General features: G+C 41.6%; 4 protein-coding genes across 8 annotated transcripts in view; 2 read left to right on the plus strand and 2 right to left on the minus strand.

Annotated features, from left to right (window-relative positions):
• Positions 1-396, minus strand: part of TIMM10 (translocase of inner mitochondrial membrane 10) — a 6248-nt gene extending 5852 nt beyond the window's left edge. Inside the window, 1 exon segment of the mRNA XM_060771811.2 lies at positions 307-396. Within this exon segment, the coding sequence (XP_060627794.1) occupies positions 307-381 (75 nt within the window). The 5' untranslated portion in view covers positions 382-396.
• Positions 397-8998: 8602 nt separating this feature from the next.
• SMTNL1 (smoothelin like 1) lies at positions 8999-27797 on the plus strand. 2 transcript variants are annotated; one of them, XM_060771799.2, is made up of 9 exons: positions 8999-9234; positions 14993-15613; positions 17088-17226; positions 18134-18188; positions 19006-19179; positions 21005-21107; positions 23758-23909; positions 25723-25928; positions 27533-27797. In XM_060771799.2, exons 2-8 carry the CDS (start codon positions 15056-15058, stop codon positions 25865-25867), a joined length of 1326 nt encoding a protein of 441 aa, XP_060627782.2. In that variant the 5' UTR covers positions 8999-9234; positions 14993-15055; the 3' UTR covers positions 25868-25928; positions 27533-27797. The 2 variants fall into 2 exon arrangements, with proteins under 2 accessions (XP_060627782.2, XP_067317766.1); XM_067461665.1 differs by lacking the exon at positions 27533-27797 and having other exon boundaries at positions 23758-23951; positions 25723-25809.
• Positions 25925-33666, minus strand: LOC132772934 (ubiquitin-conjugating enzyme E2 L3). Of its 3 annotated transcripts, none has more exons than XR_009631296.2 (5): positions 33600-33666; positions 31679-31774; positions 30674-30860; positions 30285-30529; positions 25925-26291 (listed from the first exon to the last, which is right to left on the minus strand). XR_009631296.2 is itself a non-coding variant. In XM_060771783.2 (4 exons), the coding sequence occupies exons 1-4, from the start codon at positions 33624-33626 to the stop codon at positions 30375-30377; spliced, it is 465 nt and encodes a 154-aa protein (XP_060627766.1). In that variant the 5' UTR covers positions 33627-33666; the 3' UTR covers positions 28984-30374. The 3 variants fall into 3 exon arrangements, 1 of the variants encoding a protein (XP_060627766.1); XR_009631295.2 differs by lacking the exon at positions 25925-26291 and adding an exon at positions 26988-28963; XM_060771783.2 differs by lacking the exon at positions 25925-26291 and having other exon boundaries at positions 28984-30529.
• Positions 33667-51865: 18199 nt separating this feature from the next.
• Positions 51866-70241, plus strand: SERPING1 (serpin family G member 1). Of its 2 annotated transcripts, none has more exons than XM_060771764.2 (9): positions 51866-51963; positions 52075-52414; positions 57155-57338; positions 57419-57676; positions 59210-59347; positions 62200-62403; positions 63687-63829; positions 66722-66941; positions 69080-70241. In XM_060771764.2, the coding sequence occupies exons 2-9, from the start codon at positions 52355-52357 to the stop codon at positions 69322-69324; spliced, it is 1452 nt and encodes a 483-aa protein (XP_060627747.2). In that variant the 5' UTR covers positions 51866-51963; positions 52075-52354; the 3' UTR covers positions 69325-70241. The 2 variants fall into 2 exon arrangements, with proteins under 2 accessions (XP_060627747.2, XP_060627755.2); XM_060771772.2 differs by having other exon boundaries at positions 51874-51963; positions 52342-52414.
• Positions 70242-71476: the final 1235 nt, after the last annotated feature.

Here is a 71476-nt window from a genome sequence, read left to right on the forward strand (position 1 = left end):
GCAGAGAGTGCTATAACCAGGACTCCCATGATCCCATAGCAGTTAAAGCGGTGTCAAGGTGCGTTAATCCCTCCCCCCGGACAGATGCTCCCGAAGGCCTCAACCCTGGAGTAGCACTATGGTATCCACGCGTGGGCTCGATGGGCCTCCTCTAGCTGGGACCAGGCCTCAAAGCGGGACCCCACAGGCCCAGCCCCCTCCGTGGCTTCCTCATTCCCTTGCGGGGCTCAGTTCCCCCAAGCAGAGCCTGCCTATTCCTCCTCTGCTCCTTCGAAGCCTTTTCCCACCCGCTCACCTTCAGCCCACCGCCAAACCGGAAGCACGAGGAACGAACACTTCCGCCATTGCCCTCTTTGGCTTCGTGCCCTTCCTCTGCGCCATAGAGTCGCACCGGAAAAAGCTATACTGCTTCCTAGAGCTTCGGAGGATTTCGCGGCGTTGGAAGCCCTGGCTTTTATTGGCCTGGGAGGACTTCTCCCATAGAGAGGAGAAAAGCAGGCCATTTGTTGACTTCCGCTTTCAAAGGAGGATGAAAAGGACAAAGCGGACCCTTAGCTGAGGAGAGGGCAGCGTCGTAACTGTTTACCCCGGATGTATCGTCGAGCAAATGAAAGCCTTCAGCATTTCCTCACGAAACAGAAGTCATAGAATCATAGAGTTGGAAGAGACCTCATGGGCCCAATCCGCCAAGGGTCCAATCCGCCAACCCCAATCCGCCAAGAAGCAGGAAAACTGCATTCAAAGCACCCCCGACAGATGGCCATCCAGCCTCTGCTTAAAAGCTTCCAAAGAAGGAGCCTTCACCACACACCGGGACAGAGAGTTCCACTGTTGAACGGCGCTCAGTCAGGAAGTTCTTCCTAATGTTCAACCAAAGACAGGGAGCTGTTTGTTTATGAATTGCTGCCCTGTCTAGCTTCTCTGCTATTAGAGCAGGGATTTCTAAACCAGAGGGGCATCTATACTGTAGAGCAGGCATGGGCAAACATAGGCCCTCCCTCCAGGTGTTTTGGACTTCAACTCCCACAATTCCTAATAACCTCAAACCCTTTCCTTTCCCCCCTCAACTGCTTAAGCTGAGGAAGAAAGGGGCCTGAGGCTCTTAGGAATTGTGGGAGTTGAAGTCCAAAACACCTGGAGGGAGGGCCCAAGTTTGACACCCCTTTTAACTGCCTATGGGATTCTGGCATGTGTGGATTTGCAAGGCCTTCAGCTTTCCATGCCAAATAGCGCCTCAGCAAACCACAAACTCCCAACATTCTGTAGCATTGAGCTTTGGCACTTAAACTGGTGTCAAACTGCATTAATTCTACAGTGCAGGTGTAACCAAGGTCTTGTAGACATCAACTTCCAGAAGCTTGGGCCGCTTTGGTCGATGATAAGGCATTCTGGGAGGGAAGTGTAAAATATATTTATTTATTTACTCCATTTATATACCTCTTTTCTCAGCCCCCAGAAGAAACACTGGCTTAAAGCCAGTTGGGAAACACTGGCTTAAAGTATTCCACCTACCTACACCATGGAGGTGGGCCACAGGCCTCCATACACTCCTGTCACTAGTCGACAGGAAAGAACAACTTCCCACTGAAGTTCTTATCTGCCTCAAGCCCCTTATTTGAGCAAGGTGTAAAGCAGTCCTATGCATGGATGTTGAAGTGCACTATATTTGAAGAACTTACTTCCAAGTGAACATCCCCAGCTTTTGCACTGGCAGGATGGTTGTGTTTAAGGTCTGGATTATTTGTAGGGTTTGAATCTTAGGCCCCATCTATAAAGAAGTGAAGTATATGGCTGTGTAATCCAGTTTAAAGCGGTAAATCTGCTTTCTGAAACTACATTATATGGCAGCATAGATCCAGTCTTAGAAAAAAGCTATCAAAGCTATCAAAGGCCAGCACAAAGAAAGACATGGCTGTTGGAGAGAAGCATAGCAGTTGAAGCTGGATATTTTAGTTTTCTGAGACCTGTGGATACCGAGGGCCACCATAAAACAAATACAATAAAATGCGTACATGTATATATACACACACACAAATACACATACATATAAATTCAAAATATGCAAATGCTATGCCCTACTGTTTAACTGAGGGCCCTTCCACACAGCCTATATCCCAGAATATCAAGGCAGAAAATCCCACATTTTCCAAGTGTGGACTCAGATAACCCAACTCAAAGCAGATATTGTGGGATTGTCTGCTTTGATATTCTGGGATATAAGGCTGTGTGGAAGGGACTTGAGTTGTGAAGGAAATCTGTGTTTTTTTCTGAATCTACAAGAGGGCAGACTAGAGAGTACAGATTGTCTCCATGATACCTTTCTGAGACAAGTTGTTTTGCTGCATTCTGAATTAATTGTCAAATACAATGTGATCTGGCTCCATGTGGCTAATTAGCTCGAAAGAAGTTCTATGCCTCACCCTGAAAAGAGCTAAGAAAAGTTACTCTTTGGGGCAACAGCTTCCAGAACTTGCTAGAGTTCATGGTGGATTATGGGAGTCTTTGAGCCAATTTGGCCACCAGGTGGTGGATTCTGACAATCCAAAAACACATTTCCAAGCTCTGGGAAAGAGGCAACCCATGCTTTTTTAATACATCACATAATATATGAATCTTGAGGATGGAATTTGTGGATTGCTGACATATTAGGCTTTATGTGGAAATGAGTTTCCCTGTTCTTGGGTTTGGCTTTTTTATACATTCTGGCTAGCTGGCTGGCACAAAAATGATGCTATATTAGGCAAAGCACTTTGAGATGGAGCTGTTGCAAAACACACACATATTTCATATGCAGAAAGATTTCCAGTTCAGTCCTTAGCATGTCTTGGTTGAAAAGATCTCTATTAGCAGGAAAGGGGGGGGGGGGAAATAACTCTTTGGGAGAAATGCTTCTAAAGGGCTGGATGCATAAACAGCTTGACTAGAGAGATACTTCCAGTTCTTCATGATCCGTTTAACTAGATCCTAGATTGGGTGTTTCAGGCATAATTGAATAAATCCATGAAGAAATTTGTGCTACATGAGTATTTTGGGAAAGTACCATCGAGGATAATGGTTTTCCAGCCCACAATACATGCTAATTGACTCTACATTGTACTGTAAAAATACTGTTGTGGCCACCATGTCCATTTGTTGTGCTTTCAGTAACAGATACGCCACTGTATAGTTAGTATAATTTATTTTACTGAACTTTATTAGAGTTTACAGCATGTCTAATATGTACAGTTTCAAGTTGGTTTTAACTTGAATATTGTATGTTTTATTGGCTGTAAGCCACCTTGGGCCCTTGAGTGGGGAAAGGCAGGATATAAATTTCTTAAATAAATAATATAAGATTGCATGAAATCATATGAAGTCATATAAACTGACAATCCTGGGTGGGCTGTGCCCTTTGCATCACCTTTACCTTGAATTCATTAAACTCATTCTGGCATGTGGACCGGCTGCACCCAAAAACCCTTTGCATAATCCCTTTGTAATGAAATATACTGCCCCAGGAAACAGCACTAAAGGAAATGGCAGAACACTTCCTGACTTTCTATTGATGCAACGTTTCCGTATCTCTGTGTAAGCCTTAAGCCAGGGGCCTCAAAATTTTGAATCAGAGGGCCAGTTCACAATCGCTCAGACTGTTGTGGTAGGGGGTTGTTGTTGTATGCCTGCAAGTAGTTTCAAACTTAGGGTGATTCCCAAGGCAACCCTACCACAGAGTTCTTGGCGGAATTTATCCAAAGGGAAATTGCTTTTGTCTTCCTCTGAGGCTGAGAGACTATGACTTGCCAAAAGTCACCCAGCAACTTCATACCCAGAACCCAAGGTTCAAACCACTACATGGCACTACTGGTGATTAGGAATTGTGGGAGATGAAGTCCAAAATACCTAGAGAATTAAAGTTTGCGCATGCCTGCTCTAGCCAATGGGAGCCCAAATCCTAGCCGGGCTGCTTCTCAACCTGTCCATACCATGTCATTGGAGCTATTTTCATAGTGTACATTAATCTCCCAGTGACATATTGGCCCAGTTTTCTTTTCAGCCTCAGAATCTGCCTTTTTATACAGATCAGTCAGAGAACTGAAGTTGAGCGGAGCTGGCTCTTTACCGCAAGTTTATATTTAGAAGCTGAGAAAATGTTATTGTGATAGCATGGCTTTTAGTGGCCTTCTGTGCTTTTCTGTTTGGTAATTTGAGCCCAGCCTTGTGTATTTTTGTTACGTAAAGCACAAATAAAGCGACATCTGATATTTTTCTCTGCTTCTTATGAGCCAATAAATGTCAACTGATCTGTAGAAGGCTTACCCTGAATTACCCAGTTACGTCTCCATTTTCTTGGGGACAACATGAGACATCATGGAAAAATGACAGTGCCTTTCCCCAACCATGCAACAAGCCAGGTGGATTGCATTCTTTATTTTCTGCATTATTTAACAAGTGGGGTAAATGTTTAACTTAACTGGATGTGGAATACCTTGGTTGCCCTGTACATCAGGAGTGTCAACCTTATTTTCATTGAGGGCCACACCAGCCTTATGGTCCTTCAAAGGGCCGTTGAATCCATGAGTGGAGAATCCATGATTACAGAGGGCCATTTTTTACATAGTGGTCGGCGCTCTTTAGTTTTTACCCAGTTCAGATAACCCACTGGGGATAATGGAAATTGAAGCTCTGTGGCTGGGGAAAGACCATTAGAAAAGCAGGCCCATAGCCAGGATTTTTATTGGGGGGGGGGGGGGCTGAGTCTGATTCAGGGGAGGGGGGGAGGGCTCAGGATCTACCCTAGCAAACTTTTTGTATCATTATCCCAATACCCCCATGCAAATGGATATATTGAGCATGGTGATCAGATCATGATATGAATAATCATAAAAGTTTAAATAATGTACCAGTAAAGCCTTCTCGCGGAACACCCTGAGATTTTCGGGGAGGGGGGGCTGAAGCCCCTCAACCCCCCCCCCCCCCGGCCTAGGGGCTTGTCCACGAGCCTTTTATCTAAATCCAAACCCCAGTATCCTGGCTGAACAGATGAAACTGTAGTCTTCTAGATGTTATTGTATCACATTTCCCACCAGATCTAGTCAGGATGTCTAATCATGAGGAATACAGGAGTTGTAGTCCAGCATCTGGGAGGGCACATAAAATGATATGGTGGGCCACATTTTACACATTGTCCTTGGGTTTGACACATGTTGTCTACATCATTACAAGGACTATTCACACTGACACCACAGGTCTCTGAGTATGCCTACTGATGTACTCCAGACTAATATATTAATAGTTGTAGTGGCCAATTCTGCACTAGTGGATGACTTCCACTTTCTGTGCGTGGCCCTAGTTTGCCACCAGAGTTTTCACTGACTCTGCACCAGCTTGGAAGAATCTACCAGGTGTGTGCTCTGCAAGCATAGCCTATGAGAGCCCAGAATTAGTTTAACGTCACATTGATGTAACAGAGTAAGACTTCGGGAAAGAGAATAGTAATAATTCAAATAAATGAGGCATGGATGAGATATCAGTAGAGGAGAGCTAGAAGGTATTTTTTAAAAGCCAGGAAAGAAGACATAAACAATGAGAAATATGGTTTGGGAGAAGACAGTCAAGACCACCTAGGTTTTCATTTGCAGTCACACATTATTTTCCAGCTGGATTTACACTGCCCTATATCCCAGGATCTGATCCCAGAACCTGTTTACCCCAGATTTCTGGCAGTGTAGACTCATATAATTCAGTTCAAAGCAGATAATCTGGGATCAGATCCAGGGATATAGGGCAGTGTAGATCCAGCATCCTCTTGCTGTAGCAGCCCTTGGAGACAGAACATCAGCTACCTCTGTTTTCTTAACTTGAGAAATTACCATATAGACATCTCAAATGGTTTCCACAAATGGAAGAAAATTCAAAGCTGAATCCTGGTTATCAGTTTCAACAGGAGTAAACTACTGAATCAGTCCCTGAAATGTGAGTCAATGCACAGGTAAATCCCACTGATTGGAATCTGATATAATTGGGACTGAGAGCCAGATATACCAGTCCCACAACAAGTCGGGATAGATACTTTGGCCTTCTGGCTAAAATCAAGCGACACAGAGATATAAAGAGTGGTCTGTCCTCTATTTGAGTCACAATGCGTTTCCTCCTGTTGTCTACTTCCCCATCGTTTTAACAAAGCCTCAGTTTAGAGAAGCAAGCAATTCGCAGTTTGACCACAGGAGGCCAGACCTGTTTCAGGAATGAAAAACAGGCATGCCTGCTCCTAGGAATTGAGTGGGTGTCATCCTGAAGAGATTAATCCCATTGTTTTCACCAGGTTTTCACTCTCACTCCAGGAAGACATTTTAAAATAGGCTTGCAAGGGGCAGAGCCCTTGGCAAACAATCTAATCATGGCATGGCATTCTTCCAACAGAGATCTATCTCAGTTTAGTTCCCATAGCAATGTTTACAGGCAACATATTCAGCCAGGAGAGGCAAGATGTAAAAAAAAAGTGGAAGGTGAACAATATTTGTGTTGTCAACTTGTGTTGCTAATTAACTTGATGGGATCTCTGTGATGGAGGTGAAGACCTTTCCCCAAAGAATCTTGGTGGATAGAGCAATGCTAGGATGACCAGGTTCTGTTCTTGCATCAGGATACTTTTTTAAACAATATACTTGCCTGTGATTTTTTGTTTGGATGTATATCCATGAAAATATGTTCCTGGACTTTGCATGGATGTGAAACCATGGATAATAGTATACCCTACCTATTGAAATGATGGGCATCTGCCTCAAAAATACCATAGAGTTGCACCAGAGGACCTAGAAAATGTCTAGGGAGGATGTACTTTGTGGAATGTGGAAAAGTTGGATACCGGTCCTGTAGACACAGGTGTACCACATTTTATTTACATTCTTAGTTTATAGAAAGGTTGTAAAATTACTTGGTTGACATGAAAGCCCACCAAATTCAGCAGGACATTGAACCAATGTGGGGAATTTTATAAGCTGAGGTCTTTAAGTTTTCACTACTGGTTATCCTTTCTTCCAGTAGTTGCTCCTGGCACCCCATGTTTCCCAGCCACTCAAATGGAAGGCTCTTTTATTCTTGAGACATATTTAACTCCTACTGAGCTCAGCATTTATATAAGTTGTATTCCAAAAATGAATGAAATATCACCACCAACTCCCAATAACTTGAACATATTGTCTAGATCCCAATGGGGCAATAATACAAACATGGCTTGATGAAGTTGCTGTTCTTTCAAGCTCATTAATCTACTTCGGGGTTGGCTTGACACGCCTTCTTCTTGGCACGTTTCTCTCTTTCACCCTCCATTCGTGCCTCTTCAAATTCTACAGCACTGCTGGTCACAGCTGACCTCCAGCTAGAGTGCTCAAGGGCCAGGGCTTCCCAGTTCTCACTGTCTATGCCACAGTCTTTAAGGTTGGCTTTGAGCCCATCTTTAAATCTCTTTTCCTGTCCTCCAACATTCCGTTTTCCGTTCTTGAGTTCGGAGTAGAGCAACTGCTTTGGGAGTCGGTGATCGGGCATTCAGACAATGTGGCTGGTCCAGCCAAGTTGATGGCGGAGGACCATCACTTCAGTGCTGGTGGTCTTGGCTTCTTCCAACACACTGACATTTGTCCACCTGTCTTCCCAAGAGATTTGCAGGATTTTTTTGGAGGCAACGCTGATGGAATCATTCCAGGAGTTGCATGTGACATCTGTAGATAGTCCATGTTTCACTTTGCAGTTTAATCTTGCATTCAAGTCCACAAAGTTTATGATGAAAGAAACCCATTAGTCTTAGACATGCTACTAGAATGTAGGACTAAGAGAATGGAGAAAGATTGCATATATAATAATGTTAAATTAACAAAGCTGATTATACACTCACACACACACCCATCTTTTCCACCTTATCCTCTGTCTAGCTGGGATGTTTTAGCAACGTCTGCAGAGGGAGGTTGTTGAAGGAGGACTGAGGAAACACAGACTGTGTTGCATGGCAGCAGTGTGTTTGCAGTAAATGATGCAGTAAACCTTGAGTGGATAAAGAATGAGATTCTGCTCCAGACAATCTTATTCTAGCTGTTTGTGCCTGCCTACAACATGCCACTTCAGAGCCCTTTGCTGAACATGCATGAACAGCATACAGACAAAGACCCTTGGGCCCTTTTCACACTAGTTATCCCTCCACATTTATGGTTTTGACTTTTGCAGGACTGATTATTCAAATATTTGATTTAAAATGTTCTTTCTAGGAATCTCTAGGTCCTCCAACATGATTGTCTGGTCGACTGGAGGATATAGAGAGTCCTAGAGATGTATTCTTTCATGTAAAGACATTGCCATTTCTTTATTCGCGGTTTTTCATTTTCATGGTGGTCCTGTGACCCTAACCCCAGCAAATGTTAAGTAAATACCAGTAGTTATAGTGCTGAGACTCCTATTTAACTACCATGGCTCCATCCTGGAGTTTGTAATTTAATGAGCTCTCTGGCTGAGCATCCCACAACTGCCAATTCCAGGATTCCATAAGATGTTGCCATGACAGTTGAAGTGAAATCATAGCACCATAATTGTATGGTGTGAAAGGGTCTCAGGACATTCATAGTCTTTAGATCAGTGGTTCTCAACCTGTGGGTCTCCAGGTGTTTTGACCTACAACTCCCAGAAATCCCAGCCAGTTTACCAGCTGTTAGGATTTCTGGGAGATGAAGCCCAAAACATTTGGGGACCCACAGGTTGAGAACCACTGCTTTAGATGAATCTACTCGGTTTTCTTCCACTGACAACTGACCTAAGAAAGCAATCCATAGGACATTATGTCTGTTGTGGGCAGCTCACTAGGTATCACACTCACTATCTAGGAAATGTATAATTTCTTATTGGCAGGGCCTTCACTATAAACCAGAGCTTCTGCAACACTCTCTTTGAATGTGATCTCTCTTTCACTCTCCCCTCTCCGCTGCCTCCCCCTCTTCAGTGCCCCTCATTCTCCCTCCCCTTTGTCCTGGCTCCATCTGCTTCTTCGGAGGAGTGGGAGCTGTGATTGAAAGAGGCACCTGCTGAACTCCTGGTAAAAATAGGAGCATCTAGTTACTCCCCACAGTAGGGAGGGTGAATGTATCAACAGAGTAGTAAACAATGAAAGAAGTGCTGAAAGCACACAGAGGAAGGGGGGAAAGAGAGGCTCAGAAGAAGCCAGGAGAAGGGCGCCCAGAAAGGTGGTGGTCTCCAGGAAAGACCAGCCATTTGGTAGGTGGCTACTCATTTCCCCCTGAAGTTGGTGTGGGCAGTGGGCTTAAAAAATAAAGGTACCTATGCATGTGTCTAGAAAAGCTCTTATTTAGTTCAGATGAAGAGAAACAATCAGACAGTGACTCTGTCCAGAGCCACACTCAGATTCCAGGCAGTTCAGATCTGACACTTGGACACTGCGCAGAGAAGAAAGAAATGGGAGGGAATTTCTCAGTGTCAAATCCAGAAGAGGGAACAGAATCTCTACAATTGGGCAGTTATGAGGCTGTGTGAGCCTGCAGAGAGTTCCTTCACCTCCTGCTCTTTTCCACTAACTTCCACTATCTGAGGTGTTATATGTGGCTATCAAGGGAAGGGTCGTCTTATCAGAGGCTCCTTGATTGGCATCATCACGTGAAGAGGTTATCATTTTTCTTTAAATTTTTACAAAATCTGTTTCCTTCTACTTATCTGCTTTATATTTGTTTTATGTCTACTGATCACTCTCGTGATTTCCTTAACTACAGTATTATTGTCTTTTTGGTTGAAATTGTTTTTGTTGTTTTTGTTTTTTATTCCCTGCCCCCCAAACAATCTAGGAATTAATTAAAGGGAGGCATACATCCCTAAAATAACTGAATTAAAATATTAAACACTAATCTATTTGACAGATGGAAATTCAAAAAGTGAAATTGTTTTGGGCACAGATGTAGGAATGTGGAACATTGCATCTGCTTAAACCCCTGCCGGTTGTGCTAAAGCAGTCTTCCCAACTTGATGACCACCAGATGTTTTGGAAAGATATTTATATGTGTTAGAAAGGTGTTAGTTTTGGTTGTTGTTGTTGTTGTGGAAATAATCTGTTAATTACCCAGTTTTCCCCACCATAAATCTGAAACTATACCATTTTCTGCAATTGATAGCATTCTTAGATGCACTTTTTCCCTATATAAATATGTCTAAAAACGGGGTGCATCTTAAGCCCCTCCACACAGCTGTATAAAATTCACATTGAACTGGATTATATGACAATGTGGAATGAGATAATCCAGTTCAAAGCAGATATTTTGGATTATCTGCCTTGATATTCTGAGTTATATGGCTGTCTTGAAGGGCCCTTAGAATAACACGTGCTCTTTATATACATACATAAAGCTTTTTCTTCCTGTTTGTGAAATTGAAATTAGTGTGTATCTTGTTATCAATAGCATCCCAGAATTGAAAAAAATACAGTAATTGGTTAATGGGGATGGTATGGCTATTGCCAAATTATCCCTCCCTCAAGGATCTAAAAGGAAATCTCCGGCAGAGAAGTCCATGACTATTTGTGTTACTTTGGCTTGCATGACAGTCATTCTAGTATTAAATCTGTTTTAACCCCATCTTCTGATATCTGATTTTTTGTTTGCATGCTATTATGTTGTTATAACATTTGACATTTTCTACCATTGTATTACCATAGCACTATTGAGGCTTCTTTTTTTAAAAAAAATGAACCAATTAGGAACAGGGTACAGGAGTCACTAATGACACTAATAAAGCAGACAAAAAACTGAAATTGTGCTGTTAACGTGTAAATGCGGTATGATAGAGAGTATCACGAAACAGCTAACCTCATAAGACTGGCTGCAGTATACATTGCAAATTGAGTAGCACAGCATAAAGGAGTAGTGTAATAGGACCCTCAGAGATGGCCTGTCAGTAACCATGATTCTTCACTATTGTGTTGGCTTTCTAGTCACGCCTGATGGATATTGTAGCCAGTGAAACCTGGAGGGTCACTGACTCCTGCCCCTGCTCTAAGAGAAGCAAAGAAACTCAGTATCCTCATTCATTACCTGAATAGTAAGAACAGACCATGAAACAACAGACTGGTTCAAGATTGGGAAAGGTGTACGTCAGGGCTGTATACTCTCATCCAACCTATTCAACTCGTATGCAGAACACATCATGTAACATGGGGGGCTTGTCGAATCCAAGACTGGAGTTAAAATTGCTAGACAAAACATTAACAACCTTAGATATGTAGATGATACCACTTTGATGGCTGAAAGCAAAGACGAGCTGAGGAGCCTTTCTAACCAAGGCGAAAGAAGAAAGTGCAAAAGCTGAGTGGCAGTTGAACATAAAAAAAAAACCAAGATTATGGCAACCAGACCAATTGATAACTGGCAAATAGGGGGAGAAAACGTGGAGGCGGGGTCAGACTTTGTATTTCCACATGTGAAGATTACTGCAGATGCAGATTGCAGCCAAGAAATCAAAAGATGTTCACTTCTTGGGAGGAGAGCAATGACAATTCCCAATAAAATAATTAAGAGTAGAGACATCACACTAGCAATGAAGGTCCACGTAATTAAAGCAATGGTATTCCCCATCATAACCTATATATGTGAGAGCTGTACCATAAGGAAGGCTGAGCAAAGGAAGATAGACGCTTTTGAAATGTGGTGTTGGAGGAAAATTCTTGGACCACAAGATCAAGCCAGTCCATATTCCAGGAAATAAAGCCCAATTGCTCACTGGAGGGAAGGATATTAGAGGCAAAAATGGAGTATTTTGGCCACATAATGAGAAGAGTGGAAAGCCTGGAGAAGATAATGACACTGGGGAAAATGGAAAGAAAAAGAAAGAGGGCCCAACCAAGGGCAAGGTGGATGGATAGTATCCTTGAAGTGACTGGCTTGACCTTGAAGGAACTGGGGTGGCGATGGTTGACAGGGAGCTCTGCCGTGGACTGGTCCATGAGGTCATGAAGAGTTGGAAGTGACTGAACAAATAAATAACAAAAAAGCTGAATGAGGCCAAAACCCAATATTTTCTTTTTTCCCCAATATGACTGATGGTCAAAAGCCCATTTGCTCCACTAGTGTCTGAGCAGTGAGATTTTCACAGCAACCTACAAATTATAAGAAAGGAAATAACACTGGGCTTTAATAGAAGCTCAGTGAGAAGATTTATTGGACTACAGGTTTTATAGAATGCAAGGACAGGAGCCAGCCAAAGCAAGGGGAAAATGAATGCAGGCTTCAGCACGCAACAATGCCAGAGCTTAACATAATAGCTAGCAACTCTGTGTTTAATTTCTACAAAAACCTTCCCGTTCTTTGCGGAGGGTCTGCCATTCAGGTTTGAAATATGTTTTTCTTTCAACAAAATGGTTACAGTCAGTTCTCCATATCTGAGGACTTGACTCTTGCGGATTTCATTAAAATGCAGGCAACTAACTGCTAGAGAAAGTTGACCACAGAATAATGTTGGGAGGACCTTAAGATTCCTAGAAAGAAGTTATTTCTGCGTTTTTTAAATTCTCCATTATTCCATTTATGTGAGGGCCCTATGGCCCTAACTGCTGTGAATGTAGAGGATTGACTACATTGGTTGGTTGGTTGGTTGGTATCCCATCCACTCAAGTTGTTCCTATCCATCAGTGGATTCTGGGAATAGAGAAGAAAGCAATGTTTGTATAGTAATCACAGTAAACCTAGTCTGGTATTCACAAGGGTTAGGTAGTACCCACCTGAGTGGGTACATGTAGCTGAGGCATGATAAGCAGTTTCAGGCAGAAAGAGGATACATCTTAGCAATAACATTTAGGACACACCCAAGTGAATTTGGTGTGTGCTCATAGGGCAAAAGAAACCTTCGGGCTGAGAAAAGCGGTATATAAGTAAAGTAAAGTAAAGTAAATAAATAAATAATAAACCTGTGGGTTTCTAGATATAACTGGCCTCTTACCTCCATCATGGCCTATGGTTAAGATGACTGGATTTGTAGTTGTACAATATCTGGAGGAGGGCACAGCTTCTCTATCCTTTCTGTAAGAAACCCAAGGTAAAAGCAGCAAGCAAGTGTGAGGCTGAGGACCCTTCCACAGAGCCATATAACCCAGAATATCAAGGCAGATAATCCACAATATCTGCTTTGAACTGGTTATCTGAGTACACACTGCCATATAATCCAGATCGATGTGGATTTTATATAGCTGAGTGGAAGGGGCCTGAGACAGAAGGGAAAAGGGGGAAGGAGAAAATCACTTAATAAGGTATGATTGAGAAGGGCTGGATAAGTTTTCATAGCTGGAAGAAAGCAAAGGAGATATGTGCTTGCTCGTGAATATTCTTCATATGTGTCTGTTCTTTTAACTCAGATGGATTTCCTATGTAGGCTTATTTGACAAACTACACTCAGTCATCTCTTCTAGCTCACAACTCCAACTTCCTTTTTTCCTTCAAGCTTTTTCCCCCTACACAAGAGCTCTCTCCTGTAAAATGCTCTATCTGACCAGAGGATAGAATGACAAAGTCCTGAAAGACTGATAAGCCTGTAAAGCATTCCTCTCTGAAAGAGCAGGGTCACTAGCAGTACAATCTTATAAAGTCAACTCGAAACTCAGCTCCATTGAGCTCAATAAGACTTAATGACAAGTGAGAGGGTATAGGATTTCAGGGGAAATAGCAAGAGCCAGTGTCAATCCTAACCAATCCATGCTTTGGTCAAACATCCTAGACATTCTGAGTTCTCAAACTGTTATTTGCAAATGTCAGGGGGGTATTTTTAGCAGGTGATAGGATGTTTCACCTGCCCCTACTCCCTGAAGTTGTCTGTTGCACGTTTCATGCCCGTCACAGACTGTTCCTGGCATTTGTCTCCAGGTTTTATTTAAAGATGATTTACTAAGTGAGAAGAAAGTAGCAGGGCAATGACTTGCATTGGCACACATGCATGCTTACACACCTGTCTTGAAGGATCTCCGAGTAAGGATCTTCAAGTAAGTTGCTTCTTTAACGGGTTTTGAGACGGGGCCTGCCCTATCATCAAATAGAACAAGGCCAGCTGCCTCAATTGGTTCTCCCATCTTATGGTGATTGCATTTTCACACCATTAATGAATAGCAAACAAACCTGAAAAAGTGAAGAGAACAGCAGCAAATTATTGACTCGTTCCATTAGGTGTGATTATCTCATCAGAGAATTGTATCTGTTCCTGGTTTACCCTTTTGGTTGAGAGCTTAATATGAAGCTTAACTTTTTTATAACTTTTACAAATATTTATAACACAAAGTTGGGTTTTTGTGTGTGTCAAGAGTGACTTGGCAAACTGCAAGTCGCTTCTAGTGTGAGAGAATTGGCCATCTGCAAGGACATTGCCCAGGGGGTGCCCGGATGTTTGAGGTTTTACCATCCTTGTAGGAGGCTTCTCTCATGTCCCTGCATGGGAAGCTGAAGCTGACAGAGGGAGCTCAACCCGCTCTCCCCAGATTCAAACCACTGACCTGTCAGACAGCAGTTCTCCCAGCACAAAGGTTTAACCCATTGCACCACCAGGGACTCCTACAAAGTTAGTAGAATACATTTATGTCACCCTTCTTGCTTATGAATACAGCTATGTATCTCACATCACTCATCTTTGATTTTTTTTAACAGTCTATATAAGCTGGTTAACCCAGGATGACCATACCTTAGGCTGAGTGATGCAAATGCCTCCGATAATAGATGTTGTGGCTCAGCCATTCTGCGCTTATAATGCAGTACTGTTACCTGTTGTGCCATATGACTTCTTTATTCCTCGAACTGGCCAGCAATACTCACCTATGGTTTAGGATGCTAGTAAATTAACTGGTAGACCAACCAGCTTCTGTATGTAGAATGGGGCAGGAGTCCATTTGTCTCTCTGGCTATGAGATCACTACAATTCACCTCAATTGGTAGAAACACATGAAAGCATTTATTACTTCAAGTTTCCCCACTTTTTTCTGTACACTGTGTCTTTTTAGAGCTGGACCTATAAAAAGCCAGCTGCTTTAAAATCCACTGACTGAAGTGAGGAGCCTGGCATCATGGAAGCTGAAGATACCAAGGAGCAGCAGGAGATGCAGCAGATCAACGGGGTGGCACAGAAGGGAGAGTCAGGAGATGTTCAGATCGTATCTAAAGGAGAGAGCGAAGAAGGAAAAACAGACGATCTTGGGAATGAAGAGTCTGGCGAGAACGAGACAGGGAAAGCACAGCCAACTGGGAAAGAAGCTGCTTTGGAGAACAAAACTGGGAAAGATGATGATGCTGGGAAGAGTGAAGCAGAAAAAACAGAGGATACTGGGAATGAAGGTGCCAGTGAGAATCAAGCAGACAAAGGAGAGGATTCTGGGAAAGAGGCAAAGAAGGTCAATGAGACCACTAAAAAGTCTTTGGTCAATGAGGAGGGACAGGGATCTGAAACCATCAAAGACGTGAAGGAAAGCCATCAAGCACAGGCTGAGGCCGCAGTGGCTCCGGGTGAATCTGGGGCAGAATCCAAGGAAGAAGCTGGTGTTTCTGGCACAGAACAAGAACCCCAGGAAGGAAAAGGAGAAAAAGCTGGTGCTGTCGAGAAAAATGCCAGCAATTCCAGCAAAGAGGTAGGAACAGAGTGTTTTTCTAGTCTCCACATTCCTAATAACAACAACAACAACAAAAACAACATTATTTGTATTTCATCCCCTCTCCCAAAAAGGACTTGGGGTGACTTACAACAAAAATGCAATATATATAGTAATAATAGGAACCAAAACGACACAGATAAACAAATCATAATACAAATACAAAAACATTCCTTATCACACATACTATAGACTTCTCCGGCTTTCGGAATAGGGGAAAGCTTCCACCTATTTGTGATTGGTTAACTCTCCTCACACAATTATATAGAGCATAAGTAGCTAATATGACAGCTGCACCCCCTTAATGTGAATGTGTGGCATAGACATTCACATTAAGACTCGTAGAGTGGTTGGTGTCTTTCTGTTGCGCATAATTATCTTTAAGATGCATTTACATTAATATTTGTCTTTTAGATCATGGCTAGGATTCTGTATCAGAATGAGTATAAATGATACCTGGCCCAATCTACCACCAAATCTGATGGAAACATAATTCATCCTGCTCCAATCACCAGCAGGATGCATCTCTCATGCATCTTATGCCCAGGAAAGGAGGGTGGGGGAGTAAGACTGTGGCAATAGTTTCAAAATAATGACCAAGCAGTGATCATGAATACAAAACAGTTACACTTGAGTAAATCTAGGTTACTGTTCTTTATTCACAGTCTCTAATGGCCACAATTATAATTCGCTCCCCATCCCTAATCTATTTACTTAAGCATCAACTGTATGAGGAGGAAGAGGTTCTTCTACTGGCAATTAGACCACAAGCAAATGATGTTTCCATAAGGATTCATGCCAAAAATGTTACTTAACAAATGTCAAACATGCAAGAAACAAGCAGTACCTGCTAAAATGTTCTCTTTTGCACAATCATAAAAGGTACAAGAGCCCCTCCAGTTTTCATTCTGGTACCTTTATGGCACATTGTATATATTCTGTCATGATTAAATTTAAATGAATTCTATATCAGCTACTTAGTTATACTTATATCTTAATTATACTTCAATCTACTTATTCTGACTTCTGCAACTATAAAAGGTGCAGAAGCTATCTCCAGGTTTCAGTCTAGCAATCTAGCGAGGTATAAGGTGCTCTGACAGAACCTGGCCAAAAGTAAAACAAGCCTTATTACTTTGAAAGAATTATTTCATATACAGTTTTGCATACTATATATTTTTATCATCTTTATGTCTAAGAGATTTTCTTGTAAACAATACATGCATCTAACTGAACAGGGCTGTGAAAGGTATAGGTCACAGACAGACCTTTTTAGCTCCACAAACTTCACTGGGAACTCTAAAGTCCGTTTTTAAAAATAATGTTATTATGCAAAAATATAAGTATCAAGTTTCTAACAGTTTATTGGAAATCTTGTGAATTCAAGGCATCCAGTGAACAAAACTGGAAATGAATTGTGGTTGGTCTCCTCCCATTTCTTTTGTGCCCTCAGGGCCGAACTGGCAGTACTTCTGATGAGCCTCTCTCACCTGGACCAGAGGAAGAAGAGGAAGAATACTGGCCAGAATTCTCTCCAAGTTCTCCTGATGAGAGCCCACAAAGCCCCACAGAGCTCAAAAGCATGGAAACGGGTAAGGAAACTTCTTCAGAACATTGGGACATTGTGAAAGGAAATATTAGATTTAAAGTTTATAATTTGAATGTGAAATTCACACCTGACAGAAAATCTGAGAATCCTCAGGAAATGCACATTTCATTTCAAACACATGAGTACTTCCAAACTGTCTCTAATCCTCACAATGCTGAGAAGACAGCTGAACCCCTTCAGAAACTAGACTACTTGACCTACCTGCAAGACTGCATGGTCTGAGGACCATACTCAGTGGTGTTTGGTCCTCAGTCATTATATTGTTATCATTATTTCTCTATAGTACAACTAGCACACTGTATCTGACCATTCTGAGAAGCAAGATGGAGAAGCTTGGGAATTATTGTTCATTCAGAGTGTTTATTCATCACTTCTCTTGCCAGTAGGATGTCCAAAGCAATGTGAAAGAAAATACATTTTGCCATCATGAAATATACTGCTTTGAAATTGGGTCCAACATTTTGATACAGATTGACTTTGATTATATATTGTAATATATTATTTAAAAGTATTACAATACGACCTGCATATCCTTGGCACCAATACCTGCGATTTCACTTAGCCGCATCTGAAAAAATATGTTGTCTCTGACAATACAGTTATGCTAGAGGACCTAGAAATGCAAGAAAGGTATTGTGTCTAGGCATTTTCTAGATCCTCCAACACAATGTTATACTTCTGTCATAAGTTTGAATTATTATCTCCAGTTTCACATTTCCATGATAGGTCCAGGAACGAAATATGGGGAAGTATGAGTTAGGGTTATGAATAAATGTTTTAGTATTCAGTGTTCAGCTGGTATGTCATCAACCACAGTCTACTATATACGTATCATCAATTCCAAAGTGGGTGAGATTTTTAACAGTACCATTTTCTGTAATTTGGTCTAGGCAGCACCACCTCAGGCCCAAGCACTCCAGAGGCTGCTACCGGGGACACTACCAGGCAAGACAATCTTTTACCTAGATTATCCAGTGCCTCTCAGGGCTAGGAATATGATTTTAAAAATTCTAGTTCTCATTAGCATTCTTATCTGTACGTATAGCATGAAGGGAAGAGTACTTCACTGGTATCGTGGGGAAAAATATACCCCACCCCACCCCACCCCCCCCACCCCCCGTCTTTATCATTTTGGGGAAATAGAAAGCAAAATGTGATCATTGTCTTTATTTAATACCAGAATGGAAATGTATTAATGGTTAATACACATGGTTAGCAGTCTTCAGTTCAACTCACAAAAAACAATTAATAGAAAGCAGGCAAGTCAGTGTTAAACTGCTGGGATTTAGGGGAGCCAGGTTCAAATCCACAACACAGCATGGCCATGAGTCAGAGCCACTTCAAAATATTGCTTGGAAGACAAAGTAAGAAGGAGAACAATATTTGACTCCTGGAGCTTATTGGAGAAAACGTGGGATGTAAATGTAAGTGAAAAATAAATAGTGTTGCCTTTTTGCCGTGGGTTCATGCACTGGCCCTTTGAAGGAAACATGCCTGTAAAAAGGGCACAGGCCTGAGATCATAAGGCAGCAATAACGACATCAACAGAGAATTAACACAACGACAGCAACTCCCACCTCCTCAGAACTAGCAGCCAACAAAACTATTAAGATACTTCTCCTGAGAGCAGCCAGGTTGTTCTTCTCTTGGTCAACATCCTGGCATCTCCTGCCATTTTTAGAACGACATCATGTATTGCCATCCTTCATCTGGTATCCCTCCATCCCCCACAACTATTTCTTGGCTTGCTTTTGGTTTTTAGCATTGAAGCAGCTCCTGAAGGGACTCAAGAAAAGCAGCAGCAAACTTCACCTGAGGCAACAGCTGGCTCTAAGGAGAAAAAGAAAAGACCTGCACTGGATAGGAGGGAAATAACAAGACCTCGGATGCCTCCCAGAGCTCAGTCCCGCAAGGCCATTATGGACAAGTTTGGAGGGTAACCTTGTGCTTCTCTCTTTAAAAAAATCATTATGGATGTTTCCTTACTAAATCCAATATTTCACCCTCCTTATGAAGCATAAAAACTTCTTTTCGTTCATCATAATTACAGATGCCATTACAATAGGCATCTTGATATCAAGCTTATGGTTCAAGCTAGTTTTAGGCTTTCCTCGCAGTTCTGCACAGCCCGTTATGCCCCCTCCTGGTGTTTCTTTTGTTGCACTAAACCTGGATAAGAGTTTTCACAGAAAATTGAGAAATGGGATTGTTACATATTAATACATGTTAAAGGAAAGGTAACACTTCAAAGTGCTGCTTATGACTATGAAGTCATATATGGCTTAAGTGCAGGCAATCCAAAAGACCATATTTCCTGATTTAAGCCTGGCTAAGTTTTAAGTTATTTGGGGTTCTTCAGTGAGGTTTGACGAGGGCTTGGGAGTGGGTCTTCTCAGTAGTTGCTCTGAGGTTATGGAATTTCTTCCTTCAGGATTAAGTTGGTCTCCTCTCCGCTCTCTTCCTGCCAACTGATAAAGACCTTTTTATTTAGGCAGGTCATTGGCTGCTAACTGGAAGTTGCATAAGGGTATTTTAATGGAGGTGCTGTCCTTTTGTTTTCATTATTTTGTTTTATAAGCTTTTGAACTGTTTTTAATTTTATAATAAAATTGCTCATTTTAAAACTTAGCATAACTGGTTTTAGCTATATTTTCCTTGAATTTGCTTCAGGTTTCATGTTGGGAAAGAGCTGGGATAGAAATTAAATAAATAAGATAGCAAGCTGCGGGGATGGTGATGACACCTGGCACCCTTAGTAGTTGTTAGTGCCCAGGCAAGGCTCATGGCCAACACCTCACTTGGATCTTCCTTAGATTTCTTTTTCTGACTTGGTACTATAAACAAGGGAGCCCCCGGTGGCGCAGTGGGTTAAAGCACTGAGCTGCTAAACTTGTTGACCACAAGGTTGCAGGTTCGAATCCGGGGAGTGGTGTAAGCTTCCGCTGTCAGCCCCAGCTTCTGCCAACCTAGCAGTTCAAAAACATGCAAATGTGAGTAGATCAATAGCTACCGCTCTGGCGGGAAGGTAACGGCGCTCCATGCAGTCATGCCAGCCACATGACCTTGGAAGTGTCTACGGACAATGCTGGCTCTTCGGCTTAGAAATGGAAATGAGTGAGAACCACACCCCAGAGTCAGACACGACTGGACTTATGTCAGGGGAAAACCTTTACCTTTACCTTACTATCAACAAGATCTTAGAAAGTTTATTTCCATGGACTACATCTCTCAGAACCTCTCAGCCAATGCAGATGTTGGAGCTGTAGTCTAAAACAGTAATGTTTCTAGATTCTGTTCCAAGTGGCTGCATTTAGCCACCTTTTAATTTCCCACGGTGCCTGGATCTATCATTGCTGTTGAATATTATGGGAAATGTCAAGAGTGGCTGCCCCATCTGCTCTGTGTTGCTTAGAATGATGCCACTGAACAGGTTAGGCCATCAGAGGTCAGTGATGGGAGATGGCAACAGAAGATATTTGTCTAAGATCACCTCAAACCTTTGAATTATACTTGGTTCCTCTTGGAGAAGACTGAAGAATAAGTTAACATATGCAGAAATAACCTAGATAGTGGCCACTGACCCTAACCAAGCAGATATTTCTCCAGAATATGCATCTGTGTAATAGAAAAAGAAGAAAGGAATAGAATTATTTGAATGCTCCATGAATTGTGCATATTTATATAATATGTTTTGATTGTTCCCCTTCAACTAACACCTTATATTCTCTTTTGGTTACTTCTGCATCTTTCTCTTTCCAAAGGGCTGCAACTGGACCTGCCCCTAACATCAAAAAGACAGGAGGGGCAAACACTATAAAGACCATGTTGCTGGAATGGTGTCGGGCCAAGACTCGTGGCTATGAGGTAAGAAAAACCTGAGAAACAGAAACCCAAGAGATCTTAATATTCCTTGATTGAATTCGGCATATGTGTTTGTTATTGGTTGTAATAGGAAGGAGCAACATTGCCTGCATATCTGAACATAACCTTAAACAACTTTTATTAAATATTAGACAACATTTTCATATTTGCTTTTGTGGAAGTCAATCTAAATGAACTCGATGGAACTTACTAAGGTGCATAGGAGTGGGGTTTTAGAGGATTCAGTTAAAGAAGCTGTCTCATCCACAATGGTCATGGAGATGTGTTGTCCCTTCCTCCACCATTCACAAAAAAGCGTATTCTTTAGGTGGTGCTGCCAACCAGATTGGATTGACTTTTATCGTATTTGGCCCAACTTTATATCATTTTTTGAAAAACTGGAATCTTATGAAACCTAAACCACAATTTAACCCACTCCAGTACCAACTGAACACAAATGGTTCTTTCCTATTCCCTTGTATTTTATGCTGAAATTCATCCTAAAAGGGTAGAAAGATTTTTAAAAACCCGGACTCAAAAGTTCTCCTTATCTAGCTCCCATATGTTACCTTCAGTTTCTCCCTTTTCATTTCGTTGGTTGGAAAACATAATATTTTGTATATGTGCTTAAGAGATTTCCAAGCCACCATGCAGAACAGTTGGTGTAAAACAGAAGTGATAAAATATAGAATAAGTTAAAACAACAAAATTCAGAATCAGTCAGAACAGAGTAGGTGAAGACATCATTAAAACAAGCTCGAACTCTGTTTCAAAATGCTTCAACATTTAATACACGGAAGGTTGACTTCACATGAGATTTAATGTATCACCAGGAGCATTATGTGAGGATTTAAAAACATTTCTTAAATACAGTGAGAGATCTTTTTGAACAGCGACCCGACACATAAGGAGTTTTAATGCCTTTCCGCCCCACTTTGAACCTAACAAGAAGGTGCCTCCTTTCCGCCTCCTGTATAGTAATTAGCAGCGTTAGTGCAGTACAAGAAAGCAATCAGCAGGAGAATTAAGAGTTAACCCCTCCCCCTGCATACTATAGTTCCAATTCAAAATTGACCTTTTTGCCTCTTGCTCACTATTAATTTTTTAAACAGATCTCATACAATGTTACAGAAAATGCATTTAATGTCACGTGAAGTTAGGCTCTGGGTGCCTGTGCATGAGGCACTTTGAACATACTAAAAGCATTTCATGAATGCCAAGTGGTATAATTACTTTGCATCTACCTACACACAGGCTTTCAGTAGGATGTAAATAGGCTGCTCCCCAAGCTATGGTGACATTGGTTTTTTGTCTATCGCTCTGGAATATATTTTGCAAGTCCTCAAAATACCAGAACACATTTGAAAACAAAACATTGGTTAGGGATGATCTTCTTCACTGGGACGTGAATAATCCCAATTCATAGGATTTCCATCCACATTTATTTTTAGATGTACCTATCTTGTATCATTACAACATGTTCTCCTTGGAACTGACAAACATAAATGCTTCATGTTCTATTAGATTATGTATTACTATCCTTTTTGTTTCATAGCAATAAGTAAAAATAGTCCTACAGCTGATGAAGAAGGTAGAGAGGGAAATATGATTTGTCTTAAAATGCCATAGATACATAAATTATTATTCTTTCACAAAATGAAGTGCCTGGGTTTCACAATTTTGAGCTCCTCATAAAAACCATATTCCTAGATTTTATACATTTTGCGGGCCTAATTATTTCATATACTGCAGAGGTAGCAATTATTTAATTGGCACAAGTGAATAGCAGTCTTTTAAAAAGTGAGGAAAATCTATCTTTTCCAGGCAGTTATTTTTATGGACAGTAATGCCACATCTAAAACAATAGTCCCAAGACAGTGAAACATAAACATCTGAAACTTGGAAAGCATATTAAGGGGACCCTAGGGTATGCATCTTGGGATTTTTATGATTAATTAATTTAAATTAATGTAAATAATGTTCTAAGATGCAGTACCACCTGTAGTCACTAGATTTCATCACTTACTACTAGGACACTGATGTAGGTCATTTTTCTAGAGATGGCAGTCCATCACACTCAAGAATGAATCCACTTTAAATCTGATTTTTGCCTCCTGCAGAATTCTAGGGTTTGTAGTTTAGGGAGGAGCCTTTAACAGTCTCCCTAAGCTACAAACTCCATAATTCTGCAGGAGGCAGAAACCAGATTTTAAAGTGGATTCATTCTCTAGTGTGACGAAGTAGATCGTCTAGACCAGTTTCTTAAAATGTCCTCCTTCAGATGTTTTGGATTTTAGCTCCCACAATCCCTGAAAGCTAGTGAGCAGGCTATGATTTCTGGGAGCTGAAGTCCAAAACACCTGGAGGAGCCGAGTCTGAACAACACTGCTGTAGGCAGCTCCAAACTGGGCCAGCGACATAGCAGGGAAAACAGCATGACAGGCATGATTTTTGCTCCCCTCAGTAGGACACCAAAAAATCTAACCAGTATAAAACACAGTTCTTTTGCTATTTATTAATGCAGGCATGTTCATAAAAATATGTATTTGTAACAGCTACTCTGTGTTCATGTGTGTCTTTATATGTAAAAGAAAGTACAAGGAGCGGAGATGGGTGAACCTGCCACAATTAATGTTTCTCTTTCTCATCCTAGCATGTGGACATCCAGAACTTCTCTTCCAGTTGGAGTAGTGCCATGGGCTTTTGTGCCCTCATCCACAGTTACTTCCCAGATGCCTTTGACTATGCTACTCTTGACCCAGCAAACCGTAGAGAGAATTTTACCTTGGCATTTTCCACTGCTGAGTGAGCATCCCCTAATTTCAAGAGGCCACTAATGTCAGACAGGTTGGAATAGTATGTAGGGCTTAAAAACCATCTAGGCTCTGAAAGGGGGAAACCTGGAAGTGTGATCACAGCACACAAGCAAGTAGAAATAGGTAGGCCTCATACAGCTGGGCCCACAAGCCATGAAGAGTTTTGAAAGCAAGTAGCAGAATTCATGGTTTGTTTTGAAACTGAATTTTTAAAATAAAGTAGCAAGGAATGTTCTACAAAGTCAGACCCAGTCAGCAATCTAGCTTAATATTCTAGATCAATTTTGAGGTTTCTCTGAAGTCTTTTATGGCAGAAACGTGGATAACCATTCCCAGGCTATCCCCGGTCCAGGAAGTAGTGCAGCTTGCAAAAACACACTTGGAAGCACAAACACACTCTATACTGTGATATTTGAAGAGAATGCAAACACTTCAAAACAGGTTGAATACTGTCTCATCAAATCACCCACCAAACAGCATATCTATGTTTTCTGGACCAATCTTTAAGTTCTTAATCTTCCTTCCTGATCCCACATGCCAACATAGCACTACTACCTCATCAGATTCTAAGGATGCAAAGGAGAACAAGTTCTAGGTATTATAGTAACGATGTGAAAACTCACCCAAATGGTTAAGTGGTTACAAGTAAATGTTGACAGAACATTAGGTTCTGCAGAGCTCCATAAAACATGTACCATAGGGTGATGCAATAATTTTCCAGTATGGTCACCCAAGTAGGAACAGAGCCAAAAGAATGGGGATGAGAACTCTGTAGGCTTCAGATGTTGTCAGACTACAACTTCCAGCATTCTAAACCAGAAGAGGCAAAGTTTAAGCAAACTGACAACAGGCTGCACTTCTCCAAGCCAAATTCAATAACTGGGATTCATCCAATTAAAGAGAGACCAGAAGTCCTGTAGTCATAGAAATTGGCACACCTGAAGGAAAAAGGCATGACTTCAGAATACACCAGATACATGCCATTGGGATATAGCCAGAGGTGAAACCATGGATATTGGTTGAGGCTCGACACAAGTTTATTGCATGTTCTGCAGATGTGGCTTCCCTAATATAAGTATTTTCTGAATTCTGAGATTGGAAAAGTCACTTTTGGGACAATTTCCACAATCTCCCAGGGACCACTCATGCTATCAAACTCTGGGATTTATATTTTTAAAAAGGTTTCATTTATCTACCACCAGTACCTCTATGAATTTTTAGATCCTCTGTGATATTCTATGGTAATTTATAGCAGAAGCTGTTAATTTCAACAGGGTTTGCTATTATTCGTGTTTTTCTGTTTCAACTCCTATGTTCAGGAACTGTCTTTATGGGGGATACTATAATCAACATAAACACCGCTTATGCTGTAAGCACATAGTGATTATGTGGCACACATATAGTGGTTATTTCCAGGCTATTAAAAAAAGAAAATTCACCACAATCAGATAATAAAGTTAAATTGAGATGCCATGTCTCAGCTGATCATATTACTAGCCTAAGTATCTTCTGAGATACAGAACAGCTCTCCTTGCATCTTCTTGAGATACATGGTAGAAATTATGCCACCCTCCAAAGACCTATCAATCTTATTAGTACTTCCAGGCATGTGATTTGTTATCTGGACCATAATTTATATTGCAGTCCCCATCCATCCCATGTTAGTTTTTCCAGAGTGAGGTCTTATTACATTTTTTGCCTGAGGACTGTGTGCTCAAGGAGGTGCCTTGTAGATGCAGTGATGCTGAGAAAGTTGTCAAGGTGACCTGGTCATTAACAACCTCTTCCCAACTTTTCCCCAGGAAACTTGCTGACTGTGCCCAACTTCTGGAGGTGGATGATATGGTGCGCATGAGTGTTCCCGATAGCAAATGCATATACACTTATATCCAGGAACTGTACCGCAGCCTGGTGCAGAAAGGACTGGTCAAGACCAAGAAGAAATGAGAACAGAGCACCGATTGATGCTTAACACTAATTGGAAAATGAGAGAAGCTGGGTGGGACAGGTAAGCAGGATTTCTTCTCCATCTAGGCAGAGTTATCATCTGGAAAATCTGGGTCAAATTAGACTTTGGGAGGAATGTGTATTCCTTTTAATGAACCCATTTCCCCTCCTATAGTGGAACTACCACACAGATATGTACCTCAGCAATGAGTTTTGAAGTTCATATCTGTCTTTCAAAACACAAGACAAATCATGCTAAATGTAAATATGCAAATATATATGTTAGGATGACCATATGCTTGTTACCATAAAACATGCCTTACCTCTTGGGGAAGCATTCATTGAACATATCAGGCATGAACCACTGAAAGTCCATAATATGGCTGGTAAGAATCTTAAGAGTATGGAACTCCTATCCATTGAGCTGTCATAAGACAAATATTTATTTGATTTTAACAAAGGAACTCTTTCGCTTTCAGTTTTGAAAATTAAAAGTGGTTTAGGTGGTTTTTAAAAAGTACTTTTTAATTAATTGTTAACACAAGAAGAGTAATATAAATCTCAATTATTAAATTCCAGTTTACATTTTCAGTTGATATAATATGTCTTATTTACTTAACCTTGTCAATCCTAATTTCACACTTTCAACCACTTGTGTCCAGCAGGTTTTTTTTTTTTACCTGAAGTGGTTTAGGTACTCTGACTAAAAAGTTCCCACAATATATCAATGTATAGCAGTGGCTGACACCTCTACTACAGCCGAAGGGCACATCTCAAGTTCTGTGTATCTTCACTTCATTTTAGATGAGCAGCACAAGTATGTAGAAGTTTGGGACTTGCAGTCAGAGGGAAGGGTGTTGTACAGAAGTTTTAACAGTGGAAAAAGATCTGAACAGCAGAGATCCGAAGGACACTAATATTTAGGAGACAATAATGTTAGGCTGTGGGACAGAGGATAGCTGTTTTGGTATGAGAGTGGGTTTTGGAGATTTAACAATAGCATGAAATAAGAAGATTTAAATAATGGTGGGTGTAAGCTGAAGGGGGTGCTCATACTGTGAGGCAAAGAAGTGTCAAATAATAATAATCATCATCATCATCATCACCATCATCATCATCATCATCATCATCATCATCTTTATTTATACCCCACCACCATCTCCCCAGTGGGGAGTTGGAATGGCTTACATGAGGCCAAGCCCAAATAACAATTACAATAAAGAAAAACCAAAACACAAACCGAAAATGCGAACAATAAACAATAACGTAATAGTTACATAAAACGTATGAATACATAACAATATGAAAATTACAGTAAACGGAAGCACAATAACAATGGGCGGGCTACATGTCATGATTAAAAGACAAACTAATTAAAAACTCGGGTGAGATAAAAGAGAGAAGCTGGTAATTTGCGGAGGAGAGCTCATTATAGCGGGAGTTGTGGAATCAAGCTTTCCCACAAAAGGGGGGGGGCGTATAGTAAAGAAACTCACGCCCATTATGATGTCCTTGGAACCATATTTTAATGTTTCTATGTACACTATAAGGATTAAGAGGGTTCAAGTTCAGGGTTCTGTTTGTTTTTTTAGGAAGAATCAACAGGGATGAACCTTATGTAGAGTGTCTCTAGTTTCCTCAACTCTAAACATCTACTATTCACAGATATCTGGCTTTTGGGATGTCCAGAAAAGAAATGGCTATCTTTCATGTAGATGCTAACCATCATCTTCAGCAATCCAGCCTCCAGGGAAGCATATGGACAGTCTGTTCTTAACAGGCATAACTTGGAACAAGCAAGTCGCTGCAGCAATTACTGCCTCCAATTCCATCTCTTGTTCCCTTGGCAAATCTTTCTCCAGCCCTTGATGCTATCACATGTCTCCATGCAGATCACCAAATCCATTAAAACAAAACTATAGCAAGTCAAGGCAATTCACCTATATTTCATTTGAGCAAACTTCGGTTCAAATCCCTTGCACCAAAATATGAAGGCTACATGGGAGACAACTCTCGCTGAAGGTAAAATACAGATAACCCAGAACTCAGTCTAATTCTCTGTATATTTACTAAGAAGTAAGTCTCATAATGTTAAATCATGTGCAAGCAAGAAGCTGCAGCTCTACATGAAGAAGTGCCACTGAACTTTGAGGAAATGCAGTTAGAATCAGACTGCTGGGAATAAACATTAGGCTAGGAACAAATAGGACACCGAAGGAGATTGTGAGATTCCCCTATCCTTGCCAGTTTAAAACTTTACAAGAAATAGTAAATATGTAAGGCTTTAGGCCATCATCCCACACCTAGGCAGTAGACATGATGTGACCATTCAATTTGTCTTCTATTACTTTACGAACCTACAGCAAACAAAGAAGTGAAGAACACCTTCATAATACCGTATCACAAAGATATTCTGGATGAGACAAAATACTCTTTCTTACCTTTACCCCTTCACACATACACTGTTTTGTGTTTTTAAGATAAATTACATTAGAATTAGAAACTTGAACCAATAAGGAATGAATACTGCCCCCTTTGTCCTAAACAGAGAGCTTTAGAAACTCATGCTACAAATCGCAGGATTCCTCAGGATTCAGTCGTGGTAGTTAAAGTAAAACTGTAGTGCTACAATTCTGTAATGTAAAAGATGTTGGTATGTTTGGCCTACAATTCCCTGCAAGTCTGGGCAGTCTAGTCAAATATTGGGACTAGAAGAGTTCTAATAATATCCAGGGGGGGGGGGCACAGTTGCCCACACTATCCCAGAGAATTCTCACACAGAAGACAGATTCCAAGCTAAGCAATAATGATTCCTAGTTTGCATACATAGTCCTGGTGTACTTTAACAAAACTTAAGAACAGTTCTTGACTTTCTTATATATTTCACATATAGTTCTGGAAAACTATATGTATCCACTCTGAACAAATTCTGATAATAAAACCCCATGATAGATACACATTAGTGTTACCATAAGTCCAAAATTACTTAAAATACACAGCTACAACAAAAAATAAATTACATAAAAGATGAGGACTATGATTCCATTCCATTAAGATGGCCAGGCAACTTGAACAGGAGAGCTGCAACAATGTTATCTATAAAGAACATGCAGACATTTAACAGAAGAAAGAAAAGTATTTTTATTTTTTAAAATATTAAGTATTTCATATATACATATGCAACAGAAAGACATAATCATAGCTCAGCGTATTACCCTAATAGTAATGTATATGTGTAGAAATGTTAGTCAAAAAAATCAACCCCAAAAATTGGGTCAATTGCTTTTGGCGTTTTCAATGCCTGGGCAGGGAAATGGCATCAGTGGCTAAGGTAGCTGGTCCCCTGAGATGGCACTGGTACTTTCCCCTCTCTTATCCATGGGTTATATCAAAATCCATAATTTTGGTCCCAAAATGTGTCCTCGACTTTGATTTATATATGTGTATACATGGTACTTTCAAGAAAAGACCACAATCCTATGAACAAACTGTAAACTCATTTACTGTAAATTATAATATCTTACTTATAAAGTAAATTATAAGATCTTACTATAAGTCAGTGGTAGAGCCCATCTTTGCATATTGAAAATAACAGGCTCAATCTTCACAACCTTCAGCTAAGGCAGGAAAAACATTTGTCTGAAAACCTGGAGAGACTCAACCAATCTGTTGATAATACAGGGCCAGAGAAGCTAAAAGTCTGTGTGAGGCAGTGACTGAATGAATTTTATTGTTACAGGCACAGACCTAGAGTGTAAAACTTTAAAACTTCACAACATTTTAAAAAAAAACCCCAGAGCTTTTTAAAAAAATGTCAACATTAAGACCAAAAATTCACAACATTAAAAGCAGAAACTCCATGGGTAATAAAATCTAAAATCACCCACAGACTGCTTGCTTATTTTTATAGCTGCTGCTCAAAACTTAGCCACTCTATAAGTGATGGATGGGTTCTATACTCTATAAGATGTTTTAAATAATATTCTTCACTTCTGCCAGGGATCTTCTGCACAATGGGAATAATAAAAACAGATCTAATATCATTCTAGAAAGGACATTATAAAAGAACATGCCAGGCAGTTTCCTATGTTCCTCTGTTTAGGACTAATCACATGTCACATCAAACTCCATTTATTACTAGCAACATTGCTTCATGGCTTAACCTCACTTCCCTGTTTCACGCACAGACCTTTCCTGCTGACTCGCCACATCGTTTCTAGTTTTGGAAGTCACATGGGATGCCGGCATTTCATTACCCGGAAGCAGGAAATTGTACCTGCCCAACAGTACAACTTTAGAGGGCCCATTCCCCCCTCAGATATAGAATTTGTCAAGAACAAAAGCAACCCAGGTTTCCATCAGGTACATTATGCTGTTGCTAGGCAATCTTGGGAGCAATCTGCTTCATCCCACTCACCTACTGTGAAATTATATGAGTGGATCTTCAATTAGCTATCACAACAGATAGGCAGAGAAGTTTTGGTGGGCATTTGTTGGGCTGAGAAGGTCACTCACTCGGCCGCTTTTCGCTGAATTCGCGAGTGTGTTCTTTTGCTTTGGCCAGGAAGCGTTCATGGTCCATGGTGAACTCCTCAGCCAACTCAGCACGCAAGGGATGGTCCGGGTCAGGGTTATTCACTAATGCTATAAGTTCTTGAATCACTAGGGGAAAGTAAGAAGAATCAAAAGAAGGAAAGTAAGAAGGGCCTGAGATTGCACTTTCAAGCAGAGAATCAAACCAAATAAGGTTGATACCTCAAGAAGGTTCTATCTACACACCATGGCAGGTGTCTCTTCTTGTCATACCTTGTTCTATTTTTGTGGAAAGGTTCCAGTTCCTGGGACTGATGATTGGCAAGCACACTCGGCCAGTCTCGTCCACATTGGGATGGTAGATCTTAGTCTTGAAAGTTACCTTGGGGGGGTGCAAAGGGTAATCACCTGGAAAGCTGATCTCAACCTGGAATGCCCCTTGATTGTAAGGTGGGTCATCCTGGGGAAATAGGAAGGGGACATGAATCGCAAAAAGACTAGGACTTGCCTAAGAGCCCATCTATACAAAATTAAAGTGTCCAGGCCCCTGGAATCCCTTTCATTCCTCAATCAGATAGTTTAGTTCCTCAAATGGAAACTGAAAATCCCCCCACAATGCAATAAATACATGGAAACATTGTTTGTTTTTTTAACAAGTGAGCAGTCTCTCTCTGAATAGCTAAATTATCCTGGCTGACACATTAATAACAATTAATAATAGCAATAGTAACAATAGTAACAATTATAATGACATTTTTGTTATCCGCCTCTCCTAACAGTTCAAGGCAAGGTACAACAGTCAAAACTTATCAACATAAAATACACACAACAAAAAACGTATATTAAAACACAGGGTACAAAGATCAATATACAGTGGCAAAAGGATGCAAATGCAACACTCATGCTACAAAGTTGATTGGCTAGGCCTGCAGGAAGAGATTGGTCTTCAGTTGTCTCTTATACTTTGACAGCTCATTCAGCTGTACAATCTCTTCCAGCAAGTCATTCCAGTCATGGGGCAGCTGATGGAAAGGTTCTCTCGGTGACCGTCACCAGTCAGGCTGGAGTACTTCCCCCACTCACCTCCGAGGACCCCCCACTCACCTCATGGACCCAAAGCATGTAGGACCTTAAAGGTTATGACCAGCACTTTATACTTTGCCCGAAAACTAATCAGTAACCAGTGGAGTGACTTTAGTATAGGCGTGATATGTGATATATTTGATCCCCTTTGAACCCATCAAGGCCCTGCCATTTCCCCAGCTTGCCCAAACTCACCGGCACCAGAAGCCACTTCCAAAGGAGGACATTGGCTGGATCCACCTCAATATTCCGGAAGCAGCGGAATCTTGACCTCCTGATCTCATCCAGCTCCTGAAAGGACAAAATGCATAAGTTGGCTTCAGGTCTAATGATGAGACCTGCACAGCAAAACCAATTTCAGTCACTGTCTAGCACAGTATGCTGGATTATAGCATAGGTATTACATTATTTTTCCACATAATCATCATTCAGTTCAATACATTTTGTCATCCGTACAAGTTTTTTGATGCCTATGTCATAGAAGTCTCCCGCTGCCTTTTTCTGCCAGTTCATTATTTTGATTTTTACCCCGTCGCCGGTGCTCCTTCAATTTAGTGAACAGATGATAGCCACTGGGTGCAAGATTGGGACTGTGAGAGGGGTGCCTTAAAACATCCCAACCAAATGAACAACTCTTGTGTTACATGAGTAGTGTGAGGATGCACACTGTCATGAAGGAGACAGCAGAAGGGAAATGGAATGAGGACGCTCATCTTTAATCTTCAGCACAATGCCAGTCAATGAGCTACTGATGACTGGCACTACTCGTGCTTTTGTTGGCTTCCTGCTACATGGCAGTGATACCAACTTCACCTGCGAAAATTCCTCACGAGAGCTACATGCCTTGTAACCCTTGGATAATCAAGATTGTTTCCTGTCAGCAATTTGACTGTTTTCTGTCCTGATCTTAGAGTTTTAAAAAACTTGGCCATACAGCCCAGAAAACTCAAAGAAAACTCAGTGATTCTGGCCATGAAAGCCTTTGATAACATATAATAGGGACATTGATGTCGCAACAACTGAAGAAGCTGTCCAGGAATTCACTGCCTTCATTAATTGATATGTCTCTTAAACACAGTTGTTTTTCTTATTTATTAGTGAGGAACAAGGAACGAAAGCAACATACAGTACACACGTTTTCTAATAAGAGTGCCACCACCATCCCACTGTATTTTAAGACTCTGAATCAGAGAATCATTGAGTTGGAAGAGACCTTGTGGGTCATCCAGTCCAACCCCCTGCCAAGAAGGAGGAAAATTGCATTCAAAGCACCCCCAACAGATGGCCATCCAGCCTCTGTTTAAAAGACTCCAAAGAAGGAGCCTCCACCACACTCCGAGGCAGAGAGTTCCACTGCTGAACAGGAAGTTCTTCCTAACAGGAAGTTCTTCCTAATGTTCAAGTGGAATCTCCTTTCCTGTCATTTGAAGCCATTGTTCGTCCTAGTCTCCAGGGCAGCAGAAAACAAGCCTGCTCCATCCTCCCTCTCACATATTTATACACGGCCCTCATCATGTCTCCTCTCAGCCTTCTCTTCTGCTGGTTAAACATGCCCAGCTCTTTCTGCCACTCCTCATAGGGTTTGTTCTCCATACCCTTTATCATTTTAGTCGCCGTCCTCTGCATTACCCAGCTCTTTCAGCCACTCCTCATAGGGTTTGTTCTCCAGACCCTTGATCATTTTAGTCGCCGTCCTCTGCATTGCTGGCAGACACTCAACAGGAGATGTAGAGGTGGTCCAATGAGACATGCGTGAGGTTTCACCTTAGATGTGTCAAAATATAGGAGGCACTAGAATTCAGCCATTCTGTAACAGGGTTTCCTAACATTGGGTGCTTCTAGTGCTTTGGACTTCAGCTCCCAGAATTCCTGACAGTTTGCGACACTGGCAAAGGCTTCTGGGAGTTGAAGTCCAAAACACCTGAAAGGTTAAAGCTAGGGAAGGGTCTATCACACAACAAAACGGCAGTCAAAACTTTTTCCCAAATCCCTCCAGCCCTTGTCTCCTTTCCTTCGCTGCGCACTACCTCTCCCTAAACAGCCCCCTTCGCCTGCCGCAAAGGGCAACTGGCCAGAACCAGGCGGGTCCCGAAACCTTCGCGCCCGCCCTACTTACTTTCCCCACTCTCCGCGCCGCCGCCATCTTGCGCTCCCTGGCAACAGGAACAGCGCGCGCTGGAGACCTAGGCCACGCCCACATGCCTCCCTGAGCCACGCCCACAACCTCCTAGGCCACGCCCACGTGCCTTCAGGTCTGCCTAGTTGAGAAGGTTCAGACTACAAGCATCTCCACACCAGGTATGGGCCAACTTGGGCCTTGCAGGTGTTTTGGACTCCAACTCCCACCATTCCTAACAGCCTCAGGCCCCTTCCTTTTCCCCCTCAGCCGCTTAAGCGGCTGAGGGGGAAAAGGAAAGGGCCTGAGGCTGTTAGGAATGGTGGGAGTTGGAGTCCAAAACACCTGCAAGGCTCAAGTTGGCCTGTGCCTGCTCTACACCAAATAGTACCATAACTCCTTTGCCATCACGTTCTACCTAGCAGCTACAATGAGTTAACTAGGGTAAAACAATACTGATTCGGGTGCAAAGAATGACTTTTCTGGCACCACTGATAGAGCAGAAGGATGGCTCTGTTGTGATAAACAACACACATGGGGGAGAAACATGTTTGCTTTGCTGTTACAGGGAATCTGCCTCGCTTTTTCTCAAATGTATTCCAATTTGATTAGGCAACCAAGCCAACATGAAAAACAATAGCAGAAGCTTCCTGTCACAAGTTAATTTTAGATACCAAAACTGAAAATGCTGGCTGGTAAATGGTGCAAAAAGCACAATGTTTGTCAGAATAAATCACTCCCTGCTGAAATCCAATTTAGGGGAAATCCAAGGAACAAGCACCAGGGTGGTCAACTTTCGTTATTGTTATCTACAATATCAGGCTTCATACCAAAAATATAATTGGATTTTTTTTTCATGCTAGAGAAATATCACCTTCTCAGGATATGGCCAAAGTATGAGAACCTCAGTTTAATCATCTTATTAGGCCTCATTTGTTCATTTATCTGGGTTGTTGTAGGTTTTCCAGGCTATATGGCCATGTTCTAGAGGCATTTTATCCTTTCTCCTCCTCTAGAACATGGCCATATAGCCCGGAAAACCTACAACAACTCAGTGATTCCGGCCATGAAAGCCTTTGACAATACATTGTTCATTTATCTTCAGTTGCTGTGAGTTTTCCAGGCTGTATGGCCATGCTCCAGGAACATTCTCTCCTGATGTTTCACCCACATCTATGGCAGGCATTCTCTGAGGTTGTGAGGTATATTGGAAACTAGGCAAGTGGGGCTTATATATCTGGAATGTCCGGGCTGGGAGAAAGAACTCTTGTCTGTTAGAGCTAGGTGTGAATGTTCGCCTATTGCCACATTGATTACCATTTAATGGCCTTGCAGCTTCAAAGCCTGGCTTCTTTCTGCCTGGGGAAATCCTTTGTTGGGAAAGGATGTTTTAGCTGGCCCTGATTGTTTCCTGTCAGGAATTCCCCTGTTTTTTTAATGTTACTCTTTATTTACTGACCTGATTTTAAATACTGGTAGCCAGATTTTGTTCGTTTTCATGGTTTTCTTCTGCTTCTCTTGTGGATTTCAATGGCTTTTTTGTGTAGTCTGACATGGTGATTGTTAGAGCGCTCCAGCATTTTTGTGTTCTCAAATAATAGGCTGTGTCCAGGTTGGTTCATCAGGTGCTCTGCTATGGCTGACTTATTGTTCTTTTGAGCAGTCTGTTTGATCCACAGAACTCTTCTCCAGCACCACTGGTGAAATGAGTTGATTTCTTTCCTATCAGCTTTTTATACTCCCCAGTTTTCACAAACATGCATAAAATGGGGAATACAGTGGCATGGGCAATCTTGACTTTTGTATTTGGTGATATATCTTTACACTTCACTGCAATACTTGCCCACTTATCTGGAAGCAAACTCCACTGAGCTGGTGGCAATGAACCTGTTCTGAGTTTGATCAAAATTTTAAAAGACCTAGTCAGGATTCTAGACACTTTTCCAAAATAAAGATAGCATCTTGAATAGCTCTTTATAAGATAGAACGTAAAGCAGATTCACCACCCCACTGATACAGAAGCCACGGTCCATCCTTGCATTGAGCTCCACAGGATGGGTAGTACAGAGTTTGATAAGGAGGCATGGTAATAGGAAAATTACCATATTGAAATCAAATCTGATGTTTTCTAAATTTTTATTTGGTGTGTGTTGGAAGAGGAGTAGTCTTATACGATGAGTATATCCCAAACTTTATATTTGAACTGGAAAAGTTGGGGGTGTCTTATATGTCCACTTGTCTTATACGCCAGAAAATACGGTAATATGAAATGGCCTCAGGTAGGGCTAGGGAGGAATCATGTTGAAAGCCCCAGAGAGCCATTGCTGACTATAATTGTCTATAATGGACTAAATAATTGAGAATATTTTGTGTCCCCTTCCCACAGATGATGTCGAACTGCAATTTCCAGAATAGCCAGCATTGGGAATGATGGGAGTTACAGTTCAGCAATGTCTGTAGAGCCGCATGATTTTGTCCCCAGGATAGTGGGGGTTTTGTTTTGTTTTGTTTTGAAGGCAGCATCCTATTTTCCCAGAAAAGCTTGGAGAATCAGAAAACATCTGAGGAGTCTCTCTTTTGTTCTCTACACCAGTAGTGGCTTAGTTGATGGGGACAGATAAGATTACGAGAGTGAAAGTTTAAGAGGACTCCTGTACCCGGAAGAGGAAATTTTATCAGGTGTTGGTTTTTCTTGGTTGCATTGGGTACAGGCACCCTTTCCAATTTTTGGTCTGGTAACCGTAATAAGAACGGTTCAGAACTCTTTGCTAAGGGAAGCTTCCACTTCCCTTAATAAAGAGGTGTTAAACTGGGAGGTAAACACCTCTTTATTCAGACAGGCCTTTGACACTTCTGTTAGGCACTGATTGAGGAGGATTTAGCCAGCTGTCATCTCTCTTTCTTTTATGTGTTTGTAATTGGGCTTTTAATCTGTGTTTATGTCTTAATTGTATTAGTTTTATTTAAATTTTATTCAAGTGTCCTGGCTGTCATCATGAATATAATTATCATCATTATGTGCAGGAAGATGAAACACAAATCAAATTAAATAGATTTTATGCTGTGTTTACCTTCGGCTGCAACACAAAGTAAGCTTCTCTGGGAGCAAGCTCCAGTTAATGTAGTGTGTCCTACTTCCAAGTAAAAACATATTTAGCATTATGCTGTTGGTATGCTAATTTCCCTCTCATTCTCAAAGAAGGAATAATGTTGCACTATATTTTAAAATATCTGACAAAGCAGTATTCATTTCTCTTTCCCAAACCCTCTGGATCCGGAAAGCCTGAAAGGTTTATCTTTATATTTAGGCACTATGGAAAGTTAAGCAGTTACTTAACTCCTTAAAAGACTGTGTGCCATCCTGTTTGTTCTCAAACCCTTTCAGGGTGTTTGGTTGCATGCCAGACAATGCAATAACACGGACCAGTTGCATAAGGAAACTGTCATGTATGATCATAGTACAACAGGTGACTGAGATGTAAAAAAATTACTTTTGGATTATATATCCCAGAATCCACAGCCAGCGTGGCCACTGTACCTCAAACCAGAAGAGATTGGCTATGAAAACACCATAATTAGACTCACTTCCTAAAGTCAAGCCAAACATTTTTATATAGTGTACATACGCTGCTTGCAAAACAAAATACCTATTGCCTAACACTTTTGTTTTATATACTGTGTATATTATTATCTTTATTATATTCCTTCATTTGATGAATGTAAGGGGGAAAACAGCTTCTGATTTAAAAATCAAGGATGATGCTTGAGAGAAAGACTGTAAAGAAAATTTTACATTTAGAGGCAGAGGAGCCCACTTCTCTCAATTGTGCAAAAACATTGCCATCAGACAATGCTCACAGACAGATCCTTCATTGCCCCCAAAGCAGTGGACTTAGTGTCCTTCCACACAGTCATTGAACTGAGAGCTAGCCCACATTTTCCTCATTTGTAACTTTGCTGTATAGTAGTGACCTAGCATTAAATACATTTCCAAGGTTTCCTTGTGAGTGACTCTAATCGCTAACAAGGTTCTGCAATCATCACCCTGGAAGGCACACTGGATTGATGACACATCACACTGGATTTGCTCCTGGAGGACCATGTTGTCCTCCAGGAGCAACTCCTGGTCAGTGCAGACAAGCCCTGAGACATCAGCAGGGAGAGTAATAAGTAATTATGTTTGAAGATTTGTAGACAATACTATAAATAGAGGCAGGTTTATGTTATTTAAGTATGAAAAATAAATAAATTGATAATAATATATGTTTTAGAGGAAGTTCGGCAAGGCATAAAAATGATAAAATAATCAAACTTTATACATATTCCGCCCTCTCTCTCCAAGAAGACCCAGATATTGCCATCATCGGCAGGGTTGGAAGGCATAATATGTTTCTCTTTCTCTCTCTCTCTCTCTCTCTCTCTCCTGTCTTTTAGTACATGTAGTGGCAGTTTTTATGTAGTTTGCTTGTATTGATTGTATCCTTCCAAAAGGGGGAAGGGTTATATGTTATAAAATTGATATATATTTTGTGTGTTTAATAAAGATACTTTTCTAAAATACAAACAACATTACATTGCTCTACTCAGATTCTTTCACTCCTTCCTTTACCTTTCCTTCCATCACCACTTGACAAAGGCAGGGCTACGAACATACTAGCCCATAGATAATGAACTATGCATATAATGAACGTTTGCCGCTTCTAGTGTTTTTATCCACAGTCTAGCGGGTTAGCTTTAAAACATCAGCAATAACAACACGACATGTCTGTTCTTCCTTCTGTAACAAGTATGCAAGGGAAAATGTGATAAAGAATTCAAAACTTAGTTTACATGCATGAGAGACATTCCATAGATTTAAAATAAGATTTCTGCCTGCCTGAAATGTGTTTAGTAAAATCAGCCTGGAGTGTTTGACTATACAAATAGCATTTGCTGTGTTCCTTAAGATCTGGGTGGCTTCCAGATGGTTTCCAATAATGCCAGTCAAAAGACATTGAGCAGCTGTTTCATCTTTTCTCCCTGAGCTTTGGTGGCATTGGGGAATGAGAGATAGCAGAGGCACTGGCAAAACACAGCAGGTTTTCAAGTGGATGATGCTGTCATGTGGATCTCACAGTAAATTTCCACAAATGAGGCAAGAGCATTGAGCAATAAAAGCCTCATATGGAAGAACACTTCCCTGTATTCCCAAAACACAGGTCCTAGCGGCCCAGTAGCAACCAGCATACTCAAAGGAACAGAGCTCCTGCTATCTATCGTTGAAGGCTTTCATGGCCGGAATCACTGGGTTGTTGTAAGTTTTTCGGGCTGTATGGCCATGTTCCAGAAGCATTCTCTCCTGACGTTTCACCTGCATCTGTGCGAGGAATCCTCAGAGCTTGTGAGGTCTCTTGGAAACTAGGAAAATGGGGTTTATATATCTGTGGAAAGTCCAGGGTGGGAGAAAGAACTCTCACATAGAAGCCACAAGCATGTGGACAATTTCAACAGAAAGGAAGAAGCCATGAAAATGAACAAAATCTGGGTACCAATATTTGAAAAACTCTAAAATTATAACAGTAAGTAAAGAAAAAAACTCAAACACAGGAGAACTCCAGACATGAAACAATCTGGAACAGCTAATCACCTCTCAACAAAAAATTCCCTCAGGCAGTAACAGGGCACACCTAAAAACTGTCAGGTCATCAAATGCTAATCAATGTGGCCAATTGAAACATTCACACCTACCTCCAACAGACAAGAGTTCTTTCTCCCATCCTGGACTTTCCAGAGATATATAAACCCAATTTTCCTAGTTTCCAACAGACCTCACAACATCTGAGGATGCTTGCTACAGATGCAGGCGAAACATCAGGAGAAAATGCTTCTAGAACATGGCCATAAAGCCCAAAAAACCTACAACAACCCAGTCCTACATCAATAGGAGCATAGTGTCTAGATCTAGGGAAGTAATGCTACCTCTCTATTCCGCTTTGGTTAGACCACACCTGGAATATTGTGTCCAATTCTGGGCACCACAATTCAAGAGAGATATTGACAAGCTGGAATGTGTCCATAGGAAGGCGACTAAAATGATCAAGGGTCTGGAGAACAAGCCCTATGAGGAGCGGCTTAAGGAGCTGGGCATGTTTAGCCTGAAGAAGAGAAGGCTGAGAGGAGATATGATAGCCATGTATAAATATGTGAGAGGAAGCCACAGGGAGGAGGGAGCAAGCTTGTTTTCTGCTTCCTTGGAGACTAGGACGCGGATCACTGGCTTCAAACTACAAGAGAGGAGATTCCATCTGAACATGAGGAAGAACTTCCTGACTGTGAGAGCCGTTCAGCAGTGGAACTCTCTGCCCCGGAGTGTGGTGGAGGCTCCTTCTTTGGAAGCTTTTAAACAGAGGCTGGATGACCATCTGTCAGGGGTGATTTGAATGCAATATTCCTGCTTCTTGGCAGGGGATTGGACTGGATGGCCCATGAGGTCTCTTCCAACTCTTTGATTCTATGATTCTATCCTGCTACCTGTTTCATATAGGTCAGGCCCAAGAATCCTAAAGTCATCATTCTCCAGATAGATACCCTACAAACATCAGTGTTGTAGCAGAACTCCTAGCAATCTATCACAAATGACCAGTTAAACTAAGAAAGGGGATATAGATGGGAAAGTGTCATACAAGTGTTGTTATGTGTTAGCCATAGACAGAACGGGCAGTTTCCTGAACACTGTGCACCAGATCACTCTGTCCTTAACCCATTTGTTCTGCTGAAGCTGCCTGACTCACTGTCTGGCACTTTTAACAACCACAGAATAGGTGGTGAATGATGGGGCAACATCAGTTTCCAAGAGAAGGATGTGGCCTCTCTTCTAGAATGGAAAAAAACCCAGGCATTTTCTTTTGTACGTGGAAATCAATTTTACATGTACAGGAAAGTCCAAAATGTTTCTTGCTTAATAATGATGCTGAGTTTAAGAAAACAAACAACATATTTGGCAGAAGCTGGCAAAGAACCCAGTTAGACAGGTTCAAGCAGGATAGGTGGCAATTCTGCTGCCAGAACGAAAAACATTGCCAAACTTGTCGATTTTGACAAACTGTACATTCACAGCCAACTTATTTTTTTAATATCTGTACATAATTCTCATATTACTTGCAAGGAGTAGCATATGTCATCTATATCCATCTGCAGAGTAGATGTCATATCATAACTCAGTAATTCTCTGCTGCGATCTGTAACACACTTTTGATGGGCTGTCCAATAAAAGTAATAGAAGGGAAATATTTTAACAACCACTGAAACAATCAAATTGTCCTCACTTTCATTGCAATTATCCTTAATTGTTGTTGTGTATCTTCAAGTCATTTCTGACTTATGGTAAACCGAAAGTGACCCTATCACAAGGTTTTCTTGGTAAGATCTGTTCAGAGGGGGTTGACCTTTGCCTTCTTCTGAAGCATACTGCAATTTGCCATGGTTATCCTGCTGGTTATACTAGCTATTGTGGGATATATTCCTTGAAGACATTGACTTTTCCCCTGAAAGTCATGAAACTTGGGTCTTAAACATGTCATCCTCATATATTGAGGCAATAATATATTCAATGAGCATTGCAAAAATGTGGTTTGGATTTAATGTTTGGAAAACCAGAATCTTCATAACCTTTTGGAGAAAAATGACATTAACAACCATTTGAAAAAGTATGACCTTCCAGAGAAGAGCCAAAACCTCATTTCAGTAATGTTCTCTTCAGTGATATATAACCATATGTACAAGGCAATTTGGCTTTCACTTGTTAGACTGATAACCTAGTTGTCTCTGATCTGTTAAGGACAGAGATTATGCCAATGCACAAAATATAGCAATTCTTCAGAAGTGTTCTCTTCAGTGCCCAGAAACATCTACTCTCCCATAAAATATTTTGTTTCTATATCAGGCTCTCAAGAGACAAAAATAAAGTAGACTTCATTAAAAGTAATGTATCTGGTTTACTAATAACCTTCATGTATTCAGCATACAGGTACATAACTTGTCAATCCAGTTACATATGGATTTGAAGTGGTTTCTCTCTGCAGACACACAAGGCATCTTTCTTACAATCAACAGCAACACAAGTTTGCTCTTAACAGTCTAAAGTCTAATGGCGTATGTCCTCTAAAATGGAGTCTGATGTCTGAGCAGTCTCAGATCTGATTGTGTGGTCTGCAGCCCCTCCCACAACCTCAAGAAACATAGAATAAAGGGAAAGCTGCATACCAAAACACACATATACAATACAGTAAGCAAACAGAATCATATACAAAACAAATTACCAGAGGAGTTTTGAAGAAGGTTGTTATTGCCAACAAATTTTACTAAAATATAATTTGTTATTTATTGGTTTGCCTTTTACAGGCTGAATTCATCAAGGAGGGATTATTATATATTCTTTGACAGTATTTTGATAAACCACCTGAAGATATGGTGGTAATTGGTTTTACATGCCTATTATGGTAGCATAGTTTTCCTTAGAGGGCAGAAATAATATGACACATTTTGCTAATTATATGAGCTGACTTTGGTTTTGGCTCTTTGCCCGGTGTAGATCTGACTGAGAAAAAGTTGACTTTGCCTCACTAATGCTGCCTCTAGGCTTAATTATTCTAATGTATTCTCTGTGGAAAAGATGGTTCAGAAACTTCCAATGGTATGAACAGAAGATAGCAACAAAGAAGCTGTTGGGAACCAAGCAAAAGGGTCATATGACCATTCTGTTCTCATTACATTATTTTCACCTTGGCTTCTGGCCAGTGCTGATTCTAACCTTTAAAGACTGCAATGGTCTGGGGCTCTGTTCTCAGTCATGAACTTTGTCGTGAGAATTCTCCAGTGTTGATTATATAAGTGTGACTACCTCTTTGTAAAAAGGCATGACATGGAACGTGTCTATCAGTCCAATTACTGTTTGCCCTGCAGTGGGGTTTCCATAGAAATCAAATAGCTGTAATACCTCATCCATGCTCACAGTCTCACCCTTGCTGCCCCAGGTAGCAAAACACATACACATATGTACAGATGTCATGGCAACTCACAGCAGCCCAAGTTAGCACAGCCAATGGAACTTCAGCTGACCATTGAGAGAACTACACGTTGTCACCTCTGGCTATTAGCGTCTTCAACCCTAGCCCTAGAGTTCTGGGCCATTTGTTTGAGTCTTGATTTTGGAAAATGGCATCGATAACCTTTTGGGAAAACATCTTTTGGAGATCATAACTTTTTAGAAAAGCATGACCTTTCAGAAAAGAGCAAAAAAACTTTTAGAGTAGAATCTTCTCTTGTAGTACACAACCAGATATAATTATGCAAGGCAATGGTTTCAGTTGTTAGACTGAATGGCCTGTTATCTCTCATCTGTTAGGAAAACAGAGATTTTGCTAGTGCATAAAAAGCAGCAGTGCTTCAGAAGTGTTTTTCAGTGCCCAATATATATATATATACTCTCCCATAAAACAACTTGTTTTATATCATGCACTCAAGAGACAAAAATGAAGTAGACTTTGATTTTTAAAAATTAGCATATTTGGTTTACTCACAACCTTCATGTGTTCAGCATACACAGGTACAAAACTTATCAGTCCAGTTTCAGATATGTTTGAGATAATTCTTTGTGCCATCTGGCCAGGACATCTCTTACAACAAAACAGTAAAGAAGTTTGTGATCTGAAGTAGTTTGCAGTAGTCTGAAGTAGTCTGTCCTTCTGTCTGTAGTGGTCTGCAGTCTCTTTTATAACTTCTCAGGAACCATAGAGTAAAGGAAGCTGGATACCAGAACATACATACAGGAAACAGTAAGCAGCAGGATCATAGATAAAAACATTACTAGCAAAGGTTTGAAGAAAGTTGTCATTTCCAACACTTGAGGCACCCAGTATTAAAGAGAGCCTGAAATAAAGTTCTTCAGTTTTAATAACATGATTTGCACTACATGGGATCACTTCCTAAATTTCATGAAAGCCACCATAGTTGGATGAATGGTCTGCATGTCCCCAAATCCAGCTCAATCACTTGGTTAACTTTCAAGGACAGTTGAAATGTCACAACTGCAAGAGTACCCAAGCTAGGAAGCTATTAATGAGTATGCCTATTAATGAGATTACAGCTGCTGGAAACGAAGGGAACATCCCCGGGGGGGGGGGGGGGTGGGACCGCGGGTGGGGGAGCTGCCATAGAGGTAGTGACTGGTAGAGGGAGATACGGGAAAGGGAGAATAAAATCTCCATTTCGGCCCAAAATTTATAGCAATAAATTGGCTATCCCTAAAGATGCTAGAAATCAAAGACAAAAGCAAATTCGGCCCAAAATTTTTAATAGGACATTGGCAATTCCAAAAATAGACACTACTGTTCGGCCCGAAATTAACAAAAATAGATTGGCAATTCCAAAATCTACTCCCGACAAAATACAGCTGAGGTGCCAAGACGGTGGCCCCTCCAAGCTAAAGGTGGTGCTGTTCAATGCCAGGTCGGTAAACGGAAAAACTGCCATAATTCAAGACCTAATCCAAGAAGAACGAGCCGACCTGGCTTGCATAACAGAAACCTGGTTGGACGAGGGGGGAGGGGTTAATCTCTCCCAACTCTGTCCACCAGGTTATTCTGTTCAGCACCAACCAAGGCTTGGAGGGCGGGGAGGCGGAGTCGCAGTGGTCTATAAGGACTTTATTCCACTGATCAGGTGTCCCATCCCACAATCATCTTCCTTTGAATGTGCCGGCTTTAGGATAGGTGACCGGGACAGGATAGGGATTCTGGTAGTGTACCGACCACCCCGCTGCACTACAGTCTCCCTACCTGAGCTAGCGGGAGTGGTCTCGGACATGGTGTTGAACTCCCAACGGCTTTTGGTCTTGGGAGATTTCAACATCCATGCCGAGGCCTCTCTCTCCGGAGCGGCTCAGGACTTCATGGCCTCCATGGCAACCATGGGCCTGTCCCAGCTAATATCTGGTCCCACCCATAGTGCCGGACACACCTTGGATTTGGTCTTCACTCAGGGATGGGATGAGGGTGACGGAATGGAGGAGCCGACCATCGCCCCTTTGCCATGGACCGATCACCACCTGATCAGTTTTAGACTAACTGTGCCTTCTAACCTTCGCAGGGGTGGTGGACCCATTAGAATGGTCCGCCCCAGGAGACTGATGGATCCAAATGGATTACTGATGGCTCTTGGGGATTTTTCCACCTCCTTGGCTAGCGACACTGTCGATGCTCTGGTCTCTGGCTGGAATAGTGAGTTGACCAGGGCAATTGACACTATCGCTCCGGAACGCCCCCTCTCGAGTAACCGAGCTAAACCAGCTCCTTGGTTTACTGAGGAGCTGGCAGCAATGAAGCGAAAGAAGAGGAGGCTAGAGCGCGTGTGGCGCCAGAATCCCACCAATCCGGCCCAAACACACCTGAATGCCTTTTTAAGGTCCTACGGTGTGGCAATAGAGGCAGCTCAAAAAACATTCATCACAGCCAATATTGCATCAGCGAAGAATCGTCCAGCTGAGCTTTTTTGAGTTGTCAGGGGCCTGTTAAATCCGCCAAAAAGCGAGGCCTCGGATAACTCGGTGGCTCGCTGTGAAGCATTTGCTCGATCCTTCGCCGATAAAATTGAGCGGATTCGGTCTGGCTTCGACGTCATGTTAACGGCAGTCTCTGGGGATGTAACGAGAGCATCTGCTTGTCCAGTTTTGTTGGATTCGTTTCAATTGGTTCAGCTTGAGGATGTGGACAGGATCCTTGGAGAGGTGCGACCCACCACATGCATCCTAGACCCCTGCCCTTCCTGGCTGATTAAGGAAGCCAGAGGGGGTTTGGCAGAGTGGGTGAAGGTGATGGTTAATACCTCCTTACAGAAAGGAGAGTTTCCAGCGAGCTTAAAGCAAGCTATTATAAAACCGCTGTTGAAGAAACCATCACTGGATCCCACTCAATTCGACAACTATCGGCCAGTTTCCAATCTCCCCTATTTGGGCAAAGTCATGGAACGTGTGGTGGCAACACAACTCCAGGGGTTTCTGGTAGACACTGATTATCTTGATCCGGCACAGTCTGGCTTTAGGCCGGGACATGGAACTGAGACAGCCTTGGTCGCCTTGGTAGATGATCTGCGCAGGGAACTAGACAGGGGGAGTGTGTCCCTGTTGGTTCTGCTGGACCTCTCAGCGGCCTTCGATACCGTCGATCACGGTATCCTTCTGGGCCGCCTCATGGACATGGGGCTCGGAGGCACTGCTTTGCGGTGGCTCCGATCCTTCCTTGAGGGACGGACCCAGAAGGTGTTACTGGGTGACACCTGTTCGGCCCCACAACCGTTGTTGTGTGGAGTCCCACAGGGTTCAATCTTGTCCCCGATGTTATTTAACATCTACATGAAGCCGCTGGGAGAGATCATTCGGAGTTTCGGACTAAGATGCTATCTCTACGCAGATGACGTCCAAATCTGTCACTCCTTCTCACCTGTCACCAAGGAGGCTGTCCAGACCTTGAACCGGTGTTTAGCCGCTGTGTCGGACTGGATGAGAGCTAACAAATTGAAACTGAATCCAGACAAGACAGAGGTCCTACTGGTCAGTCGGAAGGCCAAACAGGGTATAGGGTTACAGCCTGTGTTAGACGGGGTTACACTCCCCCTGAAGACGCAGGTTCGCAGCTTGGGAGTGATCCTGGACTCATCGCTGAGCCTGGAACCCCAGGTCTCAGCGGTGGCCGGGAGAGCTTTCGCACAATTAAAACTTGTGCGCCAGCTGCGCCCGTACCTTGGGAAGTCGGATCTGGCCACGGTGGTCCACGCTCTTGTCACATCCCGGCTGGATTACTGCAACGCACTCTACGTGGGGTTGCCTTTAAAGACTGCTCGGAAACTACAACTAGTCCAGCGAGAAGCAGCCAGATTGCTCACCGGAGCGACGTACAGGGAGCACACCACCACCCTGCTGCGTCAGCTCCACTGGCTGCCGATCCAAGTCCGAGCAGAATTTAAAGTGCTGGTTTTGACCTATAAAACCCTATACGGTTCCAGCCCAGTGTATTTGTCCGAACGGATCTCCCTCTACGTCCCACCTCGAAGTTTAAGATCTTCTGGGGAGGCCCTGCTCTCGACCCCGCCAGTCTCACAAGCGAGGCTGGCGGGGACGAGGAGCAGGGCCTTCTCAGTGGCGGCCCCCCGCCTGTGGAACTCACTCCCCGGGGAGATTAGATCGGCGACTTCCCTCCTAGCATTTAGGAAAAAACTAAAGACCTGGATGTGGGACCAAGCTTTTGGTCACTCTGATAACTAACTCAAGGACCTGGCGATAGACAAGGACAAACGGAGTAGAACGGATGTATGGACTCTGATATATGGACTCTGACATGAGATTGTTTTAGGTTTTATGATTTTACTATGTATTAATGTTTTAATCTAATTGCTGAACTGTTATTTTTTTTGGATTACTTGTTTGTATGATTGGGCATCTAATTGTGCCCTCCCTGTAAGCTGCCCTGGGTCCCCTTCGGGGTGAGAAGGGCGGGGTATAAGTGAAATAAATAAATAAATAATAAATAAATAATATCTACAGCAAACATGGGCCTTGTTTCTCTAAAATCAAAAGACAAAGGATGGGCTGCATTTCTGAGATGCTTGTGCACAGACCAGAAGTTGAGTGAAAGAGACTGTGCTCACAAAAGATTCTGGCTGTTATCTGTTTGTTTTGTTTCTCCACACTCATATGCACACCCCTAGCTACTGAAGCACAACGAAGCGGAAAGACTTGCCCATTAAATTTCTTCCAGTTATTTGCCTTTCAAAGACACAGTGCATTGCTGGTGAAGTAGTGAAACTACAACTCGCTTTTCAGAATTTCTAAACTACAGTCAGCCCTCTACATTTGCTGGGGTTGAGACATGGGCACTCCAAAAGTGGGGGAAACACAAATAAAGAAAATACGATTTTTTGCCCGAGAAACCTCTTCTCTGGCTCCTGCAATGCAACTCTAAAGTCAATTTCCACCTGAAGGGTGCTCACCAATGCTTCCTCTTCATCCTGGAAAGAAGTGACGAGTGGGGTGCCATAAGCAGGGGCACGGTCCTGTTCAAAATATTTATTAATAGGCACGGTCCTGTTCAAAATATTTATTAATAACTTAGATGAAGGGCTAGAAGGCATGATCATCAAGCTTGCAGACGGCACCAAATTGGGAGGGATAGCCAATACTCCAGAAGACAGGAGCAGAATTCAAAACGATCTTAACAGATTTGAGAGATGGGCCAAAACTAACAAAACGAAGTTCAACAGAGACAAATGGAAGATACTCCACTTAGGCAGGGTAATTTACTTCCTGGTGTGCAGTTTTTAGATGTACAGTCCTGAAACATTAAGCATTGTGTTAAATATTATGCCTTGTTAAATTATTTAGTGTTCTTTTATCCATATATTTTGGTATGAAGTCCTGGAATCAAATACTAGTAGGTACTGATGGCCCATTATGCAACCAATAAGTAACCACCTAAACTTGTTTTGACCATCCTCCAGATCATTCAAGTAGTTAGACTTATCTCTCCAGACCATACTGTATTTGAACAACTACTTGCTTGAGAAACACATTTCAGGGAGGAATTACCAGCCTGCTACACCAAGAACAGAAAAATAGCATGAGCTATTTTCAGTGCTGCTATGTTGATATTTTGTAACTGATTTTTTTTGTAGTACAATAGATGTGTTTGTGTATGTGCTTTCAGGTCACCTGTTGACTTATGGAACCCCTATGAATTTCATAGGGCTGGCTCTTCACTGCCATATAATCCAGTTTCTGAATCCAGATTATCTGCTTTGAAGTGGATTATATGAGTCTACATTGCCATATAATCCAGTTCAGAGCAGATAATCTGGATTCAGAAACTGGATTATATGGCAGTGTAGATGGGACATTAGGGAAGGAATAATCAGCTATGGCTTTGGCATTTTCTCCTTCTGAAATATATCTTACAGCAGACATTCTCAACCAACAGCTGTCTAGCTGTTTGGGCCTCCAACTCCCAGAATTCCTGACCATTGAACAAACTGGCTTGGGCTTCCAGGAATTGGAGGCCCAAACAGCTGGATGATCACAATTTTATGATGCCTGGCATATAGCATATAGCATTCATTGGCAGCCTCCCCTTCAAATGCTCTTGAGGGTTGATGAACAAACAACGATTTTTCATTAAATTATCATATATTTTAATATGTCTTATTCTCTTGACCTTTCCAATTCCATATATATTTACCACTTATAGCAAGACATATTAAAATATATGATAATTTAATGAAAAATCGTTGTTTGTTCATTTCTTCTGACTTTTAAGTGATGTGATTGTGAATTGTGATAGCTTATATACATATCCAATAAAAAATGAACGTTGATCCTGCTTAGCCTCCAAGATCACACCACATCTGGAACCTTTGGGCTATTTAGGCCTTATTTATAGATAATAGTACACTATCATCAGCAAATATTTGCGAGGTCAAATTTAGAGTTATGGACTGCAGATAAATGGATCCATACCTGGCAAGCATTATGCTAAGAGCAGAAAGTTTCAGATCAGAGCGCATACTCACCAGGTGAAGACAACTGACAAGCGTCAGTGGATTTTGGAAAATGTGAATCCGGTCAGAAAGGATGCATGTACAGTTGATGCCAAAATGTACAAGCATAAACATTAATACAAGCAGCATAGATTCTTAAGCAGTTAAATTTCCATTCAAGCTCCCTGTTCCCCCCCCCCCCCCCAGATTAGCTGGGAGAAATGGCCAGCCTGGGCCCACACTCTGATTGGCTAGGCTCTGCTGGTGTCACTGATTCCAGGCGGGGATTCCTTACCAGCTGGGAGGGGATGGCCAAGGTTGGTTTCTGATAGTCTAATCAGCCGTGAGGGGCACTCATCTGGGAAGTGACAACACCATGAAGTTCCTGTGACCATAATTGGAGGGCTTAGGGGGCTTCTGATTGGCACAATAGTTCAGTTTGGGGTGATAAAGATGGGATTATGATAATCAAGAGTCTCTGAAACAAAGGGTGATGATCTCCAGCATCAGGGTCCAGACTTTAATGTATATTGTGAGTCTTTGTCTTTATGGTTGGTGATCTCCTAGCCTCAGGAAACTAATGATATGTACACACACCTGGAGCTTATCTCTCATTGGTGCCAGGAAAGTGTCCATCCTTACTGTCCATGCACAATGGTGGGGCAATCTGCCGGGGCTGAGAACTTGCCCAGGGCACAGTTGGACATTACTGAGCTCATGTAGCCTCTGCCAGGTCAGGTAGAGGTAGCGATCTCCTGTGCTTGTCAGGATACATTTCATATACTTTATACAAAACCAATATACAGATAGGCAAGGATATAATGTAGACATAAAGAAATGACATTTAGATACATTTTATTAAGGGTTGAGACAATATCCAAAGAAGGCCAGGAGCTGCTGTGAGTCACCTGCTGGCATTCTTCTGGTTCAAAATAGCGATATAGTGGCAAAGATGAAAAAAATATATAAACATGTCCTCTTGCCTTTGAGGAAACTAGAAATCACAGGGATGGGGGGTGCCATGTTCACCAACATTAGGATTGTATTTTTACAGTTTCCTATTAAAGGAGATAATTGCTCTGGGCAATTTAACATAGTTTAACATAATTATAATCCCGTCTTATTCCTTCTGTAATACAAATTCACTTAGATGTACATAATAGTATTTAAAAGATTTGAACAACGTTATATTGTTGGTCTTAATGCTATGTGCAAGATGCTAATTAAAAAGTTTTACTAATTAATTGTTTATTGCATTAATGTCTATTTGCATTTGTTTTCTGCAAGTCTGTTTTCTTTTTTTTTCTTTGTCTTTTTTTTTCTTTGTCTATACATTGTAGCTAAGTGCATGTCATACAGTGGAACCACAAACCAGGGTTTTCCCTGCTATTTCCAACAGTGGGCCGGAACAGATCAATAGCATTTCAATGGGGAAAATAACATTGAGACAAGAGCATTTTGAGTTAAGAGCCAAGTCATGGAACTCTTAACTCAAGGTATCACTGTAGTCGTTTGGGGGAAGTCTTTCGGAAAGATTTGACTCCTTAACTTCTCCTTTCAACTTCCTTTTTACCAGTCTCGTCCATTAAAAAAAAGTTTCCTGTTTTGGAGTGTGTGAAATATCTTTGACAATTCTCTGCCTACAAAGAAACTAAAGTTTATAGCACTGTGTTCTGAGCTAAGATTAGAAACCATTCCAGGCCTCTCTGAGAGTTTGAGTTACAACAAAACTCCAGATAACCCCTTCTCCTCATTGACCTGTAAGCAGTCTCGAAGCACCTTTTTATTCCAGTAAAATTTAGAATTATTTAAAATTCTCTGTGATTTCTTGGTGGTGGGTTTTTGTTTCTTTGCTATGTGATCTTGGTATATTTTAATATCATAATTGTTTATGATGTTATTTTTTATATTTTTATGTGAAATCCTATTATGCAGTTTCACAGACTAAATGTAAACATTGTTGAAAGTGTAGCCTGTGTATAGACACAACAAAATATACACACACTTTATATCCATGACCACATATCCACTGCCATATAATGCTGTTTGAAACTTCATTGAGTGGCAGTGTAATAATAATAATAATAATAATAATAATAATAATAATAATAATAATAAAAACTTTATTTGTACCCCGTTACCATCTCCCCAAGGGACAAAAGGGATAACAAATAATCAATACAAAACAGTTAAAATAAAACACAAAGAAAAAACACACAATAAACAATAACAATAACATACAGCATTTTAAAAACCAGTGTAGATGCAGGAGAACATGCGGATCAAGAATAGGGCTCCACAGCCACCTACGGTCCCACCACCAAGACACTAGACTTGGAGGACTATCATCTTCTCAGGCTATGTGGGATCACCTAAGTAAGTAAGACTCATATAATGCAGTTCAATGTATTATATGGCCATGGAGATGGGGCCTAGATCTGATTGTTATTTTAGACAACAGGGTTTATTTCGACATCAAAGATCTGTAACATGTGTAGTGGCTTTTAGGTATCCATCAGAAAGTGTTGATTAGAGGCTTTATTTACCAATATTGGCTTTCTTACTGGTAACTATCGCACCAGTGCATTTCCTATACCCATTTCCAGCTCATGGTTTACGGGAATTCTCTGTGCATGAGGAATCAATCATATTTAATTTTTAACTGACCGCTGCTTTCAGCCAGCTAAGCCTCTTCCCGTTTCCCTCTTGCATGATAAATTCTTTGAAGGGAGCTCTAGATAAGGCATGTCACAATAGTTTGGTTTTATTGTCTGAAGGGCTTCACGCAGAGAGAGAAACCAACCAGGTAATGGCTTGGATCTTGTATTATTACTTTCTCTTAGGTTCCTCCTCTTCTTTTGCCTCATTTGACAGGTTTTGTTGTTTTACCACGTCTTCTAATATGATTTCCTTTCAGGAAAAAAAGAACTGGGGAAATGGAATTCCCCCTGAAGAAAGTGAAACTAATGTTTTCCTTGGGCATGTGATCAGAGATTGCGAAAAATTTGAGAGCTGAGCCTGCAAACAGTCAGGGAAAGAAGGCAAACAGCTGCCTGAGAGGGGTGGGGATTTAGGGGATATTCTGCCAAACCCTTCCAAGTGAGGACCCACTTAAGCGGCTTGTGGGGAACGAAGGTGGAAAGCAGGGTACCAGACTTCATCTACTACTGCATTTGGTTGGCAGGCTCTTTGCTACCATGAAGACCTGGCTTATCCTCATATTCCTGGCTACCACAGTGGCAGTAAGCTTTTCAGAGGTGAGTGAGCAGTTGTTCATCAGCTCCCTACCCAAATCCCAAATTCCCATACCAATGCATCAAGATTTCTGTGTATGGTGATGTCTTTTTTAATCTTGTTGCAAGCCATCATACCTAGTTTTGTGGCTGTGGCTTCATCCACACTATAAAATGAATGCCGTTCAACATTTTCACTTCCATGGCTCAATGCTATGGAATAATGGGACTTGTTTTACAAGGTTTGGAATCTTTTCTGCCAAAGAGTGCTAGTGCCTCACCAAACTACAAATCCCAGAATCCCATAGCATTGAACCATGATAGTAAAAACAGTATTAAACTGCAGTGTGTATGCACTCTAAGGTCTTCCCATGGGCAGGAGGGAATGGGAGGAAAACAGGGAAAAGCATTCTTAAGAATGGGGACCTGACCAATCATGGTAAGGTCTGTCTTCTGGGATTGACAGCTATCTCACGATGTTTCCCCATCTTCTTCTGGCTTTCCTCCGCTTCCCGCCACTGCCCTCAATCAGGAGCCAGGGAACACCTGACTCCTGAAAATGAAGTCCTCTGACCATCTTGGCATGCTTGCAAGACAAATATCCACACACAGCCACCAGAATCATGGGATGGCTGTGAGATTCCATTTTGCCAGCATGCAGAGATGGTAAGAAAACAGGGAGAAATTAGTGTGAGATAACATCATACGATGCACAAGCAGGGTGCAAATCACATCAGAAGTCCAATGAAGTTAGCTAGATTAACCCTGGGTGTTTACCAACCCAGGGAGGAGCCCCCAGTGGCACAGTGGGTTAAACCCCTGTGCCCACAGGACTGAAGACCTACAGGTCGGAGGTTCAAATCCGGGGAGAGCGTGGATGAGCTCCCTCTGTCAGTTCCAGGTCTCCATGCAGGGGCATGAGAGAAGCCTCCCACAAGGGTGGTAAAACATCAGAACATCTGGGTGTCCCCTGGGCAACGTCCTTGCAGATAGCCAATTCTCTCCAACCAGAAGCAACTTACAGTTTCTCAAGTCACTCCTGACATGACAAGAAAAAAAAATAACCCAGGAAACCTGCAAGTAGAGTAACAGGAGAAAACCCCGTACCATGCTGGGCTATTCAAAGGCTTCATATACTGTGTATCATTTATTGACATCTGTCCCTGTGATACCTACAGGTATAAGTGATTTGGTGTTTTAGGCCTTAATGTAAAGGTTGATTTTGCCTGAAGTACACCCACAAAATCAATACTATTGGCAATTTGCATGTGTTGTTGTTGTTGTTGTTCATTCGTTCAGTCGTCTCCGACTCTTCGTGACCTCATGGACAAGCCCACGCCAGAGTTCCCTGTCGGCCGTTACCACCCTCAGCTCCCTCAAGGTCAGTCCAGTCACTTCAAGGATGCCATCCATCCATCTTGCCCTTGGTCGGCCCCTCTTCCTTTTGCCTTCCACTTTCCCCAGCATAATTGTCTTCTCTAGGTTTTCCTGTCTCCTCATGATGTGGCCAAAGTACTTCAACTTTGTCTCTAGTATCTTTCCCTCCAGTGAGCAGCCGGGCTTTATTTCCTGGAGGATGGACTGGTTGGATCTTCTTGCAGTCCAAGGCACTCTCAGCACTTTCCTCCAACACCACAGCTCAAAAGCATCGATCTTCCTTCGCTCAGCCTTCCCTAAGGTCCAGCTCTCACATCCGTAGGTTACTACAGGGAATACCATGGCTTTGACTAGGCGGATCTTTGTTGCCAGTCTGATGTCTCTACTCTTTACTATTTTATCGAGACTGGACATTTGCATGTAAATCCAGTTAATTCCAAGGGCCTACTGTAGTATACTCTAGGGTTTGATTTACAGTTTATTATGCTCAATTTGTCATCTGTGGTTTGTCTCACTGTCTTGCTGTTTTTGTAATTTATTTAGATTATTTTCTCATTATAGTATTACCATGTCTGATCTGATAGGTAGAGTGAGGTTACTCTATCAGGCAACAATGCTGCAGTACGGTGGTAGTAGCCTCACATCTGTATCTGTGGCGTTCTCTCTCTCAGTTTCCTGTTTTTGGACAACAGAATTAGGTTGAAAACAGAATTAGGTTGTCCTGTCCTGGGTTACTTGTCCATAACAGGAAATAATGTATCAATGCAGAAACACCCCATTCAAAAATAGTCAATTCCTGATAGATATTTCATATGTGAGTGATTCTTTGTGAAGCTTTAATTTGCCAAAAAACCCACATTTTTTGTACAGTAAACAGTGGATTTTGTGCAAAAACAAACAACCCCTGGCCACATGTGTTCTACACAGTAGTGTTCAAAGACATAGATATGTTAATCTGTTTCACCTTTAAAAAATTCTATAGCACCTTTAAAATGGAAAAAAGGAAATTTATAGAAATACAGTAAAACTATTCTTCTCAGAGTAGAATCATGGTCGGTTTTGAGACCATTTATTTTGAGTTATGATGAACAAGAATGTCTATAGTGTACTAACATAAATTTATTTCTGCATGGCATTTGCATCAAGGATGTGGAGACAAAACCTGAACCAGAAGAAAACAGGCTTTCCTTTAATCCATTTAGAAAAATATTCGCATATTTCAAAGTATGATGCACAATTCAGATTAGAATGAGAATTAATTTACCTTAATTTTCAGCCCCAAATTAGGTTGAATTTATCATGTTTCAATTTTAGCTGTGGCCCTAGTGCAAATCCTTTAATCCTCTTTCAGCAGCAGGAGTTTGGGAATGCCAACCCTGGGAAACTTTACTTTGGTTTTTTTTAGATATATACAATAATTCTTGGATTTCAGCTCAGTTTTTAACTTTCTCAGTGTTACACATTCATGGCCTCTTGACTATCTTTTCCTTAATTTACATAGCTGGTTCAAACAGATGCATGTGCTGCTGTTCCCTCACTTGTTTGTGGCATTTAAAGCAGGTTGGGGAGAGCAAGGCTATGCAACTGCACAGGAAACCTCTCCCACCCAACTGTTCTTGCATCTCTGGGCCATTCCAGGCACCCTGGGATGCCCTTTTTCTAGCCAAAGCAGGTGAGTTGCCTTTCCGGGAAACCTTTGGGAATGGCAATCGATCTTTTAAATAAGCCATACACCTACATGGGAGTCAGTATAGTGTGTTGGCTTGAGTGTTGGACTAGGATAGTAGAAGATCAGGGACTGAATTCCCACTCAGCCATAGCAACCCACTCGATGGCCTTAGGCAAGTCACACTCCCTTAGCTTCAAAAAGGAAGCAAAGGCAAACAGAGCACACTTGGAGTCCCTCCTGGTGAGGAGGATTTTTAAAGGCATTGCAACACTTCTATCACTGCAGGCTCAGGTGATTTTGTTATTCTTTGCCATCAAGTTGATTTCAGTTTATGAAGACCTTAGTATATGAGAGAGCTCTAAGATTCTGGCCTTGAAAACTCAGGGCCATTTCTTCCTGACTGAACCAATCATTTTATTAATTATTGCATTTTTAATGATGAGATTGGAAAGAGGTACTTTGGAACTTTATGCCCTCAGTGCCAAGGCATGATAATTGAATTGGTCTTGATTCCTGCTACAATGATCCTTGAGGAAACTCTTTGCTGCTGCATCTCAGGCAACAAGATGTTGGAAGCAACAACAAAGTCAGTGTTGTACAGGCAGAGATTTATGTTGACCTTGTTGTTGCTTCCAACATTTTGTTTGCTTTTAATGTGTGTCAATACATTCTGTTTCACAAACGTAGACACGTTTGCTATTGCTAGAGCAGTGTTTCTCAACCTAGGAGTCAGGACCCCTGGGGGGTCGTGAGGGGGTGTCAGAGGGGTCGCCAAAGACCATCAGAAGACACAGTATTTTCTTTTGGTCACGTGGATTCTGGCTGGAAAGTTTGGCTCAATTCTATCGTTGATGGGGTTCAGAATGCTCTTTGATTTTAGATGAACTATAAATCCCAGCAACTACAACATCCAAATGTCAAGTTCTATTTTCCCCAAACTCCACCAGTGTTAACATTTGGGCAGATTGAGTTTTGTCCAGATCCATCATTGAGTCCACAGTGCTCTCTGGATGTAGGTGAACTACAACTCCAAAACTCAAGGTCAATGACCACCAAGCCATTCCAGTATTTTCTGTTGGTCGTGGGAGTTCTGTGAGTCAAGTTTGGTTCAATTCCATTGTTGGTGGAATTCAGAATGCTCTTTGATTGTAGGTGAACTCTAAATCCCAGCAACTACAACACCTAAATGACAAAAATCAATCCCCCCAACCCCACCAGTATTCAAATTGAGGTATATTAGATATTTGTGCCAAATTTGGTCCAGTGAATGAAAATACATTCTTCATATCAGATATTTACATTACGATTCTTAACAGTAGCAAAATTACAATTATGAAGTAACAGTAAAATGATTTTAAGATTGGGGGTCACCACAACATGAGAAACTGTATTAAGGGGTCGCAGCATTTGGAAGGAAGAGAAACACTGTGCTAGGGGATAGAAACTGGAGCTTAAAATTTGCAGTAGCAACTGGTAACTTCAGTGTCAGAGGGCTGTGAGTATGCTCTGAAACTAATCCAAACTTTGAAGATGCTATTTCCATGCTGGATGCTATTCCCCAGAAAGGTTCAATATCCTGGATTCTTCTTTTAAAGTGTATACTAAAATGCAGAGTGAGGTCATTGTCCTGCTGATATAGAAGTCATCAGTTGCCATTGAAACATGATATGATTGTAATATGTGTTAAGCATTACATTATTTTGCTGTGTACTTGACAGGGGGATTCAGATAAGGAAAATGCTGGTGAAGAGAGTCCTACAACAGATGAAGAAAAAGAAAGGTGGGAAGAGGAAGAGGACACAGTTCATGTGAATGCTTCAACTAATGAAAGACAGGAGGAAGAAAAGGGTGAGAAGGAAGAAATGGCTTATGTGAACGATACATCTACTGAGGAAGAAGTAGGTAAGGGTATCACAGCCAGCTGTAATAAATTCTTGGTTTTGGGAACCTTTTACTAATGCAAATATGTTTAAACACTATAGAAATGCCTGTGATAACATCAACGCAAGCAGATCCTACCACGATTCTCACAACACCAGCAGCTACCACATGCCCACCACGTAGTAATCCATGGGCCTCATGTACTAATCCCACTCCAGAAGATGATACAAAGTTGGCTGAGGCTCTCACTGAGTTTGCAGTGGAGTTCTACAAAGCTGCCATCCAAAATGAGAAGCAAGCCTCCAACTTGGTCTTCTCACCCATCAGCATTTCAACAATGCTGTCCAACCTCTTGCTAGGTAAGGCTATGCAGTCAGGTATATGCTTCATTTCTGCAGACTTACAGTCATTATATTTGTTATTGTTGTTATATTTTTCTGCAGTGGCCACAGTTTTTAGCTCTTGATTAGGGCCCATTCAGACAGGGCTTTAATCACGTTAGTTTTCATTTTAGAAAGGGAGATGACTAGACAATGTCAGCAATAAATGCAAGCTGAATCGCTACAAAGGAGGAAAACTGTGGGATAAAAAAGTCCCCTTTTGTCCTGTTTCTGCCCAAAAGAAGCCCAAAACAGCTGATCAGCTGATTGGGCTGTCAAACAGACGCACAGCTGATTCAAAGGAAGCATGAATTGAGAGCAATTAGAATGCTCCAAAACTGTTTATTTTATCCTGTATAGTATTAAACAGAGCTTTAATAAATAATTAGGGAAGAGAGAAATCAGGCAGAATTTAAAAAAAAAAGGGAAGAAAAAAAAGGGAAGGGAAGAAAGCCTGAGACCAGCAAGTATGTGCGGAGACTTGATCTGAGGTCCCGGGTTTTTCTGCCCCTCTTTTTAATCCCGTGTTTTGGCACTGTCTGGAAGCATCCTTAGATCATTGTAATGTGCTCTACATGGGGCTACTCTTGAAAAAGTGTTTGGAAGCAACCAAACTGGTGTCTAGTATGCATTTTAAAGACCATATAACATCTGTCTTGCAAGAACTGCATTGGCTTCCAATATATTTCTGAGGAACATTCAAGTCACTAGTATTGACCTACAAATCCTAAATGGCTTGGGTCCAGAATTTTTAATTCAGGATTCGAAAGACTATCCCTTTCCATATAAACCTGTCAGAATTTGGAGATCTTCAGGCAAGATCCTAATGCATGAAGTTATGTTGGTGGGTTCGCATGACAGGGCTTTATCTGTAGCAGTGCCCTGACTGTGGAATTCCCTCCACAAGGATGTTTGGCTTCTCCCATTTCTGTTTGAGCCTGAACAGTGCTGTTCTATAGTGGTGCAAAAAGTGTTTGAAATGGCAGCTTCAACCGTTTTAAATCTGGATTCAAGGATTGTTTCTAGGCTGTCTTTTAGGAGTTTTAAAAGAGTAATTTAATTCACTTTGAATTTGAAATATTTTATTTGTATTGTTTTTATTTATTCATCACTTTGGGAGCCATTCTTGGCTAGGAGATGAGAACAGAAATACATTTAATTGATTGATTGATTGATTATTTCTGGACAGAATATATGTATCAGCCTCATTTGCTGAATATAAGCTTTCCTCAACATGCTGCCCTTCGATATGACAGCCATAATTCTCTTGCCAGTTGTATAGGACTCCTAGAAATTGCAGGAAGTGTGGCCTAATAAATTTGAAGGACATGAGCTTGAGGAAGGATCAAATGACAAGGCTTCCATTTGAGGATGCTTGGGAAATATACACAGTGAGGACTATTGTTCCAAAATCTGAACTCTCGTGATTTTAACAAGCAGAGATGGCCCTTCCCTCCTTAAAACTTTGGCTTGCTCAGTTATACTCTGTGAACCCATGTCTTTGCTATACAGGAACCTGTGGTGAAACCACAGACCGTCTTGAGAAGCTGCTCTTCTATCCTAAAGGGTTTACATGTGTCCATAAAGCATTGAAAGCCTTCAGCAAATCAGAAGCCTTGACTTCAGCCAATGCAATTTTTTACCAACCAGGTGAGTAAATTGCCAATCTCAGGATTACCCCACATCCATTTTTCTCAGATAAGATCTGATTTATGTGCGTTTCTAAACAGGGGTCATCATTCCATTATAAATTAGAGTTGAATTTTGGTTTGTAGCTGTGGATTTGAATAATAGAATTTTAGAGGTGGAAGCGACCCCAAGGACCATCTAGACCCACTCTGCTTGTCTGAAATATGACAAATGGTCATAAAAACTTTCAAAGAAGGAGACTCCGCTGCACTCTGCGGCAGTGTGTTTCAGTATTTATTTACTATTTTTCTATACAGCCCTTCTCAGCCCGAGGGAGACTCAGGGCGGGTTACAAGACTGGCACAATTCGATGCCACAATAATATAAACAGCTAAAAGCATATAGACATCCATAAAATTCTATAAACAATAAAATCAATAACACATAAACACATAAATCCTTCGTATCTAATTTCCAGAATCTTTATCCGATTGCAATTGTCCAGCCATTATGAGGTCAAGTAATTGTTTACTACATTGCATTTGAGAAAGCCTGCTCTTACCATCAGAGGCCCCTTGTACACTGCCATATAAAATCCAGATTTGATCTGGATTATATGGCAGTGTAGACTCATACAGTCCAGTTGAAAGCAGATAATGTGTATTATCTGCCTTGATAATCTGGATTATATGGCAGTGTAGAAGGGTCCCTAATGTAGTATTATTACTTCCTTTGAGCTTGACATTGATATTTCATAATTATGATATGCACATGGAGAAACTGGTTTGAGGAGTTCAGATATAATATACAGATGAAGGGTGCAGAGCATGTCTTAGGGCCCTTTAACACAGCCCTGTATCCCAGAATATCAAGGCAGAAAATCCCACAATATCTGCATTGAACTGGATTATCTGAGGGCCCTTTGTGAAGATCCCTTACCTTGCCAGCCGGGGTGGCAGGGCCTAGAAGAGACAGGCTAGGTAGTTTCAGCTTAGAAGGCCTGGCAGGGAGCGGCAGGAGCCATTTTGGTTTAGGGAAAAACTCCAGTTCAGAGAGGGGGAGTGGCCTAGGCCTGGGCCAGCCCTGAAACAGCCAGGATTGGTTTGTAAAAGGGGGGCGGAGTTAGACAGTTGGAGGGAAAGTAAGAAGCTGCTTTTAGTCAGTTCAGTTCAGTTCTGGTTGATGTTAGAGTAGGAGCAAGATTATAGAAGGCTTTTAGGAGTTCCTGTTAGGAATAGGCAGCTTGCCTGTAGTTTGCACAGCAAAGTAGGCTGTGGCAGACTGGTTACAGCTATTTTAGAGAAGAAATAGCTGGGTTGTGTATAGGAACTGTAACAAAGATAGAACCATTCTCTCATGCAACCGATACGCTTTAAAGAACAAGAACACTTTAATTGTAACAGCCAAACCTATTCGCTTTATTCTGCCAAGCATTTGCTTTATTCTGTAACTTCTATTCAATAAACCTTTCTTGTTATTTTTAAAACTTAAGTCTGAGTCAAGTGCCATCTGTGGAATTAGTCCCTTTTCTTTCTAATTCAACCTCATCTGTTTTCCTACAAAGAAGCCCTTCTAAAAGACACAGTACCTGGTGGAATAAAAAGCTTTTTAATATTTTAAATAGCTAGAGGGTTTCTGTTCGTTTATTCTTATGGTGGCAGCGAAGATTTAAATAAAGAGACATCCCCTCAAGTGTTAGCTAGGTGCTAAAGTGGTGTGAATTCCTTATTAAAGGAGGGACAGTTGTGGGATCTGTTTGCCTCTGTCCAGTCATATTGGTTTAGCCATAAAGGAGTTATTATAATTGGTGGGTCAGCGGTGGGATTACTTTACCCCCCCCCCTGCCCAAAATAGCATAAAGGAGCCTTTATACCCTTCCACACAGCCCTTTATCCCAGAACCTCAAGGCAGAAAATCCCACATCTGAGTGTGGATTTAGATAACCCAGTTCAAAGCAGATATTGTGGATTATCTGCCTTGATATTCTGGGTTATATGGCTGTGTGGAAGGGCCCTAACTGATGGCTTTTACTTTTGTATTGACATTTTGTTGCTATAGTTCTGTACATTGTTATTTTATGTTGACTGAATTAACTTTCATTGCGCTGTGTTTTTTCTTTTTGTATTATAAACTTTAAGATAATATTATGGTATTTTATTATTTTTCTCCTTGTGTTTTGTTTACTAGAAATAAATAAATGTGAAATAAATAAATGTGAAGAAGAGGTATGGTAGGTTATGAATGAAGAATTTTTCACAAGGATCATTAATTAAAATAGTATTTTTTCTCTTTTTCATTTGCCGTCTCTTGAATTATTCAGCTATAAAATTTTGTGGGTAAAGACTTTTGATTTTTGTAATCACCAATATATGAAAATGGCTTGTGAGAGCTAAAACTTGGCATCTGTGGATACATGACGATCATCTTAATTAGTATCTCTTGTCAGTGGATATAGCTTCCTTCAGAACAATTACATATATATAATTACAGACCTCCATGAGATCCTTGAATTTATGAGCACAGCATTTAGATTGGATTCAAACTTCATCAAGCTTAGATAAGACCCACTAAAATCCAAAGGGACAAAGAAACTATGCCTAATTTAAATCCAAATGAGTTAAATACCTTTATTCTAAGCACATTCTGAACTCAGCTTTTCCTATTTGAATAAATTTGGTTGTCAATAGTTAGTTTTATATTTTAAGTGTAAGAATGGTTAAAAATGGATGGGAAAGGCTTTCCTGCGCAGTCTAGCAGTGATCGCTTCCTCTTTGTTTAGGTTAGCAATATCTATTAAGAAAACCCTCGAATGCTGGGTGAATAGCTTGAGTGTGTATTTCAGCTTCTTCTGTCCTTGAATTTTTGAAACACAGCATTCAACTTGGACAGTGAATTTCGCAATCTCACATGGGAATTCTATCAAACCAAGATGTCACTTCTGAGCAACAACAGCAATCAGGCGGTGCTTGACATCAATGCCTGGGTGAGCAAACATACTGGCAACAAGATCAAGAAGCTCTTGGAGGACTTGGAACCAGATGCCCAGATGGTGCTTCTCAACGCTATCTATTTCCAAGGTAAGTAGGAAGTTTTTCGTGGCTCCTCCATCCAGCATGGGCATATCAACACTGACATTATAATGCAGCTGTCAACCAGGTTCACAATTAGATTGACAGATCTGGAACTAGTCTGAGGCCAGGTGGGTGATTACATTAAACATGGAACTTTGCCTCAAACCACTCTATAGTTTTTCTTAATTTCTGGAAGAGATGCATATCAGCACTCCAGAATCATACAGGGTGAAAAAGGGAAAAGCAACCAGTAGGAGTTAATCAATCACCTCTCCCAGAGGAACCAGTTAGTCCCCTGCTGCCCAGCCATGTCCTTTGGCAGCCCCCATTCTGGAATCTATAATGCACTTCAGCAGGTGCATAGATGCTCCCGGTGGTGCAGTGGGCTAAACCCGTGTGCCGGCAGGACCGAAGACCAACAGGTTGGAGGTTTGAATCCAGGGAGAACGCAGATGAGCTCCCTCCATCAGCTCCAGCTCCCCATGGGGGACATGAGAGAAGCTTCCCACAAGGATGGTAAAACATCCAGGTGTCCCCTGGTCAACGTCCTTGCAGGCAGCCAATTCTTTCACACCAGAAGTGACTTGCAGTTTCTCAAGTCATTCCTAACACACACAAAAAGAAAAAAAATCAGGCACACGTGCCTATAATGTGTTCCACATTTTGCAGTGCGAATTTCACCCAACTCTGGGATACATTGGCATCTGTACAGTGCATCATTTGGCTGAACTCTGACTTCTGTTGAACTTTTAAAAATGCACTGTATGCCCTTAAATGCAGGCTGTAGCACACTCTAGCAGTGTGTGTTTTGTGGCCACCATGGTTTTGAGCCTCAAAGCCGCATTATAGTGTCAGTGTAGATGGGGCCATGTGATTATGGAGAGATTACTCTCCCCTCTCCCCTCTCCCCTCTATGGTGGACTACTTCACTATGCTGCAGCTATCATTTTGGACAGCCAAACTGGTATTTTGTCACTCCTGAAAGTTAGCTGATGTTCCAAATGGCAGTTCTGCATGTACAAAATGCTTATGAGAAAGATTATTTTCTCTGTAAAATGTTCACCAAGTATCCTTGTTACATCTCTTCTATACTGCCATATAATCCATATTATCAAAGTAGATAATCCCCATTATCTTCCTTGAACTGGATTATATGAGTTTACACTGCCATATAATCCAATTCAAAATAGATAATCTGAATTTTATATGGCAGTGTAGAAGGGACCTGCGTGTCAGGAGCATCCCTGATTTAAATAAATAACCTTGAGCCAAATTCTTCACTTTTCCAGCCAAATGGAAGACCTTATTTAGATTGAAAAATACTAAGGAGGAAGAATTCTACCGTCCAGGTCTCCCTCCCATCAGCGTTCCCATGTTGACAAGCAAGAAATATCCAGTGGCTTCTTACTTTGACTCCTATCTGCAGGCTAAGGTAAGTAGTGGGGAGAGGGCTTTCTTTTCCACCCATTATCACTGCTCCACACATTTTAGAAGGCAGGAAATTGGTAGAAGTGGATTGCAATAGCAATGAAAACTGTGACTTACCCATCACACTAGAGAATGAATCCACTTTAAACGAAGTTTCTGCCTCCTGCAGAATTCTGGGGTTTGTAGCTTAGTGAGGCTGTTAAAGGCTGCAGAATTCTGGGGTTTGTAGCTTAGTGAGGCTCTTAAAGGCTCCTCCCTAAACTACAAGCCCTAGAATTCTACAGGAGGCATTTACAGGAGGATTTAAAGCGGATTCATTCTCCAGTGTGATGAGGTCCAACTTTTGTTTAGAACTTTTTCCACTTGTGGCCCTTTTCTGCCCAATATATTTCTACATGATCCTTGGTACATCTATCTATCTATCTATCTATCTATCTATCTATCTATCTATCTATACATACATACATACATACATACATACATACATACATATAATAAAAGTCAAAGTTTGTATGCGGAGGACAAAAGTGTGGCGGTGTATGTGCTAGCTTTCTGATTGGCTGCCACTGTGGTCTCTGATTGGCCATCCTGAAAGTTCCAAGATTCCGATTGGCTGCCGCTGTGGTGCTATTTGCATATGGTCTCTGATTGGCCAGCTTCAATAGGAGCCCCTGGTGGAGAAAATAGTTCATGACAGAAACAGGGACATGAGAAGGAAATTTGCATATGGTCTCTGATTGGCCAGCCTCAATTCCAAGATTCCGAGATGACAAAGGGAGGAAAGGAAAAGGCCAGGGGCTCTGTCAGAAAATTACCAGTACAGACCAAACTTGGCACACAAAGCCCCCATGACCCACTCGACATCCTACTGCAGTTTGGAGGAGGATGAACCATGGATGATGGGACTTGCAATCCCATCACTCACATTCTGAGACTGCTGTTAACCTCATCCAATGACTGATCAGGACCAAACTTGGCACATAGACCTCTCATGCCCCACTTTACGTCCTGGTGTGGTTTGGCCAGGGATGGACCATGGATTATGGGACTTGCAGTACCTTTGCTCAATTCTTGAGACCACTGCAACCCTCATCCAATTACTGATAAAGACCAAACTTGACACACTGAGTCTCCATGATGCACTCTACATCCTGGTGCGGTTTGGAGGAGGATGCACCATGGACGATGGGACTTGCAATACCTGCACTCCCCTCTTAAGACCATTACAACTGCCAACAATGATGGATCAGGACCACAATTTACACAGAGAGCCCGCATGACCCACTCTACATCCTGGTGCGGTTTGGAAGAATTTGTCAATGGATGATGGCACTTGCAGTCACTTCACTCACTTCCTGAGACCACTGAGACCCTCGCCAATGACTGTTCAAGACCAAACTTGGCACACAGTGTCCCCATGACCCACTCTACATCCTGGTGCACTTTCGAGGAGGACAGACCATGGATGATAGGACTTCAAGTACCTCTACTCCCTTCCCAAGACTGCTGCAACCCTCATCTAATGTCCGATCAAAACCAAACTTGGCACACAGAGCCCCCATGACCCACTCTACATCCCGATGCTGTTTGGAGGAGGACGGACAATGGATGATGGGACTTCCAGTACCCTCACTCACTTCCTGAAACCACAGCCACACTTATCCATATACCAAGAAAGGCCAAACTTTGCACAGAGAGCCCCCTTGGCCAACTCAACATTTTGTGAGGTTTGGGGGAGAACAGACTATGGATGATGGGACTTGCCGTACCTAAACTCACTTTCTGAAACCACTGTGACCCTCATCCAATATTTGATCAAGAACAAAACTTGGCACACAGAGCCCCCATGACCCACTCTTCATTCTGGTTCAGTTTGGAGGAGGATGGACCACAGATGATGGGACTCGCAGGACCTTCACTAACTTTCTAAAACCACTGCGAGCCATATAAATAACTGATAAAGAACAACTATGAGACACAATTCCTTTCTCAAATAACCCGGGCAGCGCCGGGTCCCCAAGCTAGTAGCTAAATAAAAACCAAAGATTTGCTGATAATCAGCATTTGCAAGGCTTGCTAAACAGGCTAATTTACTGTCGAAGGCTTTCATGGCCTGAATCACTGGGTTGTTGCAGGTTTTTTTGGGCTGTGTGGCCATGTTCTAGAAGCATTCTCTCCTGACATTTCACCTGCATCTGTGGCAAGCATCCTCAGAGGTTGTGAGGATACTTGCCTCACAACCTCTGAAGATGCTTGCCACAGGTGCAGGCGAAACATCAGGAGAGAATGCTTTTAGAACATGGCCACACAGCCCAGGTTGTGTTGTTATTTATTTGTTCAGTCGCTTCCAAGCTGAATTTACCTTTTATGAAGTACAACTAAGTCCACCGTAAGCACTGCATCTTGTTGCTAACAGATTTGTGTAAATGGGTGGCATTCAGAAACTTTTATTGTTGCCAATCTTTTCAGGATACCAACATTGAACTAAGGGGACCTATTTTGGGGTAGGGGGTGCACAGTTTAAGAAGCAGTGGTCTAAAATAGAGCCATTGAATCCATAATGACTCCCCATTCAGCAATGGTTTTCATGAATCTACTTTAATTGGGATCATCCAGCCAGTGTAAGAACATAAAAACATATCTCACTTGCATCAGTGTGACTTAATGGTTGGACTTTCATCCAGCCCTGGGAATAATCAAATCCACAAATCCCAAACCCGAGAATGTGGAAAGCCAACTGTAACTCTATTTTGCTCTCTCCCCCTATGCCATTTAAATAAAAGGAATGATGCAGTGAACATCCATTGAAAAGGGATGAAGCAATGCTCATCTGAAGCAAGGTTCATGGGAAGATGGAAGAGGGACTAGCAGTTGATGGGTTGTTTTGCTTTTTCAGGTTGGCCGCTTTCAGATGTCCCACAACATGAGCCTGGTGATCATTGTGCCTCGATCCCTATCTCAGAGCCTCTCAGAAGTGGAGGAGCGTCTCAGTGCAGACGTCTTCAAGTCAGTGATGACCAAGCTAGAGAGCATCCATTTCAAGCCCACGATTGTGTCTCTCCCCAAGTTCAAGGTGGAGTCTTCCCAGGACCTCATGGAAATCATTGGGAGAATGGGTAAGAAGAATAAACGTGGTGGATGGGATGGAAACAATTGTCCTGTTTAGTTTTAAAGAACAAATGTCAATTAGTGATGAAAATATACAATATTCTATTTAGTTCATCCTGTCTAGAGTTTTGAGTACCCCAACCAGTAGGCCCAGTAGAAAAGTTACATTTTGGACTATAACTTATAGACTCCACAAGAATTTTGGGAAATGGAGTTTTTAAAGGGCAATTTTTTAAAATTCAGTTGCTATCCAGTGTTCATGGGAAATTGACTATTGAGGTGTGGTGTTCTTGTACCAGTTTGAAGGCTAGATAACGTCTCTTCCCTTTGAACTGCTAAGTGTTTGGGAAATAAAGCAGTGTCTTTATAATAAAAAATAAAAGAGAAGTAATAATGGGGAAAATAATGCATCTGCACTTAAGAATTAATGAAGCTTGATACCACTTTAGCTGCCATGGCTCAATTCTAGGAAATACTTAGATCTGGAGGTCAGTGAGGCACCAACACTCTTTGGCAGAGAAAGCTAATTTTATAAAACTACAACTCTCATGAATACATAGTATTGAGCCATGGCTAATGTCAAACTCCATTCATTATACATGTAAATGTATTATTTCCCCCATTATTACCTCTCTTTTATTTTTATTATAAAGACACCGCTCTATTTCTCATCCTAAGTCTACAAAAGCATACATTACAATTTATTTTTCTCAGTTAGTTTTAAAGGTGTTAACAGGTTTCCTTTACATACTGATCATTCAGACTAACGTAGGGGCTGTATAGTGTCAAGCCCCTTCTACACTGCCATATAAAACACAGATTATCGCCTTTGAATTCGATAATATGGCAGTGTTGACTAATATAATCTAGTTCAAAACAGACAATCTGGATTATTTGCTTTGATAACTTGGATTATATGTCAGTGTAGAAGGGGCCTCAGTAAAGCACTGATTTGGCTTGAGTGTCTGACAGGGGGATTAACAAGGAAATCTGACAAAATCATTGAAAATAGTATCCTAGTAACTACCTTCCTCATGTCAAAGAGCCCTTGTACTGTGTATTTTCAAGTAAAGCCTATTTTACAAAGAATTATATGACAGTATAAACTCAGACCCCTTCTACACTGCCATATAATCCATATTATGAAAGCAGATAATCCACATTATCTGCTTTGAACTGGATTATATGAGTGTACACTGCCATATAATACAGTTCAAAGAAGATAATTTGGATTTTATATGGCAGTGTAAAAGAACCACAAGATGCTTCCACACAGCCACATAAGCCAGAATATCAAGGCAGAAAATCCCAAAATATCTGCCTTGAACTGGATTATCTGAGTCCACACTGCTATATATTCCAGTACAAAGCAGATAATGTGGGATTTTGTTCAGCTGTGTGGAAGGGGTGTAAATCCACATTGCCATATAATCCAGTTCAATGTGAATTCTGTACAGCTGTGTGGAAGGGCCCCCAATCATACTATGTGGGAAGCAATAAACACAAAAAGGGAGTTCTTAATTAGTGGTGCTTTTGTTCATGTCAGGAGTGACTTGAGAAACTGCAAGTCACTTCTGGTGTGAGAGAATTGGCCATCTGCAAGGACGTTGCCCAGGGGACGCCCTGACATTTTTGATGTTTTACCATCCTTGTGGGCGACTTCTCTCATGTCCCCACATGGGGAGCTGTAGCTGACAGAGGGAGCTCATCCACGCTTTCTCCAGATTTGAACCTCTGAACCTTAGTAGTGCTAAGAACCTTTGTAAAATAGGCTTTACTTGAAAATAAACAGTACAGAGGCTCTTTGACATGAGGAAGGTATTGAGAGTTACTAGAATACTACATATTTCCAATGCTTTTGTCAGATTTCCTTGTTAATCCCACTGTTGGCCACTCAAACCTTCTACACTGCCATATAATCTAGTTTGAAAGAGATTATCTGGGTTTTCTATGGCTGTGTAGAAGAGACCTGACACTATACAGCTCTGGTGTTGACACAACCTGGGCAAACATTTGCAGGCTGATCCTAGAAACTAGTCTCACAGAGTCTGTCAACTTTGATAATTTCAAAAAAGAAGAGCTCAAAGGAGAGTTCCAATGGTAACCAAGCTAACCTTTTTGCATTCAACTCAACCTTCTCTTTCAGATTATGGCTTCTTCTTTGATGCCAGTCTGTGTGGGATCTCTCCAGACAAAGACTTGGCCATCTCCAGCGCCCAACACAAGGCTGTGGTGCAAATCAGTGAAGAAGGGGTGGAGGCGGCTGCTGCCTCAGGCGTCTCCTTGGCACGTTCTGCCAATTTCTTTGAAGTCCAGCAGCCCTTCCTGTTTGCAGTGTCAAGAGATGGGAAAGCACCACTCTTCCTAGGACGCATTGTTGATCCACAATAATATTTTCATTCTTGTGCTATCCTGCCTTCCAGCAATGGGGTTTAGAAATCCTCCAAACTCAGACTACATTTTGTATGCATTGAGCTTTATGCAGTGGTTACTGTGCAAGCAATGAGCCCTTCAGTTCTTCCTTCTTATCTCTTTACACTATTCTTTTACCCACTCTCCTTTCTTTCTCTCCCTCTCTCCATCTTATCCTTTCATTGTTTCTTTCTCTCAGTGGGGTTCCTTACTATTTGCCACATTTTTGCAATTTATTTGACCTGGGCAGAGAAGAGACCCACATTTTCTCATTCATGCCATGTAAGAAATAGGTCATTTTAAAAAAAGAGAGAGATCTAGGGCCCTTCCAGACAAGTACTATATCCCAGGATCTGATCCCAGATTTTCTGTTTATCCCAGATTATCTGGCAGTGTGGACTCATATAATCCAGTTTAAAGCAGAAAACCTGGGATCATATCCTGGGATATAGGGCCTGTCTGGAAGGGCCCTTGTTTCTCAAGTTACTTGTTGTCCTTTTCCTATGTTACTGCTATAACAACCTGTATAAGTTCAGCTTTTTCAGATTCCCTCTGCCCTTGGGAAGAATAAAGTATGCCTGATTGGCTCTTTGAACAATCATTGTATTGTGTAAGGTTTGCTTGAGATGAAAAAAAGCAAGTTTTGACACGCACTCACCCTCCAAAAAAGCCCCTGTGACCTACTGCTACTAATCAAAGACATAGCCTAGGTAAGCAATGGGTGAAATGAAGGGGGGGGGGGACATCTGTGCCCATATATTACTTCCATTATCAGAAACCTCTCCAAATACTAGTCTGCAATAAAGGGATGTTGCTGTTGTCTTCATTTCTTGCTTATAAGCTTCATGTAGGAATTGGGTTGTGAACAGAATAAACAAGTCTTTGGTTTTACTGCATATAGATCTTTTGCTTCTTAAAATCTGTGTCATACTTGGGATTACCAGTCCCAGTCTCAGAGCTGGGACTCTCTTCTTCAGTCTTCAGGGTAAGGAGGAAGAATCTCATAGTGAGAAGACCACCTTGAAAACTCTATGAAAACCGTTTTCTCCATTAGTTAGACTTGCCCTTTTTATATTTAAATTGCATATTCTTTGTAACTGTTGTTGATGCTTAATGTGTCATACCTATGACATCAGTAGAGGATGACCTCTGTGGGTGCTTCCAGACAGCAGCAAACCACGGGGCAAAAAAATCCCGGAACTTCAAAAGAGGTCCACATACAGACCTATTGGTCCCAGGATTTCTGCCTCCATCATCCACACTTGCTGCTTCATTGAGGGTTTTAGAGGCTCCCAAGATGGCCATTGTGGGACGTTCAGTTTTTTTAAAAAAAGAAACTGAAGACGCGAATCACTGTATAAATTCTGTTCCTGGATTATATAAACTGCAGGACCATCTGTGCAGACAGGGTATTGTTCCTGGGTTATACATGTCTGTTCCTGATTACTCTTATTGTGAAAAGATGTACAGCATTGACTAAGAAGCCACAACTTTATTCTGGCCAGAGAAAATGTGCCCTCCACACGTTCCACGAAGTTTCTGGCACACAAACAAAATTGTCACCTTCTACTTATCTCTCACCTTCTTTTTTTGAACTAACCAATCAGGAACAAAACTCTAAAACCCGGGAACAAACCTAGATAAAAATCCTGTGATTTACGAATGCATGAACATGCAGACATTCGAAGATGTAGATTTTTGGCTCAGAACCAGGATATTCCCGCACCTGGAAATCTTATGTTTTTTGTAGTTTGTCGCAACTGCTTCTGCGTTTACAGAGAGCAGCATCTGGTCACCTTCCTGTTTGCTGCGGAAGCTCCTGGGGTAAAAGTACTGTCTGAATGGCCCCTGTGACACCATCCTTGAAACACCACAAAGGCCTGCCCACTGTGATATCACAAAAGATCATCCTTAAGTAGCAGGCTTTGTTCTTGAAATCTTGGGACCTGGGATAGTCCAGAAATGGCAGACTTAGGCCCCTTCCACACAGCTGTATAAAACCTCACATAATCTGCTTTGAATTGGAATATATGGCAGTGTGGACTCAGATAATCCAGTTCAGAGCAGATATTGTGGGATGTTCTACCTTGATATTCTGAGATATAGGGCTCTGTGGAAGAACCCTTAAGTA

Source organism: Anolis sagrei, chromosome 1, assembly GCF_037176765.1.
Source record: "Anolis sagrei isolate rAnoSag1 chromosome 1, rAnoSag1.mat, whole genome shotgun sequence".
NCBI lineage: Eukaryota > Metazoa > Chordata > Lepidosauria > Squamata > Dactyloidae > Anolis > Anolis sagrei.

Bases quoted from the DNA above. Each gene is read 5' to 3' on its own strand.
- SMTNL1 (XM_060771799.2), top strand. From the start codon at position 15,056: ATGGAAGCTGAAGATACCAAGGAGCAGCAGGAGATGCAGCAGATCAAC. The intron at 17,227-18,133 runs GTAAGGAAACTT...AATTTGGTCTAG, and splicing joins GCTCAAAAGCATGGAAACGG to GCAGCACCACCTCAGGCCCA. The intron at 18,189-19,005 runs GCAAGACAATCT...TTTGGTTTTTAG, and splicing joins GCTACCGGGGACACTACCAG to CATTGAAGCAGCTCCTGAAG.
- LOC132772934 (XM_060771783.2), bottom strand. From the start codon at position 33,626: ATGGCGGCGGCGCGGAGAGTGGGGAAA. The intron at 31,775-33,599 runs GTAAGTAGGGCG...TTGTCCTTTCAG, and splicing joins CGGCGCGGAGAGTGGGGAAA to GAGCTGGATGAGATCAGGAG. The intron at 30,861-31,678 runs GTGAGTTTGGGC...CTATTTCCCCAG, and splicing joins GGAAGTGGCTTCTGGTGCCG to GATGACCCACCTTACAATCA.
- SERPING1 (XM_060771764.2), top strand. From the start codon at position 52,355: ATGAAGACCTGGCTTATCCTCATATTCCTGGCTACCACAGTGGCAGTA. The intron at 62,404-63,686 runs GTAAGTAGGAAG...TCACTTTTCCAG, and splicing joins CAACGCTATCTATTTCCAAG to CCAAATGGAAGACCTTATTT. The intron at 66,942-69,079 runs GTAAGAAGAATA...CTTCTCTTTCAG, and splicing joins GGAAATCATTGGGAGAATGG to ATTATGGCTTCTTCTTTGAT.